Source organism: Misgurnus anguillicaudatus, chromosome 18 (genome assembly GCF_027580225.2).
Source record: "Misgurnus anguillicaudatus chromosome 18, ASM2758022v2, whole genome shotgun sequence".
NCBI lineage: Eukaryota > Metazoa > Chordata > Actinopteri > Cypriniformes > Cobitidae > Misgurnus > Misgurnus anguillicaudatus.
In genome coordinates, this window is record NC_073354.2 from 22858058 (window position 1) to 22919005 (window position 60948).

The 60948-nt window shown below is 38.6% G+C and overlaps 3 protein-coding genes and 4 non-coding genes across 9 annotated transcripts; 1 reads left to right on the forward strand and 6 right to left on the reverse strand.

The window, feature by feature from the left end:
* Nucleotides 1–34603: 34603 nt before the first annotated feature.
* Nucleotides 34604–38920, reverse strand: allc (allantoicase). The gene is made up of 10 exons (XM_073856089.1): nucleotides 38484–38920; nucleotides 38312–38362; nucleotides 38141–38228; nucleotides 37613–37812; nucleotides 37381–37513; nucleotides 36237–36392; nucleotides 35305–35378; nucleotides 35119–35227; nucleotides 34899–35020; nucleotides 34604–34814 (listed from the first exon to the last, which is right to left on the reverse strand). The coding sequence occupies exons 1-10, from the start codon at nucleotides 38571–38573 to the stop codon at nucleotides 34644–34646; spliced, it is 1194 nt and encodes a 397-aa protein (XP_073712190.1). The 5' UTR covers nucleotides 38574–38920; the 3' UTR covers nucleotides 34604–34643.
* Nucleotides 38921–40610: 1690 nt separating this feature from the next.
* rps7 (ribosomal protein S7) lies at nucleotides 40611–44914 on the reverse strand. 2 transcript variants are annotated; one of them, XM_055185310.2, is made up of 7 exons: nucleotides 44845–44914; nucleotides 44115–44198; nucleotides 43937–44008; nucleotides 43369–43512; nucleotides 41841–41905; nucleotides 41234–41384; nucleotides 40611–40722 (listed from the first exon to the last, which is right to left on the reverse strand). In XM_055185310.2, exons 2-7 carry the CDS (start codon nucleotides 44187–44189, stop codon nucleotides 40645–40647), a joined length of 585 nt encoding a protein of 194 aa, XP_055041285.1. In that variant the 5' UTR covers nucleotides 44190–44198; nucleotides 44845–44914; the 3' UTR covers nucleotides 40611–40644. The 2 variants fall into 2 exon arrangements, with proteins under 2 accessions (XP_055041285.1, XP_073712191.1); XM_073856090.1 differs by lacking the exon at nucleotides 44845–44914 and having other exon boundaries at nucleotides 43937–44028.
* On the reverse strand, nucleotides 40977–41198 carry LOC129430210 (small nucleolar RNA SNORA73 family). The gene has a single exon (XR_008639460.1). It is a non-coding gene; the product is annotated as a small nucleolar RNA SNORA73 family (small nucleolar RNA).
* LOC129430209 (small nucleolar RNA SNORA73 family) lies at nucleotides 41488–41707 on the reverse strand. Its single transcript, XR_008639459.2, has one exon. It is a non-coding gene; the product is annotated as a small nucleolar RNA SNORA73 family (small nucleolar RNA).
* On the reverse strand, nucleotides 41976–42196 carry LOC129430207 (small nucleolar RNA SNORA73 family). Its single transcript, XR_008639457.1, has one exon. It is a non-coding gene; the product is annotated as a small nucleolar RNA SNORA73 family (small nucleolar RNA).
* Nucleotides 43624–43844, reverse strand: LOC129430208 (small nucleolar RNA SNORA73 family). Its single transcript, XR_008639458.1, has one exon. It is a non-coding gene; the product is annotated as a small nucleolar RNA SNORA73 family (small nucleolar RNA).
* Nucleotides 44915–45517: 603 nt separating the features above from the next.
* On the forward strand, nucleotides 45518–49775 carry rnaseh1 (ribonuclease H1). Of its 2 annotated transcripts, XM_055185309.2 has the most exons (9): nucleotides 45518–45663; nucleotides 45785–45871; nucleotides 45961–46085; nucleotides 46339–46524; nucleotides 47888–47987; nucleotides 48479–48533; nucleotides 48623–48707; nucleotides 48813–48937; nucleotides 49139–49775. In XM_055185309.2, exons 2-9 carry the CDS (start codon nucleotides 45804–45806, stop codon nucleotides 49223–49225), a joined length of 831 nt encoding a protein of 276 aa, XP_055041284.1. In that variant the 5' UTR covers nucleotides 45518–45663; nucleotides 45785–45803; the 3' UTR covers nucleotides 49226–49775. The 2 variants fall into 2 exon arrangements, with proteins under 2 accessions (XP_055041284.1, XP_055041283.1); XM_055185308.2 differs by having other exon boundaries at nucleotides 45557–45871.
* The last annotated feature ends 11173 nt before the right edge of the window (nucleotides 49776–60948 follow it).

The following is a 60948-nucleotide window of genomic DNA, read 5'->3' on the forward strand; positions in this document are numbered from 1 at the left end:
CTGAAAAGTGCTTAAAATGAATTATGTTAACCAGGTGTCTACCAGTTTAACCATAAAACTATTGTTATTTTATTAGTTTGTTTGTTTGCAGAGGAGATGATATATTTGGTTTTTATTCATGTGAAGGCACCTTGGGATGTCCTACCTAGCTATTGTTTTTATGCAAATGAAAAGTGCAAAGATGCTCCATATGCAGTCACCCCGCTGGAACGTTGGTGATGCTTCTCATTGAGATGTACTGTAGCTTGCCTGTTAAATCCGCATGCTTTACGACACTTGTCAGTTCGATTGATATCCACACATTCACTTCTGCAGGTGAAAAGGGGGTAACGCACATATTTAATAACGCTGGTCACAAATCATCGGCTGGAAAACGCATCACCGTATCTTACACGAGGAAGTCTGGCGAAACCTGATGTTTCAAGCAGCAGTCATCAAAACACATTTCTCTTGCCATACTTTTTTTGCCATACAAACATCTAAACACAATGAAAAGAATATGTGAGGTGACATGTGAGGAGTCTACACTAAAATGCTTTTAAACGTGAGCTTTAGTTTATAAAGATAAGCAGTGTTTTAAATCAGAAGTGCATTGCTTTATATTAAGACACTAACCTGTGTTGCTTAGACAGGCATCAGTGTCTGAATATTTTAGCTTGTTAACAAGGACTCGGGATTCCACGAAGCATAAAATGAGGGCCAATGACAGAGGATAGCTGTATAAGCGGATGCATACCATAAAACATTGTGTAGGACAATTAACTTGAGTATAAAATTTGTGTAGATTTCAGTAATGGGCTTTAATGCTCCATGATCAACAATATCCATCTTAGGCATTAATATACAACTGTTTAATTAAAAGGCACTGAAGCTTTAACCAGGCTTTACAAGAAGTAAAAACTTAAAAACTCACATCTGTTCACACCAAACACTTTCTAGAAGCTGAATTGGGCAGATGCCATCGTGAACAGGTTGCATGATATGGCCTTAATCTCATTAACAAAACTAGGATAGATTAAAAATAGGTTTACTTTTATGAGGAGAAACATTCAACTTTTGTGTAAAGTGACTTATGGTTAATACAACATACAGCGTAGAAAATATGTATTTGTCACCTCATTATCAGTAAGGGGATTTTTTTTGAGTGGGCTATTGACACAACATTTCCACCAGATGTAGCCATCAAGCCAAATATTGATTTCATACAAAGAAATCAGAACATTTAAGTATAGAAGTTGAATCATAATAAATTAAGTGAAATGACACAGGGAATAAGTATTGAACAGATGAAGAGAACAAGGTGCAAAATGGCATGTTGAGGCTCGGTTAAAGTTTGTGAAAGAGCATTTGGAGAAGCCTGTGGATTATTGGGAGACTATAGTATGGTTAGATTAAAGCAAAATTGAACTTTTTGGCAGTCATTCTACACACCATGTTTGGAGAAGAAATGGCACTGCCCACCACCCCAAGAACACCAACAGTTAAGTTTGGGGGTGGAAGCATCATAGTTTGGGGCTGCTTTTCAGCAGCTGGCAGACTTCAAATTATTGATGGCAGGATGAATGGAGAAATGTACCGGGAAATTCTGGATAAAAATCTGCTACCATCTACCAGAAAGCTGCACATGAAAAGAGGGTGCACATTTCAGCAAGACAATGATCCCAAACACAAGGCCAAGGAAACAATGAAGATTCAAAGAAAGAAAATCAAGTTGCTTGAATGGCCCAGTCAATCACCTGACCTAAATCCCATAGAAAATCTATGGAGAGAACTGAAGATCAAAGTTCATAAAAGAGGCCCAAGGAACCTTCAAGATTTAAAGACCATTTGTGTGAAAGATTGGACCAGAATCACTCCTGAGCAATGCAGACGACTGGTCTCTCAATACAAGGGATGTCTAGTAGCTGTAATCACCAACAAAGGCTTTTCTACAAAGTATTAGTATTAAATAAAGTGTGTTCAATACTTATTCCCTGTGTCATTTCACCTTATTTATCATGACTCAACTTGTATACTTAAATGTTCTGATTTCTTTGTATGATATCAATATTTGGCTTGATGGCTAGATCAGTTGGAAATTTTGTGTCAATAGCCCACTTAGAAATCCCCTTACTGATAAAAATGCTGATGTGTCAAATACTTATTTTCCCCGCTGTAAGTGGTTTATTGAAAGACAGTAACAAATTTTTTTTTGGGGGGGGTGTTATATTTGGGTTTGGTCTGAGCACAATGTGTTTTGTGTGGTGAATTATTAGTTTTTCTTATTTCCATTAAATATAAAGTTTGTGTCAATGTTTTTTTTTTGTATGTCAGTATTGTTCAGTTCACTGTTAAATCTGGATCCTGAAGGAAACAAGTTTCTGATTAAGTCAAAAAACAAAACCATTCCATCTTGTGAACAGTATCCAAAAATATCTCTCTCTAGATCATAAGAAATGTAGATTTGGTTGTAACAGGCCTCGAATATAAGTTCTTTTGTGAATACGCTGTCACAAGCATTTTCAATAGCTACAAAATAACACAAATAAAGGAAAACTATGACATCATATTCTCAGCAAGCAAATGAGCAAAAGAAATCACAGTAGAGGAGATGAAAGAAAAGGTGAGAATATTGCAAGAAGATTTGCTCAGATTCTGCCAGCGCTTAGACGGCGTCCCTGGAGAGATCCTGTCAACTTCTAACACACACCTTACTGATGAAGCGCTGCCATAAAGGCTTCATAAAGGTTTCATAAATATGTATTACATTAGATACAGCTGCAGCTGAAATGACATTCTGCTCCATCCAGGTCTGTAGTTTGAATGATTGCATGTCTTGTTTTGAAAGCAGATTCCACAAACCGTGATTTGTGGCTGCTTTATAAATAAAACTTTAACACTGTGAGGTTACCCCAAGAATTCCTAATTGACCAAAATGATAATGCAACTAGGTTGGGAAAACATAAAATACCATTATAGCCAAACATGCCTTGTAGGTAATAGATCAGGACGGTGTGAAGGTGTAATTGCTGTAATTTTATAGCTATTGAGTCTCTAAGGAGGACCTGACAAATCTGACCTCCTGAGTTTAGACACTATACAGGCAACCCAGAGAAGAGGTCAGAGGTCAGGTCCAAGCTCAGGGTTGACCAAGCAATGAGAGTTGAGTTTGTGCAGCTGCCGTCTATACTGGACTGCCATTTATCGCACCCATGACCTTATTTTTCATGGCAATGCTGCTCTATATGAAGGACTGGGCCACCTTTGAGTGTCATAAAGACGGGTCTGCAGGCATTAGTGTTGCAAAAGTCATTTGGCTTTTAAAATATACTGCACTATAAAAAGATTTTTCGATGTCTTAAATTTTTAAGTATCAGATTGGCTACAAATCATTTTAAGTTGCTGTTTTAAATCTTGACTGGTGATAAATTGATGTAATATATAAAAAAATTAAATTGCTTAACTTATTTTGAGGTAATGCAAAACATATTGTATTGATTTACCTTTTTTAGATGTGAGTGTTTAAAAAATAAAAAATAATCCCCATAAAAATGTTTATACTTACCCTCATTCCAAAAACCCAAACCCAAAAAACTTTCTACATTTTTGTGTTACACAAAAAGGGCTATATGTGTTCATACAACAAAAGTGAATGTCGATCATTGCTGTCATGGATGAGTGCAGTTCTTTAACCTCTTCTTTGGGGTTTTTGAAAGAAAGTCACACATCTGGAACAACATGAGGATTAACATATTTTTGGGTTGTGTCTTTAAATATAAATCAACAGCAGTTTGTATGAAAAATATTTGTACCACTTGTAATACTTGGAAACTAGATTCATGCACTATGCACTATGAACTTTAAGTACAGTGTAACTTTTAAGGCCGAAATATGGTCTACTTTTTCAAAGTTGAGATGTACGCCCCAACATTAAATTAATTACGTTTTATAAATGCTAAAAACAAAGTTATGACTGCTGATCATATGCTAATTAATGCTATATGCTAGCGCTTAAGCTGCAGTTCTACTATTGACTTTACAGTTACTTTTTTCAGGTCCATACTGAAAAAAAACCAACGTGATGTCACGAAAATCTGTTATATTCACTGAAAATTTTATCACTTTATCTTTGTCCATGTCACGGAATTTTGTTGTACATGCATTGTACATCTGTGTACATGTACGAATAAAATAAGCTATAATTTGCAAAGCCGCGCATTCGACTGTGCACGCGTACGTTCGCATACATGTGAAAAACAGACTATACTCTGGCCTTAAATGTATTTGGTATTCTTTTCACCTGCAGTTTGATGATTGACGGTTAATCTTTCAACAAAGACTCAACAAGATTTTCTAATTCAAATGCAAACCAAAGTGGATTCACCAAAAGAAAAACACCACAAATCTTTTACAGGCAAATTCGATCTCAGCTCAATGAAAACAACAGCTCATTCTGACCTAATATTCAGAGATCACAAAAACGATCCAGAATCTAGCATGACATTGATTGTCTTGTCGATGTGCATCCGTCTCATCCCCAGGCATAAGAATGCTTTTGTTGCATTAGCACAACGGTAAACCTTGTACCCTCAACTCTGATCATGTTCCAATAATGGACGCATGTGCTTAAGTTCCCTCTGAAGAGATGGTCTAAGGTTTATAGAGGACCATTGACTGCTAAACAATACCAGAGCTCACTTCCCAACACTCCTGGTAAAAGTAGCTGCACTTTAGCAATGGTGGGCCCCTGGAGAGGGCCCCTGGAGAGATCCCCTGTGTTTGGACACCTGTTTGCATTTGGTTTTCCCTACACAGCGAGAGAGGGGACTATTGTGACTGGCCACCCACAAGGCAGTCTGCAAAATATCTGGTTTGCAAAGCAGAAGCCCTCTGTTTGGATACAGTGGGATTGACCCACATAAGCACTCTAAACTACAAGAATGCCACACGCTTTAAATGAGAAATGTTGAGAGTTTTGTTTCATACAGTTTCGAGAGCCAAAGTCACAGCTGGAACTCAGTGCAACAATGATTTTGTGCGCTAGGAAAGGTATTCAGATGTGGAAGAGATCGATACAGCAATGTTCAAAGTAAGCGTTCTTAATTATCGGACTTGACAAAGGAAGTATTGAATTTCTTCTGTTCTGTTGACCCAACACACTGCAATGAAATTCTGCCTCCCATGAGAGGCTGGACATCAGTATCAACCTGCTGTTTGTGTGTGTGTGTCAGATGAGAGACTGAAAATTCACTATTATTCAAAGAGGACTTACTCCCATGCTACGTACACACCAAACGCGGGGCATCGCGTTACTCGCTCTAGATTACTCACGTGGGGCAATGCGAATGACACGATATGGGGCAGTGCGTTTGCTGCGAAAACATGCGCTATTCACCTCAAACGCGTTTTCGCCCAAGTTGAAAATATTCAACTCGAGCGAAAAATTAGCATTACACGAAGTTAAAGCAACACCAAAGAGTTTTTTTTACCTTAAAATTATGTTACCAAAAAAGTTTCAGTCGTTCATCCACTCGAAACAGGGTGAACGACACTTTCACATTCGCTTTGCAGCCCTCTATCGGCCAAAACCGCTAAGGAGGTTTCCAACCGCCGGGTCGCGGTCCTGTAGTTCGAGTGAAAACTACAAAAACTTGCTTTACGGCAGACCTACAATCCAATCAGAGCCAGCTATGCTGCAGTATTTACGACAGTAGTAATGGACAATTACACTTCTAACCTGTAGGGAGAGCAAAGAGCAAAAACTCTTTAGTGTTGCTTTAAATCACGTGAGTAATCTAGAGCGAGTAACGTGATGCCCCGCATTTGGTGTGTACGTAGCATAACTTTGTGTCATGCGAATTTTTCGCCCGAGTTGAATATTTTTCACGTTTGAGGCGAATAGCGCATGTTTTTGCCGCAAATTATTTCTCAGTCCACCACAAAATTAAAATTGACCACCACAAATAGATGTTTGCAGATGTTAGTGAGTTTATCACTACCTATGTCTCACATGACAGTTTCTGTTTAAACACCCGTGGCGTCAGTCGACGGCGCTCCGCTGAGCCTCATTGAAGTTGCATTTAAGCATATATAATGCGGACGTGCACAGAGCGAATGTGCTGCCACAAACTGCAAGTATGGAAAAAACTGTTATGGTGTTCCTGATTCTCAACCTGCGGATGTTTTTCATCGCTAAAAGGGAGTTTGGGAACTTATAGCAGAGCACAGATGACAACATGTTTGCTCGAGATAAGCTTTAGCAGTAAGCTAAAGCTAATCTTTTACATTACAGTGATGACGCTGGTAGTGACTATTCTCTCAGACCAATCAAAGATCTACAGTGTTTTGCGTCACGTTTGGTATCAGCTCGGGTCGCTTGGAACCCCAACCGAGGTGGTACGAAAAAAGTATTGGGTACTACGTACTGCACCCAATGAAAAAGCTCCCAAAAGTATAGCTGACCCAGGCTGGACCAGACCGTGGGGGTGCTATGCAATGGAAAACCGTCATACAGCTACCAAAGGCAGGGCCTTTGGAGATGAGTATTTCATACTATTTATCCAACGTGACTTACAGCGCATTCAAGTTCAGTATGGGTGTTCCTGGAAAGTGTGGATCAAACCCTTGACCTTTGCACTGCTAATGCAATGCTCTAACACTGAGCTACAGGAACACTTAAAAAACTGTGACCCTTGCAGATGGGGGCTCAGCGAAAGTTGTTGAACAGATCACCACCTCTACGCTGACAGAGATCTCACTTTTCTCCTCTTAACGCTCCAAAAACAAACTATCCGAACTATGAACATAGCTCTATATTCTTACTATACACCAGTAATGATCTCATTTAGAAATATTGTGTTACTTTAGGAGAAAAACAGGTCAAAACTGATACTTCAATAAGTCATCACTGAGAAGTCTACTGAGCAACCTCTGACCAATAAAAATCTTCCTGTGCGATGTCTCTCTAAAACATTGAAGAACAATAAATCCCCAGGCAACACTGTTTCCTCATCTCACCTCGAGTTAATGGAATAATCCATTTACACTTTACCACACTCAATATCATCCTCCAGAAATAGACTCCACCATCGACTCAGAGCTGCTGATAAGCATATGCCCAGTCATCATTCTTCAGACCGAATCTAACTTTGACCTCTCTTCCTATGTCCATTCTCACCTTGCCTTTCAGCCTCGGTGTAAGGACCTCTACAGATCAGCCATGAGCTATATCTTTAGCAGCCTGCAATACAGTCTGCTTCCCCAGAGAGAGATCGCACGGCTCATCCCACAACCCCTCGGTATTGTCCTCACGTTTACTTCAGACGCTGATTTACAATCTGTGTCAGGTAGCCAAAGCTTTAAATCTGCACCCTGTGAGGGGAATCGAAGGAAGACCGCCGCTGATTTAGGGTCTGGGAAGAGAGACTGGCCACGGGTGCGGATATTGGCGTCATCGCATTATCTATACTGTAGGCTTGAGTTCCAACTATGTTGGAAATGTCAGATGAGCTAACTGTTATGTTTCAGCAACAGGAGTCATAAAAGATACAAAGCACTTACTGTAATGTAGTAATGTAATGCTGCTTTACATTAAAGTGCACCTTTTTATTGCTAAAAAAACAACGTTATTTTGTGTATTTGGTATAATGCATGTGTTTGCGTGGTTTATGGTAAAAAAAAACATTATTTTCCACATACCGTACATTTCTTAGAATCCAAACAGGGATAAATTTAGCAGCAACCAAACACTTTCATGTTTTCCCCATTTAAAGACTGTTACATGAATAGTTACACGAGTAAGCATGGTGGCACAAAATAAAACGTTACTGCGCCCGTAGTCGAAATGCTGCAAATTAACTACTCTTCCGCAATACAACATAGTTCTTATTTTTATCCCCTTAAAATATCGCCACGTTTTATTTTGTGCCACCATACTTACTGGTGTAACTACTCATGTAGCAGTCTTTGAATGGGGGGGGCGTGGAGGTGTTTGGTGGCTTCTGAATGTATCCCTGTTTGGATCCTAAGGAATGAATGGGGCTAGGCTACATGCGAACACATTCACAATGCGCTATTCAAAAACTAAGTGTACGATGAGGTAATAACACAGTAAAATATTGAAAAACGGTTGTGTTTTCCTTAAAGTGGCACAAAAATAAATCTTATTCAATAGCACCTGAACCGCAGTAATTTTGACATTGGCCGACCTTGTACTTGAATGCAATTTGTAGTATGTTATCATTAAACAGAAATAATGCACTTCCTCCAGAGGTCAGGGATTTGATAATGTTTCATCATCACCACTCCTCCCAGTGATGGAGAACATATCAAGATCCCAGAATTGCTGAAGCATATTGCATTATAATGAAAATGAGCTTTTGCACATGAGGACACAATTACACACCAACACATACATACACACACTTTGCGACTTGTGAGTTGGGCTACAAATTGAAAGAGTGCATCAATACCTAGAGAGCAGAGAGGCTGCGACCATAACTGTCGGCAGCTAATGAATGTGTGAAACTGGCCTCTAATTTTCTCCATGACATGAAATAATGGGCAAAGCTTTCACTCCTTTGAAAGACTATAATGTACCACTCATGACTTCCAGTCTAAACCATTAGTGTGACAGGCAAACCACACATGGCCATATGCCTTCAGATAAACCGAGCTATTTATCTGCCATCATTTTTAAATCATACGAGTTCGTTTATTATTTTACGCTTGCAAATTGAAACATGCACATTTCTTTGGAGAGTCATTTGACATCATGTGTAATTCTACAATATCATGTTATCCGTCATCCGCTTTTAGAAATCTATAACTGTTAGTTTCAGTTCTTGAATCTGATTAGTCAATAGTTGTGTTTTATGTACAATAAAACAAAGACTGCTGCACCCAAGACCCATAGCAAACATGTAAAACATTCTGTTAAGTCATTGACTTTTATTTTTTGGTTATTTGAAAGTTGCATCGATACATATTTTTTGCTTTAATATTTGTATTGTGTTAACTGTTTTAAAAAACCAATAAAGTACTCCAGGGTAGTGCTGTATCGTGGAATAAGTCACCGCTGAAGGGGATGCGTAATGCCTAACAACACCCTTCAGCCGTGACTTATTCCATGGTACAGCACATTTTCTTGTGACTTATTGCTTAAATACGGGGCTCAAAATGTTGAAGATTCCAAAATTACTTACTCCCATCATAAAGTAATGGATGAAATTGTTTGTGAGAAAACACTACTTTGAACTTTGGCAGTATTGAAACCATCAGTAGCATCAAATCTCATTGCTTCTTGCAATTTTTTTGGGTGAACTATTCCTTTAAAGTATAATTTTTAATTGTTTGGAAATACTCACATTCTACACTAGTACCAAAGCATTCATCAAACAAAAAACTATTTGAATAAATACGTTCATTACTTTCAAATGTTGTCTTGCTTTTCCCATTTGTGTTATTCCCCAAAGCTGAGGTCCACCCGCAGCCTGGAGCTAAAAACATTAGGCACCTTCATTTTCTGCTTCATTAGGCCTCACCAAGTTTAATATCGATAGACGTGTACACACTGTAATTCTTCTGAGTTAACTATCATTATGTTATTAGTTGATTCAGCTCACTTTTAATCAGTCAAGTGATTTATTCCCCATTAGAACCCTGGACTTGCTCCATCAGCAAATTTGCTGAGCTAGTCATGCCATTAACTGTGATATTAGACCTAAAAATCAGTAATACAAACACACAGCGAGACTATCCATTTATACACACACAAAATAATTCAGCAACAGAAGCAAGCTAGAGAAAAACATTACAGTAGCTGTGAATCCTCAAATGTACAACCTACGTAACCTAAATAATTTAGCTTTAAAGGTGCAGTGTATAATTTTTAAAAGGATCTCTTGACAGAAATGCAAAATAATATACAAAATTATATTATCAGTGGTGTATAAAGATCTTTTATAATGAACAGTTATGTTTTTATTACCTTAGAATAAGACGTTTTTATCTACATACACCGAGGGTCCCCTTACATGGAAGTCGCCATTTTGTGCCACCATTTTTCAACAGAAGCCCTTAATGGACAAACTATTTTTTCTAAGTTGTCTCCGTCGATGACATGTTTTTCCGGTGGGGCTACTGTAGCTTCTCTATGCATTTCAAAAGTGAGGGGTAAGCAGTGGACTGAGCCATTGGTTGCAATTCGCAACCTCACCACTAGATGCTGCTAAAATGTACACACTGCACCTTTAAGCTTTAAACGCAAGAAATAGAAAAGCGTACAGCCTTTGAACTACATTTTATATATCATTTTGCAATAAGATCTCACGGAAAGTCGTGTTATAGTCACGAAATTTAATTTATTTATTCGTGTTCATGGCACAAATTCAGCTTTTTTCGTGCCTTGAGCACAAATGTCTTTTTCGTGTCACCCGCACTATAAATAGTATTTTGTGTCCGTGGCACGACTTTCTTTTTCGTGTCATTTTATGTATTGTTTTCTCTTTTTTTTCCTAATCATTGTCGCTTGGGGTTGGGGTTAGATTTGGGGTTTGGGTTGGGATGTACTTTTATGTGTTGGTTTCTACATGTTTTCTTCAGCTTTCAAAACTATTCTTGCCTGGAGTTAGGGTTAGAGTTGGGGTTTGGGTTAGGATGTCTAAAAATGTAACAGAAAGTGATTCTAACCCCAAACACAAGCGACAATGGTAAGAAAATGGGAAAAAACTATGAGAAAACAATACATATAATAAAACAAAAAGAAAGTCGTGCAACGGATACAAAAAACTATTTATAGAAATTCATGCTCAAGGCACGGAAAAAAGCTGAATTTTGTGCCATGGACACGAATAAATTAATCAAATTTTTTGTGACTATAACACGACTTGCTGTGAGATCATGTTGAAAAGTGATATACAAAAAAATTGTAGCCCAAGCTATAGCTTCAGGAAACGATTTTCTAGTTCGTCACCTTTCAATTTTTTTTTTTTAAATATAGCAAAATTGTTTCGCGGTGTTAAACGCACATGTAAATGTTACAGAACATGTGCTTTATTGAATGAAAGTAAAAACGATCAAATTCATTGATTAAAATAACGTGAAATGAACTAAATTGTAAAGCTTCGATGTACAATAAGGGACATGCGACATTTAAGAGTGATGGGTATTTCAAAAATGTATATAAATTATTCCCATGCACCGATTTTAATGTTTAACATCTGAAAATCCAAATGAATTTATGGAATATATTCTGACAGTTTAAGATACGATCTTTGGATTTTAAAGTTGGAAATAACTTATGCCGCGCATGAGGCATGGCAAACTGAAACAAAACTTTAAAGACACAAATATTACGTTTACGTATTAAACTATAGGCCTATTTAAATGAAACCCTTGAATTGAAAGGTCCACTAATAATCTCCTTAACTCGAGTGATGTCAATAAAGTTTTCATGTTAGAATTTAGAAATATTAAAAACTTAAGCAAAGACAACAAATATGTTTTCTTACCACTCGCCATTGTAGCAGTCAGAGAATTCGGCCTTTGATAATTTAATATTTATATGCTAATTAATTAAATAAGGGGCATTTTCAAGGCTGAGTTCTAAGAGCATTCAGCTGCGCACAATTTTTAGATAATTTGTGATTTATAAACCACACATCTGGAAAAGAGGCGCACGCACGTTTTTTTGTGCGTACGCTCCTTTTCTCTAAATCACACGTAGGATCATTTCAGAAATGATCTTTGATGAAATGTAGGATAGTTCCTACGTCGCACTTTTATAAATGAGGCCCCTGGTGTCTCTCAGATCCCAAACAGAAAACAAGAGTTACATTTTAGAAATCTTTACATTTAAAAAGAAAAACAGATAGGATAGAGAACAGTACAAAAGAGTGCATATGTTATTTATGTGAGCTCCTTGCAAAAGCTGCTTGCATCCTTGCTATACTAAAATGAAAAAATGTGTGTTTCAACACACTGAATAAGATCTGTTAGGGAAAGAGTAGAGAATCACATGGAAAGGTTTTAATGCTAAATTGAGTTAGATAGGGAGCGGCCCGTCTGAGCGCGTGCAGGATGATGAATTATATATGAAGTTAATCTCAGCGTGTCTTGCAACTTTTGATGGCAGCCTGGGGGGAAAATAAGCAATGTGTGGCAGACGTGGACAAGCTTGACACATTTGCAGCCTCTCCCCCCTTCACACTCTGCATTCACACACTGGCAGGCCGGGCAAGAGCATCTAATGAACAGGGGCAGGGATGGATGACCGACCTGCGCTCTGTGGGAACTGTGATGTGTATCTGTGAGATGAACGTGTGAGGCTGGATATGTGGAAAGAAGAGGCATTTTGATCATTGGTAGTCTACATCTGTCCTGACATGTTACCTTTTGATATAATGCTGTGAGAGTTCACATTTAGAAACTAGTTGTTAACTCAAAAATGCCAATTTTGTTACAATGCTGCATGATTTGCTTCTATGGAACACAAATCATCTTTTTTTTATTTTGTGTTATTTTTTTATTTCATTATTTTTTACCTTTACATCACCACAGTCCCCATTTACATTCATTATTGGTAAAAGTGTGCAAGATATTCTTAAGAAATTCATCTGTAGTTTTTCATGCAAGTCTGGTTTAAGTAAATAGTTACATAAGTCAGAAATAAAAAAATGTCAAAAATGGTCCCAAGCTTTTACTGGGGTGGTACCCTTTTAAACAATACACCTTTACACCTAAAGAGTTCATATAGGTACCAAAGAGTGCATATATAAGTACCTCAAAGATACATATTAGTACCTTTTGGTATTGATACCAAATTTACAGGCCTACATATCTGTACCTAAATGGTACATACTTTATAAGGATCTTTTGAAAGGATACTAGTGCCAAATTTTCTCTGACAATGTATAAAATTAACTATTTGTAAGATTATAGCTGAAACTAGTTAGAAGAATTCAGCATCAGAGAAATGAGTAGAAAGAATGAGTCTTTGACCCTGTCAATGTCACTGTGCTGATGCTTTATAATGTAATTTCAGGAAGCACTATCACATATTAATGACATCTAACTATTTTCATCAACGCCAGACACGAACACGCGCATGCATATGGACATGTGATTTACCGCAGTAAAATTTCAATGATAGTGAAGGGCAACATTATGTGCAATGCGTGTGTGATATACCGTTCGGGAGATCGACTGTGTTTTAACCGGGACACGTGGCACTGGGACAATGTCTTCCGAGTGTACGAGTGTGAATTTACAACTGGCTGCAATGATTGAACGCAGCTTGTTCCCCAGTCGTCAATCAGAGAGTTTTATGAGTGATATCAGCAGACTGGAAGTGTCACAGTAAATTGGCGGGTCAACGCTCACAGATCTGATGGCTTTTGAAGGAGAGCCGAGTGTCCCGTGCTCTCGGGCCATGGATGAAGCTGAGCGAGAGAGAGTCTCGTAAAAGTGCAAAAGGCATGTGCCGTTGCTCAGGTGGAAAGTAGTAACTCAGCACGGGCTGTCGCCGTTAACCCAGAAATAGTGGGGCGGCCGTAAATTCGGTTGGTTATAAACGAATAAATTAACGTGAGGAAGATGTGACATTTTCATTGGGGGAGGTTTCATAGGAATGGACTGCTGTTATGTCTCTTTTACAGGGTGGAGGGTTCTAGACCAAAACTGCTACCGTATGAGAAACAATATTTATAGAGAGATCCTGGAAGGGGTCTGGCAATTATTGTTTACCAAGTAAAAAGGAAATGTTTTAAGGATTAGTCCATTTTCTTTAAAAAAATCCAGATAATTTACTCACCACCATGTCATCCAAAATGTTGATGTCTTTCTTTGTTCAGTGGAGAAGAAATTATGTTGTTTTTTTTTTTTAGGAAAACATTACAGGATTTTTCTCATTTTAATGGACTTTAATGGACCCCAACACGTAACAGTTTTAATGCAGTTTTAAATTGCAGTTTCAATGGAGTTTCAAAAAACTCTAAACGATTCCAAACGAGGCATACGTATCTTATCTAGCGAAACAATTGTCATTTTTACAAGAAAAATAAAAAATATGCACTTTTAAACCACAACTTCTCGTCTATCTCTGGTCATTTGAGTCACCAGCGCGACCTCCCGTAATTACGCCATCACGCCGAAAGGTCACGGATGAGGTATGGGAAACTACGCCCCAGTGTTTACAAGTGTGAAGAAAGAGGACCGTTCCGACGTTGTTTTATGTCGAATTATACTAATTAATGTCTTTGTGTCAGTTTATTGTTCGCAGATGTCACCAAGTGACGATCTGTGAGGGCGGAACCAAAAGTGTGCAAGATCGGTTCCGCCCGGCAATGGTTCCGCCCGGACGACTGATGCAAAACACCGGAATTCCCGGGGTTTCCCCAAACACTAAATCAAGCCCGATATCATTCAGGTGAGAGCGATCAACACAGCGATCGCTGATAGGCCGATAAGGAGAGAAGGTTGAGCATATAAAGACCTTTGAAGACGTCAGATGTTGTTGTTGGTGGCACTGTGAATACATTGCTTGCGCTTGTTGCTACGGTGGAGATCGGCTGGGTTGACTCACATTGATCCCTTAGGGAAGACGAGAGGTTGGAGACGTTGGAGTAAGGAAGTTATCGTGCGATTTGGATGTGGAGAAGAGCACACGACGCTATTGGATGTATGATTGGGGAATCGTTTTGACAACAACGCGTGAGTAACAGTCAAAGCAATTGCTCTGCGCTATCTAGAAGAAGAGTACCGGTGTCTTTGTGAGGGTGTTGAAGGTTACCGGCCCTGCGGAGACTGAACACGTAGGTGAGCCGAAGAGGTAACCAGGAGACATAAAGGGGTGTTGTTGAACATATTCACTTGTGAATTCCTTTCCCTCTTTCTGGCGTGTACAACGCCCAACCCGCCTCTCGAGCAGCCGAGACCTAGGCGGCCAAGTCTTAACTTCACGTGGAGTGCGTGTGCAGAGTGCTGTGGTGAGTTGTGACTTTTATCGTGTGTTTCACTAAGCTTGCTGTGTGTGTGCTGTATTTACAGTAACCGAAGCCGCCCGGGCCCCGTGCAGATTGTGCGAAGAAATAGCACGTTGAGGCCTGAGCCAGAGGAGAGAAACCAACCACTACCCGTGTAGTGTGTAACTTACCTGTGTTTGCAGCAATGCCTCGAAGAGGACCAAACCGTGTCGGTAGTGAGAACCCTTTACCTCTGTCCCCACGAATGCTTTGGAGAGAACCAAAGGCCCAAGTGTTGTGAGTAACCTACCTGTGCAGTGTGTAACTTACCTGTGTTTGTAGCAACGCCTCGAAGAGGACCAAGCAGTGTCAGTAGTGAGAACCCATTACCTCTGTCTCCACGAATGCTTTGGAGTGAACCAAAGGCCCAAGTGTTGTGAGTAACCTACCTGTGCAGTGTGTAACTTACCTGTGTTCGCAGCAACGCCTCGAAGAGGACCAAACAGTGTCAGTAGTGAGAACCCATTACCTTTGTCTCCACGAATGCTTTGGAGTGAACCAAAGGCCCAAGTGTTGTGAGTAACCTACCTGTGCAGTGTGTAACTTACCTGTGTTTGCAGCAACGCCTCGAAGAGGACCAAACAGTGTCGGTAGTGAGAATCCTTTACCTCTGTCGCCACGAATGCTTTGGAGTGAACCAAAGACCCAAGTGTTGTGAGTAACCTACCTGTGCAGTGTGTAACTTACCTGTGTTTGCAGCAACGCCTCGAAGAGGACCAAACAGTGTCAGTAGTGGGAACCCTTCACCTCTGTCTCCACGAGTGCTTTGGAGTGAACCAAGGGCCCAAGTGTTGTGAGTAACCTTCCTGTGCAGTGTGTAACTTACCTGTGTTTGTAGTAACGTCTCAAAGAGGACCAAACAGTGTCAGTAGTGAGAACCTTGTACCTCTGTCTCCACGTCTGCCTTAGAGTGAACTAAAGGCCCAAGTATTGTGAGTAACCTACCTGTGCAGTGTGTAACTTACCTGTGTTTGCAGCAACGCCTCGAAGAGGACCAAACAGTGTTCGGAGTGAAAATTCCTTACCTCTGCCCCCACGTATGCACTGGAGTGAACCAAAAGCTCAGAGTGTTGTGAGTAACCTACCTGTGTTTGCAGCCACGCCTCGTGGTGGATCCTCCGCGCTCCGTGAAGTCGAGACGGAGTGACCTGAGGGCGAGAGAGACAGAAACAACGGTCAGATAAGTTGTGACTCGGTGCTGGACTAACATTAATTGTGTTTTCCCTGTTTTGCCTCCAGGAGGAAGCGGAGGGCACCACGAGTTCAAGAACAACATAGAAGGAGACTCCTGGCCCCCGTCTCTTGGTCCAACTCGCCCTGGAGGCGGAAAGAAGATTGTTTTAAACTGCCCTTCCCCTTTTTCCCCTTCTTTTTAATATTTAATAAAGATACATTTTAATCGTAGTATACTCGTCTGTCTGGTCATTGGGGTGGTCTTGGGAACCTCCTCGAGGTGGAAAGTAGAGAGAGGCGTGGCCTGTTAGCTATCTCTGGTCCGCCCCGGCCGTGACACAAATGTGCGTTTCATATATGTAACATGTGAAATTGAAATGTGTGCGATCTTCCTGTTGGTCACCTGACCTCTGCCATTGTTTTGTCGCAATGACTTCTGCGACATAAAGCAATTTCAGCGCACAAGTCTGCACTCGATGCATCCTCGATATCAAGAACACATCCAGGTATTTTCATGCATCCTCTGTATTTGTGTTCTTGAAAATTGGAATTAAACTTTGACAGTTAATGACGACGTAGGCTCTGTCCCAAATGGCACACTCCGGACTTGTGGACCTCCTCAGAGTCCACACTTTGTGACATCATGTAGTGCAGACCTTAGGGACCCTTGACACGAGTCCAAGAGGGACGCACCCGAGTCGTATTTTGGGACAGACTTAAGCGTCAAGCCGGAAAAAGGAAGAGAACTTGCCCATCAGTGTGAACTCCTCCCTTTCGTCTTCTGATTGCTCTTTCTCAAGGACTTCTGGGTTGGTAAAGTGTGCGAAGCCTGCTGCAGTGCGGGCTTTGCCAAAGACTGCATCAAGGGTGCAAAGGGGGTGCTGATGAGCACACTTCAAAGCATAAAAATGACAGATGGGACACCCTACAGACTCGTAGACTAAGCGAGCATGCGCAATTTAAGGCCATGTGATTAAAGTCCACATGAAGTGCGCCATTTGGGACAGGGCCGTTGAGAGAGAACACAAGGACGCAAGATCACTAAAGAAAGCATATTGAGAAACAGTCGTTATCTTATGCTGCGTTTACACCAGCTGCGGTAGAGGCGTCAAGCGCGAGTGATTTCAATGTTAAATTAATGTGAAGACGCGTTGACACGTCTAGTTCACGCAAATATCGTGAATTGAGCGTTGCCGCAGCAAACACATTCGAGTTGAAAAATGTGAACTTTGGCGGAAAAATGTGCCGCGTTAACCAATCAGGAGCTTGCTCTAGTAGTGACGTGATTACAGAAAGCGAGCGGAGTCGCAGAAGCCTCTCCCATGATGCGAATTTCCGCGTGAATGTCTCGATGACTAGAATTTCAAGCGCGGCTTTCACCCACAAATGAAGTGAGTAAACTCAAAGTGTTTAAGTGGCAAACTAGACGCGGTACACATGAATTTGATGCCCCAAACGCGGCTGGTGTGAACCCACGGTTAGACAATGACATGTTTGTCCTGTGGCAGCTACTGTAGCTCTATATGCGTTCCGAAAGTGAGGGATGAGCTGTGGACTGAGCCGTTGGTTCCAATTCACAATCTCACCTCTAGATGGCACTAAAGATCTACACACTGGACCTTGAAAATATTAAATACAAGTGTATGACTTTTTACATTAATAATGATGAATTAATTATACATTGTCACGTCTTTATAATAAATAAGCTGAATTTATCACTGTTAAACAAACTCTGGACCTAAACCCATCTGCCTTTTATTATGCACTTGCATGCTTTTTCAATCAATAAAAATTTCAGTTTAGTTTAATGCTTTTATATTTTTTTTAAATGTGCCTTTTCACTGTCATTGCATGTTTGAAAGATAGAAAGGACAGGTTGAGCAAACTACACACACTAAAGCAGATCTCTAAGAAGGCATATGCAAGAGAGTTTGTACATGCCTAAAATATTTATTGTTTATTACATATTATTTCAAAAATGGGAACAAACCTCTGTGTAATTTCATGTGTAATTATGTCAAATATATAGCAGAGGCAAAGCAGATCCAAAACAATATCAAAAGAAAAGTGATCTGTGCATAGTTTTTTTTTTCAATTTATCAGATACTTCCAAGTTTATATTCATAGACACCTATAACGTATTTATATGATAATTTCACCAAAGCATTGCTCTATTTTTTAAAACATGCCTATAGAAACCAATAGCATGCATTACCCTTTGATTGTCCATATGCAGACTGGGTATAAAAAAAACAATACAAAAACAGAAATTTCATTTGGCGACACAAGCGACCCAGAAATTCAACACTGCTCCTTTTAATCAGCATCACAACATCCATCACAAACAGCTTCCACAAACTTTGATGTGCGATTTAAAGGTTTAGTAATCCCATGATAATCCATCTACATTTTACCAATCCAAGAGTTTACAGAGTAGAATAGTTTGTTTCTATTTGTGAATAATGCAGATTTTGTGCTGAAGCTGCAAAAGCACAGTTATACACTTCAAGAACACATCAAAGATTAACCAAACCTGTCAACATCACATTGTAAACAAACGACAGCAGCCCCTTTAACGAATGCATGTCTTCCTCCTGCGATACACGGGAGCCCAACAGTGTAGCGAAATGCATTCATCTGGCTGCTATAAGTCCTTTGTATCCCTGGTTCTTAATGACTCCACGAGGAGTACGGTGAGTAATGAGCAACTGGGTGTTTGATGAACAGCAGGGTAATTCTGTAAGCCGCCGCGTTGAGGCCCAGAGGAATTGAACACCGGGCGCAGCTGAGGCTGACGGCAGCCGCTGACAGGCCCTGAGGTTGATTAAAGTTGACCTTGATCGTGAAGTGAGGAAGAGAGAGAGAGAGAAAGAGAGAGAGGCACAGCGTGTGGCTGTAACCCCAGCTGGCCATCCAGCAATCTCCAGAAAACAGGGGCTGTTGCTCGAGGAGTAATTGCAGTGGAAAAGACTAAAGGAAATCAATGAAAGCCAATCGATAGCAATTTGATTTTTTTTATTGCTAATTTCTTTTGACGGAGGAGGGGGTGAGAGATTGATCAAGCTCTTCCGTACTGTATCGAAGAAGTTCATGTTATTCATTTAGGAGAAATGCTCAACTGACTGACTGAGGAGTCAGCCAACATTATTAGGTGGGAATTAATGCTTGTGATGCACAGTAAATAAGACCAACATAAACATTGATGTGAATTCCTCTCATGTAAATACACAGAACTAAAAAAAAATGATTGAATAAGCTTTTAAAGGTCCCATTCTTTCTGTGTTTACAGTGCGAAATATAACATGTGTTCATGTTTCACGTATAAAAAACACAGTATTTTTTTACACATTTTACTTATCTCTGTAGCGCTGTTTTCACTGTCCTAAAAACGAGCTGATGTCTTCCTTGTTCTATGAAGTCCCTGCTTTAGAAATACGTATCGAGTTCTGATTGTGTAGTTTGTTTAGTGTGTTGTGATTCGATAGCAGCTTAGCTCGCCCACAGAAATACATCAGTCACCAGGATGTATTTCTGTGGGCGGAGTTTAGTCAAAAAACTGTTCTAGTGACGTCATTAAAGCAGGAAGTAGAGGTCTGTAGTCCAAACCGGCCGTTCGCTGTAGGCTTTAAAAGGTTAATTCTGTTAAAGAAAATATATCGTCTGGCAGTGAACCTTGAGCTTTATCATTATTCATGCTTTTATAGCAACATTACACACTAACTAGGGTTTAAAAAATGGGATCAGAAAGAACGTGACCATTAAGGGGTGTAGGCTAGTATTTATGAAGACTGAGACTCATCGACTTTAGGTACACTGTCAGAAATAAATACCTTTTTAGTGGCTGTGGTGGTACCCTAAGGTTTCGTTTGGTACCTTTTTTTGTATTATATACTAAACATAATACAATGCTGTGTCTTTTTGGGTACATTACTATTGTGTACCTTTAAAGGTACAGTTAACTGTTTTGGACAAAATTGTTTCTTAAGGTACACAATAGGTCATTATGGTATAATATTGTACCCCAAAAGGTTCAGGAACATTTCAAAAGCCCTTTTTCACACAGACATTACGGAAAATACACTGAAAATGTATCCGGGATTTAAATTATTTATTTTTGTTATAAGTTTCATTTCGTGATTTGATGCTATGCTCTTTAAAAAAAAAAAAGAGCAGTGCAACGCGGCTTTTTATATTGCTAATCAACCACCGAGTCAGCTGTCTTGTCAATCAAATATTGAAGCGTGAGCACGCTTTTACTGTTAACTGTCATATTAGCAGAAACTTTAAAAAGAGGGCACTTGCTCTGACCTTGTTTGAGGATGAGAGGTGCACAAACACAGGAGAGAGTGAGCGAGTGTAGTCCGGTTCTTCAAAGCAACTGTAAACTTCCCTCACCACAACGTAAGGCCCGCCTCTCCCCTCATTCCATTGGACAATGGAAAGACGCAAATGACGTCGGGCGCTTCTCCGCTCTCAGCGCTCCTTCAAAGGCACGTGCTGCGGCTGTCGGCAAAAACCGCAAGGCGCTCAGCGTGCATAAATAGCACGCAAATGCTCCCTGCCCATAGAATATCATTAAAAAAAGGCACCTGCAACTGCTATAAACGCTTTTGGTGTGATCAGCCCCTTACAGATTCATTTTTGTACCTTTATATAACACATTGAAGTGATGTATCTTTTGAGGTACAATAATTTACCTCAATGATCTATTGTGTACCTTTAGGATCAATTTTGTACCAGTTAAATATTAGGGGTACAAAACATTTAATTGTACCTTTAAAGTTACACAATACGTCCTTAAGGTACAGTAATGTTAGCCTGGCTCCGCCCTCCTACGTGCTTCCGCTTAATTTTCATTTTGCTTCAGTACTACGTCTGGGACTGCTGTGTAGAGTTTCTCCTGCAAAAATCTACAGGTCCAATCAGCAAACAGAGAGGGTTGGATAAGAACGATGACGTTGAGGTCGTGCGTCAGTTTGAGTTGTAGTTCAGTAATGGCAGCGGAGAAAGATGTGAGAAAATCTATTCGGTCCGTTGTTGCGAAACTGCCGAATATACAGAAGTTAAAGCCGGAGCAAGAACCAGGTTTGCTAAGTTTTGTTGGTCTGAGTTTTCAGACTTGTTGTTTCCGTCCGGTTTAGGCGCATGATATACTTCATGACCACATGTTAGCGATCGCCTATGGCAGATCCTGAGTGACTCTGGGCAGATCCAATAGTTTTAAACTTCAACAGAGGACCCTCCTTAACGGAAGTAACGCTTTGCAATGGAGCTTGGCCAGACTCTCTGTACAAATGAAATGAATGTACAAGAGTCTGGTTGGACCAGGCTACAGTAATGTACCCAAAAGGTACAACATTGTATTATGTTTTGTACACCTGTAAAATGCAACCTTAGGGTACCAGCGATAAAAAAAGGTACAGTTTTGGACCATTTTTTCTGACAGTGTACAATATACAATCATTTTACAGCCTTATACCTATAGGGGTGGATTCCCGGGATTAGCTTAAACCAGTACTAGGCCTTAGTTTAATTAGGAAATATAACTAGTTTTAACAAACATGCCTTACTAAAAACATTACTTGTGTGCATTTTGAGCCAAAACAAAGGGCACTGATGTATTTTAAGATACGTCAGTGCAAGTTGTTTTCAGTTTGGACACCTCTTACATTTATTTTTGTCTAGGACTGTTTAATCCCTGTCTGGGAAACTGCCCCTTTCTCTTTTATTTCTCCTAAGCAACTTTAAGTGAACTCTCTGAAAATAAGTTTATTAAGGAATACGTAAAAATGAGAACGGTTTGTGTTTTCTGGTGAGGTGGCAGAAACCCACTGACTCTATTCTCACTCCTGACACCTGAGTGAGCGGCCAACAAAGACCAATAATTACAAACCATACAGAATCAGACACCAAACAGTGTCAATTTCCATAGAAAATCCCCTCTGGGTTGAACCTACATAGACAGGAATCAAATTTTTTTCTGCATAACAAATCAGATTCCATCTGTGTTGCGTCTAGTTCACTGGTTATCAACTAGCTTTGCTTCAAGACTCAGATTTAACACGGTGGCCTGCATTTTATTATTTGCATTCGGTAATGTTTTCCCTGCTGTGAAATCACAGACCTACAATCCACCAGACTAGTAGAGAAGACCAATCACACTGTTCCTATTGGTACTCTCTGTCTATTAAGAGATAAAATCATCTTACAAACCTCTATTAAGCACAGAGGTAAGGTGGAAAGCAAAAGTTTATCTCACACATACCACTGTGCTTTTCTAATACTATCAGTTAGATACCATGGCCCTGTTTACAATGCTTTTCTTTGCATTTTAGAAAGCCACCGATCGACAAGCAGGTCCACCTTGAGCCGGTCGTCTAGCGGTTCCTGCGGTCTTATCCGAGCGATCTCTGGCTCTGAACGCGCTGCCCTCTGAAGAAAGGCCATTAATCAGTGTTATTTCATCCTGCTGACACTCTCTTACTCACTCATTCAGTCACTTACAACCTGCTCTGTGCCATCCTTCACAACCTCTTCTGCCTTTCCTCAACAATGAACAGATTCAATGAGCCCGTCAATCACAGTTAAAGCCAACCCCACCACCGTCCGAGCGTCACCTGGAAAGGTTTGCGCGACCGTCCAATTGACTCCTTTAAACCTTTCAGCTCAAAATGGCTTTAATTTCCAGCGTCTAAATTGTGCTTTTGGATAAACTTTGGAAAAGGGCCTAATTTCCCGAACAGCAGGTATTTGAAATGCGATTTGACCGAGCGGGAGCGAAAGACGCTTGACCTTTGCTGCCACTCCGGCTCTGGCTGCGGTCCCGGTTAAGTGCCAGCGACGCTGATGTTGACAAGCGACTGAATTCGTGAGTGAGTTTAATAGGAACCGCAACACCAGAAGTGCAAGCGTGTCAATCACGAGCTGCCGTGAGCGTAAAGGAGTGAAGGCGCTTGTAGCTGAAGCTCTGACACTGAATGCAGGTGGGCGAGTCAATTTTGTAAACATGCATTAATTCACCCCAATATTAAAATGCTGTTGTTTTGTCTTCACACTCTTATCCTGCCAAATCTCTATGACTTTCAGTGTAACACAAAAGCAATTGATTTTGGGGGGAACTGTTTAAAAACATTTTCACCTAAGGTTATTGATTAATTGGGGAGCCATCATAGAGATTTAGCAAAACTATGTGTCTAATCCATACTTAAAGGAATAGTCTACTCATTTTCAATATTAAAATATGTTATTACCTTAACTAAGAATTGTTGATACATCCCTCTATCATCTGTGTGGGTGCATGTAAGCGCTGGAGCGTGTGTGGCTTCAATTGCATTTAGCTTAGCCCCATTCATTCAATGGTACCATTTAGAGATACAGTTAGAAGTGACCAAACACATCAACGTTTTTCCTATTTAAGACGAGTAGTTATACGAGCAAGTTTGGTGGTACAAAATAAAACGTAGCGCTTTTCTAAGCGGATTTAAAAGTGGAACTATATTTTATGGCGTAATAGCACTTTTGGGAGTACTTCGACTCGCCTGAAAAGTCCGCTCCCCTTCTCACTCTCATAATGGGAGAGGGAGGGTGTTACTGCGCCGAGTCGAAGTACTCCCAAAAGTGCTATTACGCAATAAAATGTAGCTCCTCTTTTAAATCCGCTTAGAAAAGCGCTACGTTTTATTTTGTACCACCAAACTTGCTCGCACAACCACTCGTCTCAAACAGGAAAAACATTGATGTGTTTGGTCACTTCTAACTTTATCTCTAAATGGTACCATTGAATGAATGGGGCTAAGCTAAATGCTATCGAAGCGTCGCAGCGCGCTCCAGCGCCCACGCGCACGCACACAGACGACAGAGGGACGTACCAACAATTCCCAGCCAAGGTAATAACATATTTTAATATTGAAAATGAGTAGACTATTCCTTTAAAGGAACAGTATGTAGGATTGTGGCCAAAACTGGTATTGCAATTACAAAACATGTGGCTAAAACTGGTACTGCAATCACACAACTGGTGGCCGATACACAAAATGACAACATAAACATCAGTTGAGGGCTGCAACTCCACTTTTTAAATGACAATATCCTAGCCAGACCACTGTTGTCATATATGATATAAGTATTTGAAATGAAAATGATTTCTTAATGTCTAGTCAGGGCCAGATTAACACTTTGTTATACCCTGGGCAACAATATTCAAGGGCCCCATCATCACCATAATATGGTCAAATACAGAGTATATTACTGTATTATACAGTACATATACTCAATACTTCAAATTCTAACTGTCATCAGGTGTATTTTGATTTACAAAAATTTTTAAACACTCATACAAATGCACTACTATGTCCCCTATCAAAGACATTCACTCACATATGATGCTATGAAAACAAAACACATCAGCATCTGTATAATCTCCGGGCTGTAAACATAAGCTGGCAGTGCAGAAAAGTCCTGGCTAACTTAGCTGAGTTGTCCTCGTCGTTGACGGAATCTGACTTAACAGAACTTTTTAATTAATACACATTAACTCTAATTTGCACAGTCATTGATATAAAAAGCTTATTTTTTGCATATACAAGCAGTGTCTAAAAATGAAAATAGGCTTTTACTTAATTATTATTACAAAACCATCATATAGCCTAATATTAGACACCCAAACCAAAGTAAAGAAAATGATATTTAATTTGAAAGTCTGAACTGAACATCAACCCAGACATGATTTCTCTCACAGAAGTTTAAGATCATATAGGCTACATCTTGAACGTAGATATATAAATGAACACAGGGAAAGTAAGTTTAACACTGTGAAGCACAAGCAAACATGCTGAAGGCAGCTAAAAACCATCAGTACATAAACACCGGCCTATTTTATTTTATTGGAGCCTTACCTCCAGATAAAGTAATAAACTGGATTGATGATTTAAATGTTGTTTACTCACATGTGCGTTGTTAACTATCCGGATTTTATGTTGTGCACGGCTTCACTCGTTCACTTTTCCACATGTTCGGTTTGTTTACAGTGTCGCGTGAGCAGCTACACTGCAGGTTCGACTTCATTTGGCGCTAAGCAGACCTCTTGATGATGTCAAAGTACCGCGAGAGCGATTCAAAGCAGATTTCTCCATGTGATAACTGGAATTGCTCTCGCGCTACTTTGGTGTCACTCGTCTGTGGGTTCTCTGCTCCCCAGTCATTTTTGCGCAGCTATAGTAATTTGATTTCATACGCCGATCGGATCGCGCAGATACCTGCGTATCACATAGACTACACCACTGTTTATACTTTACATTTTCTGCGTTTCTGATGTCCTTTTCCTTTTTTAATTTCCGCTTCGCACTCCCACTTAGCTTCTCCGTGTCTCGTTTTTTCTGTTGCACCAACGCGCCTTGCGTCACGTAATGCTCGGCGAACCTTTGACCCACCTCATGCGGACTGACCAATGAGGAGAGGGTCTTAACCTGAGGCCCTCTCTTCATTGGTCAGTCCGGATGAGACTCAACCGCTCTCAACTCACGTTCAAAGTAATAAAGCGCAGCGTCTCTATTTGCAGCGCAAAAGCCCGTGTTGACAGTTTGTTTAATATAAAGCGGCGAGTGGGAGATTACCAGATACAGTATTTTGCTCGTGCCCTTGCTGCCCTGGACCCTCTAGAGGTCTTGGGCCCCTGGGCAATTGCCCAGTTGCCCGTATGGTTAATCCGGCCCTGTGTCTAGTGACATATCAGGGCCATTTTATGATTAATTGATATCAATTTCTTACATACTGTTCCTTTAAGTAGACCCATCTTACAAGCTTTTGATAATACAATACCAATTTTTTTGATAAATTCATTATACTACAGCATTTTGGAGGCCTGAAAATGCAAACTTTAGAAAATGGGTTTCAAAGTGAACGTTTATGAAAATGATACCATTATTGTCTGTGTGTAAACTATTAAAATGTGCATTTTTGAAAACACTGATATCACGAACGTGCTTATGATTATATGTTCAAATATTGTGTAACATCGCCAACTACTGGCCTGGCATGCATAATACAACATTTTTGTCATATATGTGGATCATGGGGTTCATTTTGACAATGTTGTCAACTGCGAGTAAAAAACGCAAAGGAAAACGTTTCAGTTTTAAGCACATTGTTGTTGTGTAAACATTAGGGGTGTGACGAGATTTCATGCGGCGAGATCTCACGAGATTAAATGTGTCTCGTGAGATTAATTATGTCACGAGATTTCTCGTGGAGGTGAAATGCTGGCCATTTCTCAAATAAAAAACTGCATCCTTCAGAGGTCGTATTTGTACATTTACGTCATAAAGAGAATTATTAGAGAATATTAACAATTATAAAGATTACTATGATTTAATGATTTAATGTCTGCATGTTCTTGCTCAAAAATGATAGTAAATGTATCATTTCTATTGTAAAGAAATGGACATATATTAAATATTTAAATGGATTTAAACATTATTTGGCTAAAAATAAGCGTTTCTCCGTCTAAAGTGAAAGTGAAGATGACATCCGCGAAACGAGTCCACTATCGCCCCTGCAGGATTTGTTATAATAAATAATGCTTTTTATTTATAGACCACAAATGTAATGTGTTTGTTAAAGGAATAGTCTACTCATTTTCAATATTAAACTATGTTATTACCTTAACTAAGAATTGTTGATACATCCCTCTATCATCTGTGTGCGTGCACGTAAGCGCTGGAGCTGGGGAGCGGACTTTTCAGGCGAGTCGAAGTACTCCCAAAAGTGCTATTACGCCATAAAATATAGTTCCTCTTTTAAATCCGCTTAGAAAAGCGCTACGTTTTATTTTGTACCACCAAACTTGCTCGTATAACTACTCGTCTTAAATAGGAAAAACGTTGATGTGTTTGGTCACTTCTAACTTTATCTCTAAATGGCACCACTGAATGAATGGGGCCAAGCCAAACGCCATCGAAGCGTCGCAGCGCGCCCCAGCGCCCACGCGCACGCACACAGATGATAGAGGGATGTATCAACAATTCTTAGTTAAGGCAATAACATATTTTAATATTGAAAATGAGTAGACTATTCCTTTATTTATGTAATGTTATTTAATGTAACTTGGGTTTGATACTTTATTTGAAACAATTATTATTGCATCTTCGTTATCATGTCATTTTAAAGGCTACTGCTCACTTGGGCCTATTTTTATTACCCAAAAATAACAAATTACTTCATTATCATTTAGCAAAATAATTGTTAGTGCCAGTCCTTGATTAGTTAAAACATTTAAAAATGTGATTTCAGTGTCTTATTCATTTATTTTATCAATGAGGATTACTTAAAAAGTGTAAAAATATCGTCTCGTCGTGTTCTTGTGAACCCAATCTCGTGTCTCGTCTCATGGATTGAGTGTCTCGTCACACCCCTAGTAAACATGCATTAAGTAAAATTACAAAAAAATGTGCACTGCCTACAGAAATGGCATAAAATTCTGACAGACACAGGAGCTTTTGTAAAATCTTAAAGTTTGAACCAAACAATCGACTGTCTGATTATGATGACAAAAATGATTTATGGAGGTCTCCACACCCCACATAAAATAAAATACTAACAGCATGAAAGAATAAGACTTTTGCAAGGTTGAGAAAATTCCCTCGGAGTGCTGAATTAATTTATAACTGGATCTAAGGTTGAACAGAGCTAAAATATTCGCTCCGCACCACACACTTCCTTACGGAAGCTGCATGAATTAGCATTGGCACACAAATTCACACTCGTCCCGTTAGCAGGTATCTATACCTCCTGATGAGTGAAGACAAGAGTTTTGGAGACAACTTTTGCTACTTGGCTGCTCTTCTCAGGATTGGGATTCGGGAATGAACATGGAGTCTGTGTGAAGACTGCATCAAACAGAATTTAGGATTTAAGGACGTGAAAACACACAAGCGAAACCACAATTTTGTTGGACAACTTTCCTGAAACAATACACCTCATGAGAAATCATCTATGTTTAAAGCAATCCAACTTTTCTTTCATGCAATAAAAGTACATGGTGACCATACACTGTCAAGCTTATAAAGTGACATAAAACACCATTAAATTAATCTATACAAATCAAATGCTATATAACGTGTGCACACCAAAAGTGAAGCGAATATTCACATTGCATTACTCACGCTAAAAGTGAATGTTTAATGCATTTAACACCTAAAATTAAAATTAATTTTTTTAACAACAAAAATAATTTTATGTTGAAAAAGCTGAAATTTTTAGGTGTTACCAATTGAATTAAGTTTTTTTTACTTTTAAGTTTACATTTTTACTTAAAACACAGATTTTTTTTAAGTGTTACAAATTTTTTAAGTAGACTTTCACTTTTTAGAGTAGCTACATATACATGCAACCAAATCATTTTTTTGTAATCGTATTGATGTCTCAAGTCAATGTCATGGCAGGAGAAAAGGATTCATGTAAATGCATGAATCATAGTATTTTCTCAATCGAATGCAAAAATACATTGTGCACTTGTGCAAAACATTTGTACCCAGCCCCTAATGTGACATTAGAGTAAAAAAATCTAAGTTTAGTTTCATGTGCTCACGTGAAACTTTCATGTGCAGATTTTTTTTAAAGTTTAGTTTTGCGTGCTCACGTGAAAGTTTACTTTCATAGCATTAGGCTACATAAAGCAATAAAATAGAGTCGTGACTTTTGAAAATTATGTTTTTAAATATCTTAAAACTTCTTAAGAACAACTTTCTTCAAATCAGCCTTGTACCTTTATCCAGAGATAAAGCATGAACTTGAGGATAGATGCTGTGTGCTAGGGGGCGTTGCCAAGTCCTCTGCTTTTTTCGAGTTCATGTCCATTAGGCTGGTTTTGATACGCGAAGCTGGCAACCCTGGCTTTGCGCTTGCGCTGACGTTCGGTTTGAATTATACAGAATGTACATGTAAACATTTTGAAAATGTTGTGCATGTAAACATAGCCAGTGTAGATTACTTGTGGGATTACTTGTTTTTCTGGTCACTTGAATGAAACAAAGACTTTTCAAACCAGATGTCACAATAAGCTTTTCGATCACTGGCAAGCACGACAACGTGTCATGCGAATTTTTGGCTCAAGTTTACATTTTTTAACCTCCGCGGAAGGAGTGTTTGCAGTAATCAAGATGCCAAATCTGCATCATGTGTGTCGTGTGGTGCTAATTCCCATCAATTGACTTTGTAAATAAACTACTCGCAAAATTAATAAGCATAACATGTACATTTTCACCACTAGAGGTCGCTATTACACAATAGCAAAGTGGCTTAATGACATTATGGAAAGTGAAACGATTTGTTTTTTAACATCCAGAGATGTATGGAATTCACTAATCATGTTCACAAATGCGGTAATGAATTAATGATTTATTACCTGTACATCTGATCTAATTATTTTATGCCATTAATAAATTAGCTGCGAGGCACAACAGCTACGTGTAGATGCTGTATAACTGCCACTTCAGCATTAGTCAACTTGTGTTGCATACAGTCTCTACAACTTGAAACTATAGCATGGATATTAGTCACTAAAAGGGTCGACAATTACAAGAGAGACAAGGGACGAGCCATTATTTAAAAAAGGAATTTACAAATCCTTAAGAACATTTGGGATAATTATATTGCGCAAATGTTTTTTGGGAGATATTTTATTACAAAAATCATACATATTATGGCTTTAATTTTGCTTTTTGTGTACACACGGCATAAATCTCCTGAGGTCATAAAATATCTGCAGCAGCTTCAAAATGATGTCAAGCAAGACAGTGTTTTTAACGCTCACGAATCTTGTAACCAGCTACCTGCTTTGAATGTTTGGTTTTGACATTTATTTAAACTTCATTATTCATTTCTATTGTACAAATGTTTATTTTGCGGTATACTTTATCTTTTAAATGGCTTATCGAATATATAGGTTTACTATAGTTCCTAATAAGATTGCTGTGTGACTAATCTATCAGAGCTGAATAAATAAATGCAATTAACTCCTTGATTGTTGATTTACCACAAGCGATCTTTAATTTCTATCTTTTCTCTATTTTTCTTAACAAACACCACACTAAGTTGTTCAGGCACTGATAAGCTAAGCCATTCCCCAGCGACTAACCGTGGCATTGAAGGAGTCTGGTTTCAATACATCCCCTGCCCAGCCAATCAATCACTGGCAAGCACTGCAAACTAATCATTTATTGATGGAACGGCACAGCCATGAATTTCTAATAGCATTCGTCTTATTTAACAGTCCAGATCAAACAGAGAAAATCCAAACATGCTGGAAGGGAAGGGTTCAAAAAAAAAAGTTAATTCCTGAGCATATCCTTCTTTTTGGCAGCCTACCGACAGATATTGATGGGGGAGGCCAGCGAAAAAGAGAGGAGGGCAAGGTGGAGGCAAAAAGGAATATGTGTGTGTGTGTGTGTGTGTGTGTGTGTGTGTGTGTTTCTACGTATGTATTAAGGGGCTGGTGCGAGCATTACAAATCTGAATGTCATGGAGCGTTTCATATCAAATCAGGGCATCTGGGTGAAATGTTCCCAACCTTCTGCGTGATGAGAAGAAGATTTATAGATTTCTTACTTTTTACCACTCCATCAATGTGCACTGACTTTAAACAGAGGGTTTGGGGTAAAACAATCCCCTCGCACCACCAGTCTCAAAAAGCAGAGAGCACTACAAGTGTCTGTCATTATTAACAGCATAGTCCATAAGAAACACGGCTTTCCAGTCAGACCTCATGAAAGACTAAAGTTAAGTTTGCAGAATAGTATGTCGGTATTAAATGACATTTTGAATGGACTAAGTTGCGTTCAGCAACCAGCCTACAATGGTTTGCTGGTCTTATATCTGTTCTGGTTTGTGTGCTATGAGTATAAGGTCTTATCACAGCTGGTCAGGTTGGGAGACAAGCTTGACCCATTCAGCAAACCATCTCATTCAGGCTCATTTAAGATTTTTTAGCAGAACAAGCAGGTTAGTGGCTCAGATTGGTACAGCCTGTTTGGGACCACTGGATGAAGCACCTCACCGCAGAGAAACATAAACATAAGAGAGGCCATGCAAAAACAGCAGATGCACATCTCAAGGCTCAGATTACCGGCGTGGCAGAGATTTGTTAAGCGTCTGTCGCCCCCTGCTGGTGAACAATTGAGTGAAAATTACCATCTGACCCCCAAATATGTTGAACCTTTTGTGTTACTAGAAAGCAAATATTTAAACAGATTTTTTTCTGACATTATCTGGGGACCCCTAGAACCTTCTGGAGGGCCCTGGGGGTCCCGGACCCCAGTTTGAAAACCCATGAGATAGTACATGGGTGACAGAAATGTCAATTAGCTCTGATAAAGAGATATACATCAGCATATACACTGTTAAACATTTCTGTAGAAATTATAGTGTTACTGCCAGCTGTTTGCCGGTAACTTACTGCAGATTGAAATGTATGTTATTTACTGGCAACAGTTTGTTTAAAGTTAAATGAACATTAAAGGGACAATCCACTCCACAAAACATGCTCATTTTCCAGCTCCCCTAGAGTTAAACATTTGGTTTTTACCATTTTGGAATCCATTCAGCCGATCTCCGGGTCTGGCGGTACCACCCCAAGCACAGCCCAGCACAATCCACCGAATCTAACCAGACCACCAGCATTAGCATTAAGAGGCACAATGATACCACGCAGCACCCGAAAATAGTCCCCTTGGTATCTTTCAATAGCAGGGGACCATTTTCGGGCACTGCGCAACATCATTGCGCCTCCTGCAGCCATGTTACGGCAGCAAAGTCCTTGATTATTATGCCAGAATGACAGTATAGGTCCTAGCCATATCTGCCTAGAAAATCACAACTTTAAATTTTCCATCTGTCTTAGCACATGATGTAACTACAGAAGAGTCAAGTTTTAAAAAGGAAAAATATCTTCAAATATTTAGCGCAATGCTAATGGTCTAATCAGATTCAATGGATTATGCTAAGCTATGCTAAAAGTGATCCCGCCAGACCCGGAGAATTGGCTGAATGGATTCCAAAACGGTAAAAATCAAATGTTTAACTCTAGGGGAGCTGGGAAATACACATTTTTCAGTGTATATTACAGCATTAGCATGTAAAGCATACATGCATAAGGTTTTTTCGCCAAGCGTATAAAACTGAATAAATCTGTATTCACCATTCACTATTCAATCTCATACCTTTAATTTTCATCTAAGATAGATTTTACATTTCAAATAAATGAACAAAACACTAAACTCATCTAGATGACCACGTTTGAGAACAAAAACAAATATGGAAGCCTGCAGGCTGTAATTTTTCATGCTAATAAAGATGCATCAGATCTTTCAAACTGACCTTTTCTCAAAGCAAAGCGCTGAATGTGCAGTTCAACCCCCTCTGTCATTTAAGCTCGGCCCAACAAACACTTATCTTCATCTGAAGCAAGCATCCCTGTGTGTGCACGAGCGAGCGTTCATGCAGGAGTGTAATATACTGTAATTAATCACAATGCAGCCATTTGACTCCAGAGAAATGAGAGATGTCTGCTGCTCTCAGTCAACACATGCTCGGCCTATCAAGGTCATTCTGAACTATACAGTGAGCATGCAACTGCATATTTGAGGTTTACATTTTTCTTATCACATGCTTAAAAAACTTCACCTAACAAATAAAAATCAATGTATGACACTACAACTATTGTTAAGTATTTCACCTGAACTGCCACTTCTAGAAACAACTTTAATATTTATGTATTTTTCACACATTTTTATTTTGAAAGCATACTGTACTAAAATAAGAATAAAAGTGGTAAATTAATTTTATATTCTTGTTCTGCTAAATTAGTCTGCATTTTATCCTGTTTCAATACATGCATAGTATAAGTCAGATTAAAGTTACCTTCATCGACAATTCATTATAGCTGTAAATATTAACTGCTGTAATAAAGACAAGTGGAATAACTATAGAAGGTCATGCAAGGTGTATGACCCCGTCTACTCTTCCTTCAGGCTTTAAATGAATAAGAATGAATTATACATGAGCACAATCTAATGCAGCGACACAAGCTTTCTGCCATACTAACTGTGTGTGACCATATACAGTAATATGCTGCGTCCGAAACCGCCTACTACATACTATATAGTACGCGAAAAGCAGTAGGCGAGGCGAGTAGTATGTCCGAATACATAGTATTCGAAAAACAGTATGCGAAAAGTACCCGGATGACCTACTACTTCCGGTTAGATTTTGCAGTGTGCATACGATGGACGCTTCACTATCCCATGATGCCCCGGACGATGAGTTATCCAACGAAGAAGAAGAGGCACGCTGCTGTTTTCGCGCTGAAATGACATGACGTGATGACGATGTATGTCACGTGATGTAGCAACATGGCGGATGTAGTACGTCCGAATCTCATTCATACTACCAGGATTCATACTATACAGTACCTACTGTTTTAATGCCAAGTAAGTAGGTACTTCATCTAATTCAGTATCTACTATACAGTATGCGGTTTCGGACGCAGCCATAGTTTCAAACTTACATACTGTGCTTGCAGGATGACTACTGATATATGACATCTGGACCCTGCTTTTATATGATTTTTTCTATGTTAAATCTTTGTTTTTTCATGAATGAGGCTATTGGAAGCTGCTATTTCTATTGCTAGGCCTTATAGCTTGATGACATACTGCAGAATCTTTCTCTACCATTCTGACACTATTTGTCCTGCTATGGACCGCTGCCTTAATCCGAAAGGAAACATGACAAAATGATTGGAAAGAAACCCAACTCACTGGAAAAATCTCTGTCTGCAGAAGCTATCTGTGCAATTTCAGAGTCAAAGCCTGAAGGTTTGAAACGTGTCATTAAATGTCAAAAACCACCTTCTTTTAACCAACTGTTCCAAAGGATAAGCACATACTAGAAATGTGTCAAAAACTTTTCAGGGAAATAAAGATAAATTCTGTCATTTTTTAAAATGTTTCCATTTAACTTTTCCTATCTTTTATCATGTAAAACATTTTAAATGTTTTGACAGTGACTTAAAAAACATCAGATAAACAGTAAGAACTTTTATTTGGGAATATCTGCCATCAATCTATTGTATATTCACATCTAAACCATCCATTATTTGAACTTAAAATACAAAAAACACTAGAAAGGGGTATAAAATGGTGCTAAATAGCACTAAAAGCTCGTAATCATAAGGGAACCATTTTTAGTGCTATAAAGTACCTATGAAGAACCATCCAGGGGTGATATAGCACCACTATAGCACTAGATAGGGTTCTATATAGCACAACAGGGTTCTACACAGGTGCTATATGTAAGAAAGATATGTATCTTTAAAGAAAATTAAACTGAATGGTTCTTTGAGGACCAAAACTGTTTCTTCTATAGCAGTGCTGCGAAGACCCTTTTAAGCACCTTTATTTTTAGGAGCGCATGTGGCCATTACAGTTTGGATCTTTGTTGAGGGCAGATCAAGTTGTTAGACACCGGTTGACCCCAGAGTCTAAGACGGCTGACCCCTCCATCAGGAGCTATGACCAGACGAACATGAGTCACGGGCCCACATCGTACCACAGACTCTTCAGAAAAATAATGCCTGTGGTGTGGCTTCATCTATAGATCAAGAACATTATTTTCAGATTTACAGAGACCAGAACAATAAAGTCCAAGTGAATTACTTAGAAAGACAAATCATACTTTCTGAGGAGGAAGAAGAATTTGCCACTTGGGGCAGCTTTGCCACTGGCTACGAATACATTTCGTCTCCTCATCTGGAGTTAAACTGCAAGCCTCAATTCTGCAAGAATCTGGGAAGTTTCCTAAGGAAAATTGCTGATTTTAAGCAACAGCAACTGAAAGGTGTTGTTTCAGAGAGACGGCTCATTTGGACAAAGACATTGCAAAACACTTCAATCACCTTTAAAATGGTTGGTGTCCAATTCAATTTTGCTTATTACTCCAGGATGTCCTAGTCGGAAAACAGCCCACTCAGAGCCTGGCACTTGTAATATGCCTCTCTCATCCACCTAAAAACCAAAATATGGAATGAGTGCATAAATGATTCCCATTATGGTTCCTATAACTAACGTGTCAGTGCTTTAACTTGTAAAATTTTGGGCCGATCCAGGCGTCTGGCTGTCTCCCACCCATCACCCATGTTGTCAGCCCTCCCCAGACCTATAAAGAAGCATGTATTAAAAATAAGTAACCATCCAGTCACTCAAATGTAATGCCATTATTTTCTTTAAATAGATATGTATTAAAGTAAGTTCTCAATTAATTATTTTTAAAAGAAAAGTCTGGGAAACAGTTCAGATTATTTCATTTATCTTATTAAAGGGACATTCCACTTTTTTTTGAAAAAATGCAAATTTTCCAGCTCACCTAGAGTTAAACATTTGATTCTTACCGTTTTGGAATCCATTCAGCTGATCTACGGGTCTGGCGCTACCACTTTTAGCATAGCTTAGCACAATCCATTGAATCTTATTAGACCATTAGCATCGCACATTTAAAACTTGACTCTTCTGTAGTTACATTGTGTACTTAGACTGACGGAAAATTAAAAGCTGCGATTTTCTAGGCAGATGTGGCTAGGAACTATACTCTCATTCTGACATAATAATCAAGGACTTTGCTGCCGTAACATGGCTGCAGCAGACGTAGTTATATTACGCACTGCCCGAAAATAGTCCCACAATGAAACACCAGAAGAGTCAAGTTTTAAATAGGAAAAATATTGAAACTCTTTGGTTATTTTTTTGGCGCAATGCTAATGGTCCAATCAGATTCAATGGATTGTGCCAAGCCATGCCAAAAGAGGCAGCGCCAGGCCCGGAGATCATCTGAACGGACTCCAAAGCAGCAAAAATCCAATGTTACACTCTAGGGGAGCTGGGAAGTGAGCATATTTTCAAAAAGGGTGAATATTGCTGCGCTCTTTAACAGCAATCTGGATTGATGATTTTAATGATTTCTATTAACTAAAAAAAAAAAGTTTTTGTAATTGTAACATCAGTACAAAGTATCACACACCAATCATATTGCGCGGGTGACCGTAGTGGGCATCACTGTAGCCTACACATACTCCTCCATTGACCAGGGCAACCAGATCTACATGGTCTTTACTAGGTACAGTAGACCAGTCCTTGTTTCCAATGCCATAAACTTTCAGCCTTGCTACACCACCATCTGTCAGCATTAAACATAGAGAAATGTGAAATCCAAAGTTTTATAATCTAATTATGAGATTAGGAGCATTAAAGTTTGATTTGACCTTATTCAGTCAACATTAAAGATATCAAGGTTATATTTTCACAAAAAGTTATTTACATTATGCAGGTGATGATTTTATGTAGGAAACGGTAAGCTTGAATCACAAAAATGGACTTAGTCGGGTTTTCAAAGGCAGGGTCAAAAATGTTAAAAGTTCAAATGTTACGTTATTTTGTTATTTCTTCCTTAAAGGTGCAGTGTGTACATTTTAGTGGTGAGGTTGTAAATTGCAACCAACCGCTCAGTCCACTGCTCACCTCTTGCTTTTGAAACACATAGAGAAGCTACGGTAGCCGCCACCAGACAAACATGTCATCGTTGGAGACAACTTAGTAAAAACGTTCGTCTGTTAAGGGCTTCTGTAGAAACATGGCTGCACAAAATGGCTGCTTCCATGTAAGGGGACTGACTATCTGTGTATGTATATAAAACGTCTCATTCTAAGGCAATAAAAACATAACGGTTCATTATGAAAGTCATTTAGTTTTGTATATTATTTTGCATTTCTGTCAAGAGATCCTTCTAGAAATTACACACTGCACCTTTAAATTCTGTTTGGTGATGCTATAATGGTACATTCATTGTGTACTATACAGCCTGCTATACTTTAAAACATTTGTAAATCAATAGTCTTGTGGAAAGCTTATGATCTGCTGATTATCATTTGCTAAGAAAATATATAAGGTAAATAACTACCGTCCAGTTTTGAGGTGCAATACAACATACCATTATGTTACTATACCTAGTTTGCATTAATTTCAAAAAAATAAATTGCTCCCTAAAATACTATTTCACGATAGCACATCATTACTCCTCAGCCCAGTATTATTATTATGACTGATCACATCTTTGTTTTGTCCTATTTATTTGCATTGAATGATAAATACCGCCGAATGCCTATTACCTGGATATATGTTAAGACGGATATGGGTGACTCTGTGTGGAAAAGTGACGCTGAAGTAGTTGTGGCATGAATCAGAGTACCCCGGCTTCAGTGCTGTCATTGGTACAAGCTCCTCCCAGCTGTCCGACTTAAGCTGTTAATCATAAATTCGGCCTGAGCGGTGTTCCCTCAGAGACACAAACACTCCAGATTTTATGCATGAAAATCTAGTGCACTGAAATATATTGCAGACCTGTGCAACAGCTTCAAACTGGCTTTGGGAAGCAGCCGTTCCTGTACGATCTCCTTCCGGAATGAAACACGGTGTCTGATCGAGACATGCGGCTTGAACGGAGACGTACGGTGCGTAGTTTCCAGTGAAGAAGGACGTGTCTACATCAAAGCCATGAATAATTCCAGGAACTCCTAACTGCACCACGCACCAGTCGTGACCTTTGACACGGGATGCGAGACACGGGCCTATGCATCTTTCATGAAATCACCAAATCCGTTGTAAGTACAGACCGAGTAGACTTTAAGATTACAAAAACATGCCCTGAAAACCAGGTCAGATGAGGATGCTCGGTACTTTGAAGATAATCTAGCGTGTTTTCATGATTGGATCTTCAGAGACTGGAAAGATGAGAGACGTAGCCTGAAGCTATTCTCCTATAACTAGCTCAATAAGTCTAGGTCTCATTAGGGAGGTATACAGTTTAACACAAAATATTTGGTTTTATAGGGAACATACATGCATTTGTTTGTCTTCATGGACTAATACCTGCTATTCTTTTTCTCCTGGTTTCCCAGCCATCCATCAATTTGCCAAATTCAGTAAACGCTGTTGCTATGAATTCAGGAGGTTCCCTCTTTAGATAATTTAAGAATAACACAAACCACTTAACATTAGATACTGAAATGTTAAGCAAATAGATATTTAGAAAGACTTTACCTTCAAAAGATTTCTAGCAGGGGCGAACCACTCATCTGTGGCAAAAATGACCTTTAATAAAAATAAAAAGTTTTATTACTTTTCTTAATCCATTTCGGTCAGTTGCAAGAAATATGTGTTAAACTTAGTGTATTGGCATTGCATATTATATTTAAAACAATTTATTATTCACCTTTCCTCCAGCTGTTTCACATGCGAGGTTGTTGAACTGTATGAAGTGCGGCTGACTGCTGGCTTCTTTCAGCACTGAACGAGTTGCCATTTTTATGTTGATCACAACTTTAACTTAATTTGCATGAATTTGTGCTAGATTCGTTGTGGAACAAGTTCTAACTTCTTTTGAGAGTAGAACAGGTTGACTAACTGTAATCTTTAACCACTCATCACCAGAACAAACAGTGTGAAACAGTGCGAAGTCCACTAACTTGATCATAAACAACGATCGCGCTTGAAACAATGACAGTACTGTGTGGCTTTAAGATGCAGCTAGCATGAGTTAAAATATGAAATCTATCATATCTATTCTAGAAACAAGCAAATTAATACCACTGGATTTCAGTTTAGCTAAGCTAGCACCTGTCACACAACTAGCTAGTATTGTGGAAAATAAGCTTCCCAATAGAGCCCTCTGCTGGAGAATATCTGGTAAAGTCTTGGTCACGTGTAATTGGACGTGTAAATAGTACCTCAGTATTTTTTTTACTATAATACAGTAAAGTAGTAAATGCTTGTAAATTGTGTTTTGCACTACAATAATAAATATATATTTTATTTAAAAATGTTTTTTATAAATGTTTGATTACGAGTCCAAGAACGAAATAAATCACGCAACTTCAGCCTCACAACATACCTGTCTTCTGGAGCTCCATCCTCTACTCCTTAATTTATGACAATATCGTTCAGTCCTTCACTTGTTTCAAGACCTTTCAATATAGATTGAATCAATATGTTAAAGGAAAAGTTCACCCAAAAATGAAATTTCTGTCATAATTTATTCACATGTTACAAACCTGTATAATTTTCTTGTTCTGATGAACACCAAGGAAGATATTTTAAGAAATGTTTGGAACCAAACAGTTCGTGGACCCCATTTACTTCCATACTATTTTTTCCTATTATTGAAGTAAATGAAAATTTATACAGGGTTAACAACATGAGTGAATAAATGATGACAGAATTATCATTTTTGGGTGAACTATTCCTCAAATTCAAAAGACTTTAAAACGCTTTATGCAGTAACCACAGACTTGCGTAATGACCGGTAATGATGCGCTTAGGTTATGCTAAAAGCCAATTGGCTTAAAAGATCGTCTCTAATAAAGATTGGTTAAGTGTGTGAAAGGAGGGAAAAATGTATTTCCCTCTGTTTTGCCTATTCTTTTTTCTTTTAAGCTAATAAAATAACCAAGAGAAAGACCAAAATTTACATATCTGTAATTAAGATCTTTCATTTTCAGGAGGCCCAGCCTCTGACAGAGAAACTTAACATTTTTAGTTCATTTTAATGCAGTAAAGTACACTTTCAAAAAAGATTTAAGGTATTTCACCCTTCTGCAATATTATTCCTTAGGTTTATAAAACAAACAAAAAATGAAAGGTCAAGATAACCTCAGTTCCCGTCATATTTTTTAGGCGACAGTCTCCTGCCGTAATACTCTCATTATGCCTAATGCATTTTAAAGGGGACATATGAAAATCTGACTCTTTCAATGTTTAAGCGTTATAATTGGGTCCCCAGTGCTTTCATCAACCTAGAAAATGTGAAAAAGATCAACCAGTAACTTAGTTTTGGCAAACCATTCTCCGCAAGCATGTGAAAAATATTGGTCATTGAAATTTGTCTCCCCGTGATGTCAAAAGGGGAAAATACTACCCCTAAATCTGCAACCAAGACACCGCCATTTAGTGCAGAAATAATCTAATTTGCATTTAAAAGGACACCCAAAAATGGCACATTTTTGCTCACACCTACTATGCAGCAATGTTAACATGCTGTAATAAATTATCTATGTGGTAGTTTGAGCTAAAACTTCATATACGTACTCTGGAGACACCAAAGATTTATTTTACATCTTTTAAAGTTTTAGGCAAACATCTAGCTATCAAAATAACATCATATTGTTTTGAGGAGACTGTTGGAAGCCTCTACTGAAGATTTGTATTACGTACTTATTTTCTAAGCACTTACTGATGTATTTTGATTTCCTACAGATGTGCAATGTATGACTTGAGTCACTTTGTACATGCATCTAAAAAGGAGGCGGCACCTCACAAGCAATTCACTTAAAGACAGGCAAAATGACAGTAAACAAATTTATTTTGTCATCTGCAATTTACAGTTGGAACTCCGGGAATTCAAAAATCACATCTTTGCCTGTGAGCTTCTTGTAGACACCAGCGAAGGTCTCAACCTATAAAAAAAGAACCAGACATTAACCAAGGCATTTGTATAAAAAAAACCTTCCCATTTATTTGGCTTGATTGTTACTTTGTCATTCTGGTAAATTGTATCAAACAGTTCAATACACAACTACAGAAAATTCTTTAATAAAACTTTTTAATACAATTTAATTCACTTATGTGAACAAGATAAAACAATGAACATACAATTCCTACTAAACATCCATGAGGTCATTCAGCAAACTAAAACAGACCTCTGAATTTGGAGTGTGCACTGCATGGTTTACCTCCCCAGTAACTGCCCAAAGGGCTCTAGAAAGGTCTAGGAATATACAGGACGCCGTCCACACCAGCCGAAGGCCGGGGACAAGCTTGCTATCCAACGTCGTGGAACGGGACTGTACGTCATGGCACTTAAAGTGCTACGCTCCCTTACGCCACACGGACAGAGCCACATGAGAGCCATCTCACAGGATGTCCACGTTGGGGGTGTGTGCGCTTAGGTTAGAGACAAGCACTTACTTTGTGTTCAACATTGTTTTGCTGCGCCTTGTCGAGGTGGACCTTGATGAGCCTACTGCTGTCCAGTTTCACACGAATCCTCTTGCCGACAATCTCACTGGGGTAAACCAGGTCCTCAAGGATAGCGTCATGCACATTAGTCAGGGTTCGGCTGAAAGACAGAGCACAAATTAAAATCACCCTATTATTCATAAAAGTAAAATAAATAAAAAAATGAGAAACTGCCTAAATATCCTATAGGGCAAAACTGTTTGGGTTGTGCACTGCATGGTTTACCTCCCCAGTAACGGCCCAAGGGCTATGGGAAGGTCTAGGAATATACAGGACGCCGTCCGCACCAGCCAGAGGCCGGGGACAAGCTTGCTATCCAACGTCATGGAACGGGACTGTACGTCATGGCACTAAAGTGCTACGCTCCCTTACGCCACACGGACAGAGCCACATGAGAGCCATCTCACAGGATGTCCACGTTGGTTTGATTTATACTAACAATTCAACCACCACAGAATGGTTTGCAATACAAAACAATTCACACTGAGAAAGCAAGAATTACTAACCCTGACTTTGCACACAGAGCTTCCAAAATGCAAGAGAAGATGACATTTACCTCCTGGGACGCTTCTGCTTGTTTTTCGTGCGGCTTTTCCTTGTGGGTTTAGGCAGGATTCTTCTCTACAAAAAACAAAAGCAAAAGATTAAACTACTCATCGTTGACCAAATTCTCTCAATGAGGTTTTAATGGGTATGTACACTGCATGGTTTACCTCCCCAGTAACGGCCCAAAGGGCTCTGGGAAGGTCTAGGAATATACAGGACGCCATCCACACCAGCCAGAGGCCGGGGACAAGCTTGCTATCCAACGTCGTGGAACGGGACTGTACGTCATGGCACTAAAGTGCTACGCTCCCTTACGCCACACGGACAGAGCCACATGAGAGCCATCTCACAGGATATCCACGTTGGTTGTCACCCCATTTATATTCATGTGTTATCATCTTAAAATGCATTTTTTTCCAGAATGGGATGCTAAACTAAAACAAAGAAATGTGTGACTGCTCTAGACTATTAGGGTGATTATCACGAAATTAGACTGTTTAGATTCACGAGGCGTCAAAACATTTTGATAAAAAGTAAATGCAAAGTAAGAGTATCAAAATCAGAAGCATACAGCTACAAACATCTCTTTGTGTACTATTTTGCACAATTTCAAATTACATTATACAAACCTATTTTTTTCCACATTTAAGGGGAAATTTTCATTACCGCAACGTGTCCATGACTGATTTTTGGTTCTTTGACATGGAAATATTTATAATAATAAAAAAATCTAAAAAATAAAAAGCTTCAGTGAATGTTATACTATAAACATTTACAGTAAAGAAACATGTGGTATTTGGTGATTATTGGTATGTAATAATGAATATAAATGTGTTAAAGAAAAATTCCCATCCTCCGCAACAATTTTCAATCATTGTTTAAGCCCTCAAGGAACATTTTCAAAAAAATTTGTTGGGACACGCAAGATGGCTAAGCAGTTCTTATTTTTTTTCTCCAGATAAAGGTTGAAATTTTGTTTGTCATCACTTTAGTTCTCATTACCGAAACATGAGTTTGTAAATGCGTATATTTAATGTAATATGTTGCGGTAATGATAATTTTTAATAATGATAATCTAAAAACCTCCTGTCTAATAATAATGGTTATAGTAAGTTCATCTTATATTTGCAAAAAAAAAATGGCTTCAATGGCTTTTTTATAAAATCTGATGCTGGACACCTTTTAAGTCTGGATTTTGTGAGAATCACCCATTAGTATTAATAGTCAGATTCTTTATTTAGCCAATCAGAACAATTTGAGATGCTTTGTCCAATCATTTTTCACATTCAAAGAAAAGCAAGCAGCCAAGTGCAAAAATGCTATTGTGCTGCATTTGCTGTTGTCACAACATCAACACCAAGTCAATGTGAAGCTGAATTAACCCTTAAAATGTTAAAATAAAAAGCACTGTGAATTAAGCACAACAGGAAAAGTTGTGTTTAGAAACATGTGCTACATCCATATCAGGCACAAAGTTAACAACCCTGACAAAGGAATTTACTTTCTCAAAAAAGCATGTCGATGTACACAAGCCTTACCTGTGCAATGAAGACCACATGTTTGCCGCTAAACTTCTTCTCCAGCTCACGGACGAGCCTAACCTGGATCTTCTGGAAGTTTTTCAGTTGGGGCACCGGCACAAAGATGATAATGGCTTTCCTGCTGCCACCAACCTCAATTTCCTGAGAGAAGAGATGCAATAGCATGAATTAAACAAGCATGCGCACACAAAGCCATGAAGTGTCACAGCCCACTCTTTGCATTTAACTACATACACTTACTAACAGTTAAAAAAGTGTGCACTGCATGGTTTACCTCCCCAGTAACGGCCCAAAGGGCTCTAGAAAGGTCTAGGAATATACAGGACGCCGTCCACACCAGCCGAAGGCCGGGGACAAGCTTGCTATCCAACGTCGTGGAACGGGACTGTACGTCATGGCACTAAAGTGCTACGCTCCCTTACGCCACACGGACAGAGCCACATGAGAGCCATCTCACAGGATGTCCACGTTGGGTATCACACATCAATTTAAACATCTAAGCAACGTTCTGACGTTTCCACGTGGTTATGAAAAACCAATGATAGACCAATAAAGTGAAAAGCACCTTAGCAGCAGTGATGTGAAGCTCCCTCAGCTGAGCCTTCAAGTCAGAGTTCATCTCCAGCTCAAGAAGAGCCTGCATCAGATTAACAATAACTTACCATGAGAACAAACAATTAAAACATTAAAATAAAGTTGTGGAAATTATTAAATAATCATAACTCAAGATTATTGTATTATACCTGGGAAATGCCAGACTCAAACTCGTCTGGCTTTTCGCCATTCGGCTTCACGATTTTCGCGCTGGTACTGAACATGGCCTGTGTCTGAAACACAAACAGAGATACGTATTAATATTAAAACCAGTTTAGAGTTTAAAGCTCGTACCATTGTATCACAACAGAACCCACTGGGGTAATCTGCAGTTTGCACAGGGGAACAAGGTGACACATTAAACGTGTATGTAATTGTCTATAAAATGTAGTTAGTTATTTACACTAAATAATCATATACGTTTTAAGTTAATCTTGATAAAGATTCATGACTTCACTGTGTATTCTCTGTCCTCGCTGATTCACCAGACATTATAAAGCAAGTTAGTTTTAGCCAAGTATACCTTTAGCATGCTGTTAGCATTGGTTGTTTAATGTACCTTCTTAATCACAGTATGCATAATTCCTCATAAATCACAAACATAAGGTCTTTAAATATTATATTTAGCATACTTTTCATGTTTTAACGCCATCGTAGAGCAGCACATGGGCCTCGGCAATGTTCTCGTAGACACGTCTGCTAGCACATCGTAAATATCCAAATTACACTTTCTAAAATAACCATCCATCGTCAAATATACTCACATCTAACGTATCTCACTGAAAACATCACATAAATCCAATACATAAGGACAACCATGAGATATTTCAGACATTTTAGACTAATATCCTTCTAGCTGGGCACATTCAGCAGACTTACCTCTTTCAACGACGGCCTGGGAAGAGGCCGTACTCTCGCGAGAAGCCGGTAAAAGCGCGTTCCTGTGAGGCATTGTGGGAAATTTGATCATTCTCTGGTACGCAAGGGGTCGCTCTCGCTGCTTTGGAATTTACTGTTTTACATAAAACGTAAGCAATTTAAAACAAAGAGACTTGATATTCATGCATCATCTTTACCCGTGGAAAGTTTTGCAGTAGGGCATTGTCTGTGAACTTGTTATAATAAACAACAGCTAATGTTAACATGCATAAATCAAAGTATATGAAAGTGAAACCACGTTTTTCACAAAGCCCTAAATGTGATGAATGCAAAAACCTTTTTAACGTAGCAGAATCATATGATTTATAAAATGTCTAGCTCTTTATGTTGTTTAATTATTTTATTCTATTTTTTGCACGTAATGCAAACATGTATTAACTCGTTGTCTAATTTATAATCATTGTGGAGACGAGCGGATGCATTGGGTTAGCAGAAGCGATCATTCCTATCCTATGCCTTTGATCGCTACGATGAAATCTTCAGATGGTGAAATTTGGAAAATTTAAACATTAAATATTTTTTAAGTATCGTTTCACAAAGCTGATCTACGCTCCAGGTCAGATGGTGGCGGTAATGTGTCAAGTGGTGGTATGCCAAACTCCAAATAAAAAACGCAGATGAAGAAGCGAAGCAGGAACGCGATTGGTCAACTGACCGATTGATGTATAGCAGACTGTGGTGTTTTTGCAAACGAAACGAAAGTCAAAAAATTATTTACTGAGCTCATACGCCGTTCGTCACCGGTTTCGTCTCTGTCAGGTTATTTTATATTTGAATTATCATTTGAAATGCCACCACTAAAGGATATAAAAGCCATGTTTATCGTGTTTTGAGCAGAGATTATGTTCAGGTTGCCGAGGTTTTTTAATGTATTACGCAGGACACTTTGTACAGAAGACATGGGCAAGAAAGGGAATTTCTTCTATGCAGTAAGGAAAGGATTCAGACCAGGAGTATACAAAACATGGCGAGTATGCAACTATATGTGATGTGTTTACTGTAACTGTGAGTGTTTGTTGCATTGCATGACCGCGATTTATGGTTTCTGATCTACAGGGATGAATGTAAAAATCAGGTGGATAAGTTCCCCGCTGCCATTTTTAAGAAGTTTGCCTCTGAAGAGGATGCATTGGCCTTTGTTAGGAATCAATCAAAAGCACCATCATATGGGACGTCAGAGGGTAAAACCAAAACCCTTTCTACCATCTAAATGTATTATTTTGCAGCTCAAGTAATAGTGGCATAGTTTACCCCATTATTCCCATCTGTACTCTTGCATCTATTTTGTTATAATTTTAATCACAATTTTCTCAGTAGTAGTTAATGTGTTTAGTGATCTTGTGTTAAAGGATTTTATGCTAATCACACAAATAAGTATATATCTATGGAATGCTGCATAACATGCTGATATTTATAATATGGTTTGCATTCAAGGGGTTGACCATGAGGTCCTGCCTCCTAGAAATATACCTAGCTCCTCAAGCGTTGTTCCCATTGGAGGTAAAAGGACCCACGAGGAGTCTGAGGATGAAGGAAGATCCAGTGTTAAACGTGCGAAGCTTATTGAGCCCCCACAGCCAAAGACATCTGCAGTCAGTAGTGATGGATTTACATATATGGGTAACTATTGTGAACTACATATTAAGGGAAAGTAATGCATATGATAGTGTGTAGAACATCACAAAGACCTATAGTATAATAATAATAGAGGGTTTTCACCGACGTCACGTTCTGGGCGGTAACCCGGATGCGCGGCCATTGTGGAGGCACTCGGTGTAAAGAACTGAACGGAGTATTGTGCGCTTTGGATACTTTCAGTGAATGTAGACATGTCTAAACAACAGAAAACGCGTCCAACATGCAATGGCATATAGGGAAGGACTTGGACCACAAGAAAAGGCACGATATTTCGAGAAATTACAATTTATAAGTGGTGCAGATCCTTAAGAGTTAGCTCCATCTTCTGGGATCCGTGACGACCCGGTGATTCTTTCTTCAGTTGCATATCACGATATAAGTTAGTCAACTACCTGGTTTTCATGCCGAGCCCATATGTCAATGTCAGCTTTATTTATAGCAAATTTAAAATAGTCAGTGTCCTACCAAAGTGCTTTACAGTAAAATAAGCATACAGTTAAACAATAAAAGCAACAATTGTTTTTACCATTTACTATTAAAAATATTATTATCATTACAATAGAAACTTTGTTATGAGCAATTAAGCACACTGGCATTAAGGCATTGCAGCGCAAATTTTAGTTGTGTTTAAGTACATTTTGTGCAAACACTAAAAGTACATATTAAATACTCTTTAAATAAAGCACAACAAGTAGAAGCATCATTGTTTTATACTTTATGGACTTCAATCATATTTCTAATACAATACTACTATTTTTCCTGAGCTTTGCCAACCACAAGCGCCTCCTCTTATAATTTCTTGCATTCCTTTCCCTACTTTTTAATAACTTTTGGAAGTCGATAATATTCCAAATGTTTTTCTCAATCTGTCCTGTTGGTACCTCAAACACGGTAATAATTAACCATTTTCATTGACTACGTTCGGGATATACTTCAATGCCTGTGCTCTGTTGTGATGCGGAGTGCCTCCAATATGGCGTCTTCCGCTCTGATGGCGCGTCGTGAAAACCCTCTATAACTTTATTATAGCTTTAACCACCAAATTACATTCTTTTACAGATAATGGGGTGGTTTCTTAGGCAGGGAGTAGACTAGTCCTAGACTAAAATAAATGTAAGAGCTGTCCAAACTGAAAACAACTTGCACTGACATATCTTTAAATACATCAGTGCCTTTTGTTTTGTCTCAGAATGCACACAAATAATGTTTTTGATAAGGCGTGTTTGTTAAAACTAGTTATATTTCCTAATTAAACTAAGGTCTAGTCCTGGTTTGAGCTTATCCCTGTTCAGGACACCACCCCAATATGTTGTAAGGCTATATTCTGCATTTGTATGCTTTGCAGGTGACGCGGTTGTGGTGTATACTGATGGCTGTTGTTCAGCCAATGGGAAACAAGGAGCGCGTGCAGGAATTGGTGTTTATTGGGGTCCTGGTCATCCTCTGTGAGTTGTTCATAATTAATCGCATTCTGGGAAAGAAAACATAAATTAATATTCTTGACAACCTCACTCAAGTGAGCATTTAGTGTAATAGTAAAGCAGATTGGTGACCCTGCCTATGAAAACTCAGCTTGTTGCTGTTTTTTGCATAATGTAAATAACATTCTGTGAAAATATAATCTTAATGTTTTTAATATTAACTTAGTGTTATTGTCAAATATTGAAATTAAGGATTGAAATCAAACTCTCATAATTAAATTATAAGACTATAGTCTGGATTTCACAGAGAGATTATGTCATTACATTTATTGCATATAAAAGTATAACATGTACTGTCTTAGATTTTAGATCAGTTAGACTTTGAAAAACTTCAATTTCAATCGAAGTAATTCTTGATTTTTTTTAAAGTCAGGACTGGCACTTGTGCACCTCAAAACAAAACTAGCATAGATTTGATTTTGTGACATGAATCTCTTGCTGATTTCAATCATCAGAAATGTGGCTGAAAGGCTTCCAGGGAGACAGACCAACCAAAGAGCAGAATTACAGGTAAGTACCATTCATTTCAGAGTTAGGTGCTTGGTGCCCTTTCTCCTACCTTGTTATTGATAACGGTATCATTAAACGTTTCATCACAGGCGGCTTGCAAAGCACTTGAGCAAGCCAGAGAACTGAATTTTAAAAAGCTTGTGCTGTACACGGACAGCAAGTTCACCATTAACGGTATGCTCTCTCTGCCTGTCTGTTTAATCTCACTCATATATCCTACTGTTTGTGAAAATCATGAGTTGACGACCAGATTGTTAAAGTGTTTCATTTTTTTTAAAGGTATCACTTGTTGGGTCAAGAACTGGAAGACTAACGGCTGGAGACTTAAATCAGGTGGGAATGTAATCAATAAAGAAGACTTCCAAAAGCTGGACAAACTAAATGCAGAACTTGAGGTTGTATGGGTAAGTTTCATCTGTACACTTCTGTTTTAAGTATGATAATCCCAAATTTGGTTTAGAAATGTTCTTGTAGCACCTAAATGTCTCTTTGTGTCAGTCTGAACTGCAGAGATTTTTATTTGTGTAAACTGTTCCTTTAATGTAAGCCTCCAATTTGGATGCACCCTATTAAAAAATATGTATATATGATGTCCATGTTTCTAGATGCACATACCCGGTCATGCTGGATTTTTAGGTAATGAAGAGGCAGACAGATTGTCCAGAGAAGGAGCAGCAAAGCCCCCATGTTAGCACTGTTGCCACATTCATGTTATAATGCATAATGTTTTTGTCTGGGGCTTGGCTGTTGTTTGCCTATGATAGCTACAGTAATGCACTTTTTTTTTTAAATGATAGTTTTGTGTTGTTGAAAACAGCACTACAAACACATTTTCTTCCTTTCTAAAGAACGATGCTTGTTCAAATATGTCTATTTTAATGTGTTTATTTTTGATTGTTATATCAATGCAACTGTCATTTGAATTGATCCCGAGATTGATTCCTGGTAATTATTTTTCATCTCCCAGAAACTCACAGTTTTTGGATGTGTTGCATGCGACACAAATAATTGTAGTCATTCTTCAACATGACTATTATTCTACCACTGTCATTTATTATCGATTCATTTCTTTATTTTTCTCAGTGCTGAAAATCAAGGGTAATTTTGCTCTTATTTTCAGAGTTTCAGTTGTAACAACTTCTTTTAAATTAAATGTACCAATGAAATGCCTTAACATGAACAGCAGATGTCACTGCAGTTCATGCTCAGTTCTCATTGAATAAAGACTAGTTATCTCAACAATCCACTTTTGCTTTGTGTTTTTCCGATTCATTCGCTCATATTTGGCCCTGATCAAGTCACTTTTAATAACTCAAAAACATAACATCAAAATATTCATACCTGATTTATACTTTATTGTTTAACGTTTGTTCTGGTATTGAATAAGATTCTATATTTGACTGCCATTTGTCTGTTTAGAGGTCCTTTTATTATTTTATGACATCCAGTCACATTTTTGAAAAGTGCATGCATGTTTTGGGTAAAACTGAGGTATAGATCTTTAATAATATCTACCTACTGTGTTTTTATTAGCTCAGGGGAATATAATACAAGAATGTAAAGGAAAAATAAGAGGTTATGGTTTAAAAGTATTATTTGTATATGTACGTTTTTGGGGTCTCTCTTAAAAGTCAAATTTAAGTGAACATGAAGGCTAGCTTTATTCACTCATAATAAATTAATTCTTTAACTTGATAAAAGATGAATATTAAACCATGAATGTGGCAAAATCTTAATTTCAGTTGGTTTATACAGAAATATATTAAATGTGCTGAATAATGTAAAACTGTATTATAGGCATGGATGAATAAAAATAGTTTTGTACATGATAATGACATATCGTGCGCCTCAAACACTATTGTTTCCTCCTCCTTATGTAAACCTTTTGCATGCAAAACACAGCTGGAAAAGAGGCCAATCTCAACATAACACAGACAACGTTATAGTTGAGATGAACGCCCCAACATTAAATTACACATTAAGTACAATGTTGTTACAATGCTAAAAACACAAAAAAAGTTGTGACTGCTGAGTTTGTGCTACATGCTATTTAACTCTTTCTCCGACATTGACGAGATAACGCTTCCCTGCCAATGACGAGAAATTCTGGCTTTCCTCAATACCGCTATTATCCACCAAGTGGTGCACTTCCGCTACTTATACAACCCGGAAGTAACGCCTCACGTGAAAGAGAAAGAACTCCGTGTATGTTTTAAAGATCGCTCTGCATCTCAAAAATCCGTCACAAAAATGGAATTATCTCAGCTTTTTGCCTAAAATTGGGTGTTTTTGAAGAAACCTACCCATGTTTGTGAGGTGATAAAAAGAGAACTAATGAAGGTAGGATGAAACAGGTTTTTTTGTTCGAAAGCAGAGGGTCTAATCTTTCATTTGATATTATTTGTTTATATATTTAAAGAAGAACATTTTCTGGAAGGCATTAAACTTTTGTGAAAATCATGAAAAATGCTGGCGCTGCCAACTTTTTCAATAGTGTCTGTCTGCGGAGTGCAAGAGAGTGGCGTGCCGTTAAGCGGCGTAACTTTTAGCAGGGGGCGGAAATTTAAGTTGTCCAAGTCACACAGAATCCCGCGAGATGTCCGACTTCCGCTAAACTGACACGGTGTCATGAGCAATCCAGCCCCCCCGAGCAACTCCTCCCCCCCACGACCCCGCGTAATTCCATTGGCTGAAAAAACACCTCATGGGTAGCCTTTGTAGCGCCTTATTCCAATTCCTTCAAAATTTCTTGATGATTTATATCGTTAGAATGTTAAAATTACAATTGGTGTATTTTAAATGATCCGTTTAATTAAATTATTTAAATGATTTTCTCACGCATTACCAATCAAGCGTATTGCAGCATTCATATACATTTACAAATAAAATATATCTCATAATTTCAAACTCATTTAACGTGACCAGTGTCAATAATATGGTCGATAACTTACCTGTAAATACATGTACATGATTACTACATAGTTGAATAACACTTTTAAATTATAATGTATAAGCAATGATTACTACACTTTTGTTATAAAAAAACGTAAGGTATGTTAATATTTACAAAAATAAAAGTATTGTTTTTGTAAAGCAGAGGATGACACAAAGCTGCTCACGTGTTTGCAACATGAATATTAGTTCATTAATTATATTATTTTTGTAAGCTTTTATTTTAAAAATATTTTGTATGCTTCTATTTTGTAAAAAGTACCTAGCTTGCTACACCACTAACGCAGCTTCGATTAGCCATTAGCATCAAGATATCGCGATGACAAGTTTTTGACCAGGCATTACTGCTAGGTACCAATTGGGGTCCTAGGGGGGCAGAATTGCTCGGGGGGACTGGATTGCTCACGACAACGGCACATCCGATAGCTAGTTTAATAGTAAGACGATTGTTTATAGCTCTCTTTCAACTTTAGCGTAATGACAAATAACGTTACTGCCGTAAATGTTTTAAATTGAGGGCACGGAAGAAGCTTCATAAGACGCTCGGATGGTCTTATATCGTCTCATCCATCGTCATTGTTAACGTGGGTAGACAATATGGCCATATACGGCATATATGGACATATTTACCAACCTAAAATTATTAAAGTACCTTGGCATACCAATATTTAAATCGTGAACTGTTACACAATGAGGGTGATTTCGTCTTTTTTTTTTAAGTAAATGTGCACCTCAGACAGTTTAATATGTATTAAACCAAGATGAAATTAATTAGCAAACTTGCAAAGACTTAATTCTTTTTAAGTTTTAAGAGGAATCTACAGAGCTCACGTGGTTTTATAAGAAATGGCTAACAGATAACATCTGGTGATATTGTGAAGGTTTATAAAAATAACTATTCACAACAGGTAACATTGTAAAGGTGTATAAAAATAACCATTCACAACAGGTAACATTGTAAAGGTTTATAAAAATAACTATGCACAACATGTAACAACTGGTGACATTGTAAAGGTTTATAAAAATAACCATTCACAACATGTAACATCTGGTGACATTGTAAAGGTTTATAAAAATAACTATCCACAACATGTTACAACAAGTGAGATTGTAAAGGTTTATAAAATAATTATTCACAACAGGTAACATCTGGTGACATTGTAAAGGTTTATAAAAATAACTATGCACAACATGTAACAACTGGTGACATTGTAAAGGTTTATAAAAATAACCATTCACAACATGTAACATCTGGTGACATTGGTTATTTTTATAAACCTTTACATTCACAACATGTAACATCTGGTGACATTGTAAAGCTTTATAAAAATAACTATCCACAACATGTAACAACTAGTGAGATCGTAAAGGTTTATAAAATAATTATTCACAACAGGTAACATCTGGTGACATTGTAAAGGTTTATAAAAATATCCTTTTAGCAAGATCACCCTGCCATAAATTATAACAAAGCATTATGAGAGGCATCAGGAGCTGATCCCAAGTGTACAGCTGGAAGCTGTTGATGTATGTACAGTATTGGTAAAGTGCACATGAATGCATTTTATAATAATAATGCATCCAATGTCAACCCTGTGTAGAGCTGAGAAATGTGGTTGTTTCTCAGCAGCAGTAATGTCCAATGGTGCCAGCTCAACACATTGGTGCAGTTTCCCAGGCAGGGCTTAGTCAGGGGTCCCCAAACTCAGTCCTGGAGGGCCGGTGTCCTGCAGAGTTTAGCTCCAACTTGCATCAGAGCACCTGCCAGTAAGTTTCTAGTATGCTTGGTAAGACCTTAATTGGCTGCTTCAGGTGTGTTTGATTAGGGTTAGAGCTAAACTTTGCAGGACACAGTTTGGAAACCCTTTGTTTAGATCAGGGGTGACCAACCCTGTTCCTGGAGATCCACCCTCCTGCATATTTCAGCTCCAACCCAGCTTTAACAAACACACCTGACTATAATTTTAAGGTTGCCCTGAAATGCTTGATTGGCAGGTTCAGGTGTGTTTGATTGGGGTTGGAGCTGAACTCTGCAGGACAGTAGATCTCAAGACACAGACTTGGTCACCAATGGTTTAGATTAAACCAGGACTGGGCACTTATATTAGGACATTTTCGTTTTTTACAAACAAACCTTACAAAAACAAGACTGGTGTGCATCTTGAAACAAAACAATGGCACTGATATATTTTGAAATGTGTCAGTACAAGGTGTTTTCTTAATTACAGTAGCTCAAACATGCATTTTAGCCCGGGAACAGTATAAGCCCTGTCTGGAAAACCGCCACATTGTTTTACCATAACCGATATGGGTTGTTTAAGGTTGAGTTGTGAGTTTGAAGTGTAGACAGATGGATCATCCTATTATATTTCTGCATCACAGTTAAGGTGCATGTGGATGGTATCACCCTCACAAGTTGTCCACTGCATCACTTCACATCAATGCAGCTGTGAAAATAATAACCATAAACAAACATATTTTACATTTGTACTTAAAATAAACTTACATTATGAGAATATACAATGGCACCCATACTTAAACAGAATAGGGTTTGAGAGAGATACATTAAAAACGAGACAGTAGTACACACATCCTTTAACTCCAGTGTTATTATGACGTTTAATAGGTCATTAATTAATTAACTGTCATTTGAAATGTCGACAACTTACAGGAATAACTCTAAGATTCTAATGTACTAATATCTAACGTTACTATCGTAAACAGGAAAATATATAGGTGAGCAATGAAACTCATGCAAGATTTGTTGCATTTTGTTAACTACTCGTTACTGATCATAAGTGTAATCATAGAACGGACTTCACAAATCTAACATTAGGCTAACAACACATAGCTAACGTTAGCGAGCTTACCTGAAACGGTCGACCTTAATTCAGCCCCTGGCGTGACTTCTTAACATGTGTCATAGCCAAACCATTTCTCGGGAAAAGGATGTTCGTCAGTCGGCTTCCCGTCCATTAAAATTGGTACGAACAAACATGAGGGCGCTTGGATGAGCAACTTTAATAACGCCTTTAGCCGTCGTATCTCTATGCGGGCAGAAGAGAAGACAGAATGACAACATCTCGTCCTGACGTCTCGCGTGGTTCTGTGTAACTTGGACAACTTAAGGTTACGCCCACTGCTAAAAGTTACGCCCCTTAACGGCACGCCCCTCTCTTGCGGTCCGCAGACAGACCCATCTCAACTTTTTTAAAAACGCTGGCAGGGAAAGAGTTAATGCTATATGCTAGTGTCTAGGCTGAAGTTCAACTATTGGCGCTACAGAGGTCCATTCTGAAAAAAACACTCAAACTTACCACTCATAAATGTCCATTAACAATTTCCAAACAATTCCTCAAATTCCGTATCTTCATCTGATACAGGTTCAAACGTAAGGTATGATTACATACACACATAGCTACTGAAGGAGCTGCTCTGTGAAACAGCCAATCAGAGCAGAGACTCTTCCAAATAAGGTTATAATAGTCTATTTTATTCTAAAGGCAAATATGGATAATTTTTGCACTTAATAAAGCTAAATACCTTTTATGTAGATATCAGAGTATAATTTAACATTATTTCAATGCTTTCTGTTTCATATTTAAACATTTAACACAGCAATAGGCGGGTGATTCTCACGAAAACTTGGTTTTAAACATGTCAAGCATGAAAATGTAAAAATTGCTTAAATTTACTTTTTTTCCCACCAGACATTGAAAAACAAAGTCTGGAGTAAATGGGAACATTAATTTTAAAACTTTTACTTATCATTTAACACTTTTTGTAACATAATTAAAAAAATTAGTCCTAAAAAATCTCATTACCGCAACAGTCAGAAAACATCAACACTGACATATTTTCAAAATGACATGACAAACCTGAAAGAACATAATTTGGAGATTCTGCACATGCATTTAAAATCAAAGTATTATGCTTCTATTAATTACATTAACATTTAATAAGCATCTGTTGCTGTAATGATAATCAAAATGTCGTGTAAGCATTCTGACAAGACAATATTTCAAATTAACTGTAAAAAAAATGATCTTACCTGGTAGCCATCTTGAAGTAACTGGTCCACGTGCTTGGTCACTCAAAATCAAACTTTATTAAAATTCTGTATGTGTGCTTAAACTGTTCTCAAAAAGTGTTGCGGAGGATGAGAACATCAGGCATGGACACATCATTTTCCTAATTTTTCTTCATTATTATTATTATTATACATGAATATTCAGTAAATGTTTTTTCTGTCATCTAAAGTAGTCTAGCAAAACATCCATTTATTTTTTTTTCTTAATATTTTTGTGTCAATTTGATTAAATTACAACATAACGCATGTTCAAACACAGTCGGACACATTGCGGTAATGAGAATTTCAGCAGAAAATGAGATAAAATTTACAATTATAAATTCTTATGTTGAAATCATACATTGTGCCAAGTAAAACACAGTATTGTGTTAATTCTGATGCTTTTTAATGTTACTATATTACACATTTTAAAGCTAAAATCATTAGTGCCGTGGTGTTTCAATGGTTTCGTGAGAATCACCCAGGCGCCAAAGCCTCTGTTGTTCGTGTTCAGCATTCCAGCAATTCTCTCTTAGAGTTGTGTTGTTTATCTCTGTCCTACCCTGCGCTTTAAGTCTGCGTCGAGACAGAAGCCCTGAATGTGTCTTAAATACAGATAAGCCGCACAGCAGGTTGAGAAAGAGTAGAGGCGTATTCATTTTTATGAAACGAAAACTAGTGGGACTCAAGGGGCGCAGTGGTGTCCGTTCTAACCTTCTCTTACCGGGCTTGGCTCCTCTGAATTCCCGCTGAGATCCAAGACCTTCAGAGTGGGATGTGCGAGAACAGTTATAGGTCAGGAGAATCTCGATTGTCCTTGTCTGCTGAAAACAAGGAGGATTTGGGGTTCGTAACCTCTCACAGCGTAAGGTTTCCTGACCTTAGCTTGTATGGATTTTGTTCTGTGCAGATTCTCAGATGCCTGACTATAGTGCTGCTAAAACCAAAGTGGGGGAGAGTCCATAGAAGACTTATTTGTAATCTGACCCTGTCTTATTTTGGAGCATGTACCTAATGCAAAAATGGACATTCGGTTTTATTTATTCAAGTTGGTTGTTTCAAAACATAACAGTTGGATGATCTCCAAAGGCCGTTTGATATTCAAAGATGGTGCTAATTTCTTAGAGACGGAGGCATAGCAAAAACACCCCATCGTTATGAAACATCTGGTCTCCGCTCTTTTCAAAACCCGTGTCAGTGCTGACTCGGGCCTTCAAATCTAGAAGGAAGTGTAGGGGAATTTCCACTAATGAATCCAACAATCACACGCCGAGTCCTCTTTGTGCTGGAACTTCAATGGAAGCCACATTCGGAGCAGGCACGGGGAGTCACAATCAAAGGCTCCGGCAGCCGTTACCACGGGAGCAAAGCTGCGGCTTGTAACCGAACAGACATCTGTTTCCATGACAGCTGTCTGGAGCGGCATCAGCCTAACTAACTGCTGCCTCAGAACTAGTCTGACTGTTTGATATCTCCTGCGATAAAGACGACAGCGAAGATTCTGCCAAAAACCCTCGCCGCGTTTTGTTTTGATGCGCTAATGTAAAGAGAGAAGCTTGGGTTTGTTTTTACTTTGTTTCGTCTTTGAAGCCGGTGGAATCAGAGGGTGCGTAATGGAAAAGGAGGAAGAAGAAACGCCAGGGAGAAGTAAACATATGGAGTAAACTACGACGGAAGTCATTTTAGATAGATGCAGCGGGTACAAAGGCGGTATCAAAGACAATACAAACAACCATGTGCTTTTATCGAACAGCATCTCGGTTTAGTGATTTAGATGCCTGCCCGCCGGTTAGCGGATTGTGGGAGGTGTTGTGCTGTTTGCAAGGGCAAGGCCTGTCCATAGAGAGGGGCTTGACAAGGTGAGCTCCAGCACTGCAGCACTCTGCAGCTTTCCTTTTCTCTCTCTATCTCTCATCTCTCTCTCTCGCTTAACCCTCCCTATTCCTCAGATAGTACACCTGCTTAGGAGCTTTCCCAAACCCAGAATACACCACCACATAGCAGCTAGCATTAGAGTTTAATAAGTTGCGCAGCTAAGAAAGACGGCATTGTCTCCCGGAAACATAAGGCATGTACGGATATACCCCTGTGAGCAACAAACGTAGATAATGACGCAAAGTCCTTGACCCAAATAGTGCAGATGGTCGTGCTCCGAACTGCCACTTAAAATCAGAGAGCTCAGGAGAGTTTGCAGTGTTGCTGGCCTTCAGGCTGCCTCAAACGGTGTGCGTATGAGACTGACTCATCAAGCTACCAGAGAACTCAATTTAATCCCACAGCAGGAGGTTCATTCGCTGTCACATGCTCTCGAATGATGCGACCAAGGTACCTTCTCGTACACGAGGTGAGCCAGTCAAGATGGATTTTAAATGATAACTTTGGCAAGGTTTTATCGAGCAGCATTTGTTTAGGGGAAACAAGTGGAACATCGGTGTCTTTGTTACACTTTCACTATTGCAAAAAAAAATAGCTTTTTGCTTTATTGCCAGAGGGATGAAAGAAGAAAGTCAGAGCATGATCATTTGTATCATGATGGGGTTTTTTGTCAGTGACTAACATCACATTAGCTAAACAGCATTCATACTAATACATTTTTGGGCGGTTTCCCAGACAAGTTTATATTAGGACATTTAAGTAGTTTTTACAAACAAACATTACACTATTTTGGTGTGCATCTCTAGACAAAACAGTGGCACTGATATATGTTAAGATATGTCAGTACAACCAGGTGTTTTGAAATTAAGGCAGCACAAACATGGATTTTAGTCTGGGACTAGGATAAACCCTGTCTGGGAAAGCACCCTTTTATCCGTTAAAGAGCACCTATTGTCTCATTTACGTAAATCTCTTTTCTTGGACTACAACAAACTAGGGATGCACCGAAATGAAAATTCTTGGCCGAAAACCGAAAAAGAGGAAACCAAGGCCGAAAACCGAAAGCCGAAACACCGAAATAAATTATGCCAATTATTAGTACTACCATTGCACTTATGGTATTTTTGTGTGTAATAGAAATGGAGTCAACACACACAATTTGAGAAGAAAATTAAGCCAAACAGCATGTGGCATTAACAAACCCAACTTCAGTTATATAGGCTATCTGCCTCACATCTGGAAAAACTGGTGAGTAGGCTACTTGTGACACATCAGGTTGTTAAAAGTTAAACTGTTTGTTTAATGAATCCTTTGGTGCTTGTTTGCCATGCAGTATATACATTTAAAAACTGAGATGTGCTAGTTGTGGTTTTGTTTAACGTTAATGTTACAAAATGCTGATAAAAATGATGGCATTTTAATGCACGTTAAAACCCCGAATGGATCAAAGGCTCAGTCAAATATGAATATCTTCTTTATTTAGTCTGACATGTTTTTGTTTAGAAAGAAAATCATATTTAGCCTACCTTCTCCGGTGAAACCCGTTTTTCTCATTAATGCCAGCTGCAGAAAGAACTCTGCTCTGTTGTTATCCAGTGAGAACAACAAACGGATCTAACAAATATATCTGAATGTAATATTATGTTACAAATAACGCAAGCTGGCTTGATTCATTATTGCTAAGGGTGCAAAGTTACGAGCTTAATTTAACAACACTTCACAAAACGGAGCTATTGTTTGCTGTTACGGCATTTGCAGTTATCGGGTTTGTTATAACCATATCCACAGATAAAATACATGTTCTCCGTTTCGCTTTCTATGTGTGTCTCATGTTGTTTTAACAACAAAATAAACTAGGCTATATAAGGAAGCTAACAAATCTCTCATGATGCACGCTGATGCGGCGGCGGAGAAGCACGTCTAACACCCGGCATTAAAACTCTAAACACTTAAATGAGTCTGCAATCTGAATTACCAAAACAATCAGAAATACATACATATTAATTTTCATGTTTATTTTATATTAAAGATTAAATGAGCAGTAGCCGTAATGCTGCGGTGGCGGATTAAAAACATTTGAATATCATTTTTTCCCCATTCTAATTATTATTGCAGATCGAATATTTGACCATTCGTGCACATCCCTAATTTTAAAAGCAATCATGTCTGTTATTCTGGATGTTAATCTGAACGAATGTTTAGTCGGAGCTTGTGAAAACAGTACACAAATGCCCAGAGAAAATCCGCGGGTTTGGACACAAACATTACGGTCGTGGGCGGGAGTGAAACTCACAGGTTGCGGAGATCCTGGTCATAAATTCGGCGGACGCGGATTTGAGAGAAATCTAGTCCACACCGCAGATATGTTACTTCAGACAAGCACGTGCAGGTCGCGGTTTCTGTTTGCGTCATCACATTATTTCGGCCGTATTTTTTCGGTGATAAAAGTCTTTCGGCCATTTTCGGCCGAAAATTTTCGGTGGCCGAATATTCGGTGCATCCCTACAACAAACACACGGATTGTAGGCAACTTCCGGGATTGGTGATGTAGACAAGACCGACATTATCATAATTCATCCCGCTTCGGACTCACAGCCTGTAAGTCAGCATCGCATCTTTCAAACATGGTAAGGAGCGTCACCTTTCTGGCTGACGTCAGATGTATTCAGGCCAATCACAACGTATAGATTAGCTGGCCAATCAGGGACACAGAGCTTTTCAAATCCATGCGTTTCAGGAAGAGAGTGAAATCTGGAGGAGTAATGTGTGGTATGTGGAAAATTTGTTTTTGTTTTTTACCGTAAACCACGCGAACAGATTGTATCATACCAAATACACAAAATAACGTTGTTTTTTAAAAATAGGTGCTCTTTAACATTTGTTTATGCACAGCATACTAACATGAACAATTGTTTTGGGATTAAGAACCTTTAAAGGAACAATAAGTAGGATTTACCCCCATCTAGTGGTGAAATTGTATTTTGCATTCAAACGAATAGTGCTCTTTAGCACCTCGCTTTTCCAAATGCGTGTTGCAACTAAGGTAGCCTTATGTATATAAAGACATTGATTTTCATTAATTAAACATTTAAAACCCTACTTACTGTCCCTTTAACAAAGATTAATTAATGCTGATAAACTATATTGCTCATTGCTAGTTTTGCATTTACTAATGTTTACAAATACAACCTTATTGTATAGTATAACCACTTTTTGTATATATTCTGTATTATAATTTAAACCTTAATGCTTGTAAAAGATTTTGCTTAGACATGTCAAAATAACTCAATCAAATTTAGTGGCCAAAAGCAAAATATACAACATTTGCAAAGATTTGAAAATAAGCTGGCTTATATAGGCCTATACTGTATGAACAAACCCAACTGTTGGGTTTAAATTAACCTACGTTGGGTTTTTTACCCCAAAATGCTGTTTCAGCCCATGCTTAGGTCATATGATCATTTTGTAGGTTCATTTAAATCAGCGGTTCAGTTTGTCCATACACTTTGGGTTATTTCT

Coding starts and splice junctions, on each gene's coding strand:
- rnaseh1 (XM_055185308.2), top strand. CDS start 45,747: ATGTTCAGGTTGCCGAGGTTTTTTAATGTATTACGCAGGACACTTTGT. Junction 45,872..45,960: donor CCAGGAGTATACAAAACATG/GCGAGTATGCAA, acceptor TCTGATCTACAG/GGATGAATGTAAAAATCAGG. Junction 46,086..46,338: donor ATCATATGGGACGTCAGAGG/GTAAAACCAAAA, acceptor TTTGCATTCAAG/GGGTTGACCATGAGGTCCTG.
- rps7 (XM_055185310.2), bottom strand. CDS start 44,189: ATGTTCAGTACCAGCGCGAAAATCGTGAAGCCGAATGGCGAAAAGCCA. Junction 43,513..43,936: donor TTCACATCACTGCTGCTAAG/GTGCTTTTCACT, acceptor CTCTTCTCTCAG/GAAATTGAGGTTGGTGGCAG. Junction 40,723..41,233: donor AAAACAATGTTGAACACAAA/GTAAGTGCTTGT, acceptor CTTTTTTTATAG/GTTGAGACCTTCGCTGGTGT.
- allc (XM_073856089.1), bottom strand. CDS start 38,573: ATGGCAACTCGTTCAGTGCTGAAAGAAGCCAGCAGTCAGCCGCACTTC. Junction 38,229..38,311: donor CTGCTAGAAATCTTTTGAAG/GTAAAGTCTTTC, acceptor AATTATCTAAAG/AGGGAACCTCCTGAATTCAT. Junction 36,393..37,380: donor CCGTCTTAACATATATCCAG/GTAATAGGCATT, acceptor TAATGCTGACAG/ATGGTGGTGTAGCAAGGCTG.